Source organism: Lactuca virosa, chromosome 5, assembly GCF_052849685.1.
Source record: "Lactuca virosa cultivar CGN04683 chromosome 5, Lactuca_virosa_CGN04683_v6, whole genome shotgun sequence".
Taxonomy (NCBI): domain Eukaryota; kingdom Viridiplantae; phylum Streptophyta; class Magnoliopsida; order Asterales; family Asteraceae; genus Lactuca; species Lactuca virosa.
This window is the reverse complement of record NC_136430.1, coordinates 253,018,468-253,090,556: the sequence shown is the minus strand read 5'-3', so window position 1 is coordinate 253,090,556 and position 72,089 is coordinate 253,018,468. Positions and strand designations below refer to the sequence as shown.

The 72,089-nt window shown below is 35.7% G+C and overlaps 1 long non-coding RNA gene across 1 annotated transcript; it reads left to right on the top strand.

The window, feature by feature from the left end:
* The first annotated feature begins 45,474 nt into the window (after positions 1-45,474).
* On the top strand, positions 45,475-47,168 carry LOC145112475 (uncharacterized). Its single transcript, XR_013710533.1, has 2 exons — positions 45,475-46,047; positions 46,952-47,168. It is a non-coding gene; the product is annotated as an uncharacterized LOC145112475 (long non-coding RNA).
* Positions 47,169-72,089: the final 24,921 nt, after the last annotated feature.

The following is a 72,089-nucleotide window of genomic DNA, read 5'->3' as shown; positions in this document are numbered from 1 at the left end:
GGAATGGTCCATCTGCGATTTTCACATCCCATCTGCGAATGTACAAGTGGCTAAAGCACAGACATTCTTTAGCCACTTGTACATTCGCAGATGGGGTATATATATATATATATATATATATATATATATATATATATAATCGCAGATCAAAGAAAGAGGAAATCGTAGATGGGGTATATATATATATATATATATATATATATATATATATATACACACACACACACACAAGAAATCAGCCTAAAATCGCAGATGGACAGTGTCCATCTGCGATTTCCTCTTTCTTTGATCTGGGATTTTATGTATTTTATTTTATTTTATTTTTACTTTTTTTTTATTTTGACTACGAAATGAATGGGTTTGACTACGAAATAACCTTGTTATGTATAAACATTTGTAGAAAATTATCAGTTTACTTGTTATTTCTTTAGGAAATTTCTTAAAAATCTCTCTAAAAAAATGATTGAATACTTGGTTTGTCTTATAACTGGTGGGAGATGGCAAGTTAGTGAAACAAATCTGGAATACGTATGTCTACAGGGAGGTATTTCTAAATTCGTTTTGATATTTTCTGAGTATATTAGTTATAGTGATTTTTTATCTTTGGTGAGAAGCAAAATTGGTTTGTTAGACAAATATAGAATTAGCCTTCGTTTCCATCATCCTAAATTGAATCACTATATAGCCATGGTTGAAGACATGGATATTAGAATGTTGATAAATGTAATCAAATGTAGTGGAGGAAGGGATGTGAAAGTGTTTGTGGTGGTTGATGAAGGAGATTAGGTTAATGAGGGTGGTTAGAGTGGAAATCAGACGGTTGGTAATTTATACAACTATAAAGGGAGCAACGATCCGATAGGTACTTTCAATACTCCTAGTGTACCTCAATTTCACAGTGTTGCTGAAAATGTTAATGTTACTTATTCACCTATTCACTATGTGGATCCTGAGAATTACAAGTATGTTGGTGATGATGATGTTGGTACATATCTTAATGACGTGGGTGGTCGTTGTGTTGATGTTCCCGAACAAGAAGTTAAAGTTATGAATAGGTGTGTAGTAGATAAAAGTAAAAAGAAAAAAATTATGCGTGAAAAAGATGAAAAAAAAGCATGTTTACGGGGATTATGTTGATGTTGCTGATGAAGCTTTAGATGTAACCGACTTAGAAAGCAATTCAGAAGGAGATAAGTTGGGTGATGTAGTTAAAGATAAGTTTCCCGATAACCTTTTTTACGGTATGCCCCTCTACCAGAATGTCCAGTTGATAGTAATGAAGATATCCCAACACATATGGTAGACATCAATCTTCAAAAGATTGAATGTGAGAGTATATTTAAGAACAAAGAACTTTTAAAGCGGGCTATTGGTAAAAAATGTCTTCGAGAAGGTTTTCAGACGAGGACAAGTAGATCCACCAAATCAAGGTATGAGGTTGTGTGTGTTTCGAAAAATTGTTCTTGGTTACTAAGAGCAAAAACAATTAAAAATTATGATGGACTTTTCCAAGTGAATAAATTTGTTGATGTACACACATGTTCTTCAATAATTTTGCAACCTAATCATCGACAAGAAAACAAATATGTTTTGGGTGAATATCTTGTTGATGTTTTGGTTGAAGATTATAGTAGAGTTTATCGGGGGAAATATATTATTAATGATATGAATGCTCAATTGAATATCAATATCTCATACCATCAGGCTTGGCGTGCGAAGCAATATGCATTGTTGTTAAGGGGTACGAAAGAGGATTCTTTTACCAAACTTCCGGCTTATTTCCACAATTTGGTCAAACATAATCCGGGTACGGTGACACATATTAAAACAGATGGTGATGATCACTTTGAGTTTTTGTACATCGCACTTGGTTTTTCGGTTAGTATTTTAATATTCTATTATTTATTTAATTTTTGTTTTGGTGTATTTGAATACATATACAATGTATTGTAGGTATGCGCTTTTGTCAATTTTTGTAAACCGAACCTTGTAGTAGATGGAGCCCACCTAAAGGGCGAGTTCAAAGGTACCATGTTACTTGCAATTACTAAGGACGGACAAAACCAAATATTATCGGTTGCATATGGTATATGCAAAAATGAGTGTACAGATTCTTGGACATGGTTTTTTCAAAAACTACGTGATTGCATAGGGAATATGGAGGAGCTTGCAATTATATATGATAGGTCTCCATCTATAGCGACATCCGTTGCCAACATTTTTCCTCACGCTCATCACGGAATATGTGGTGTCCATTTGTATTTCAACATAGTATCTAGATTCGGGAAGAGTAACACAGTTAGAGGAATTTTTTGGGAGGCTTGTAGAGCGTATATAGTTGATGCTTTTGACGCTGCCATGGAAGTTATGAAAAAGACAAAACAACCAGTATGGGAGTACTTAAAAAGTATAAATCCAGAAACTTGGTTTAGGGCACATTTTAGAGGGAACCGATACAATCTTATGTCGTCCAACAGTGCGGAGTCTATAAATGCATTATCTAGACACGCACGTAAGGTGCCGATACTTATGTTGATCGATTTTTTTCGTGCAACAGTGGTGGTTTCAAAGACGTAACTTTACAAGTATTAAGTTAATTTTTAATATTAATGTTTTATTAAATATTATTGATCTTAACTTCTTCATTTTGTCTATTTTTTAAGCGGAAGCAACAACACTCACGCCTTGGGCCGATGATATTGTAAAAGAAAACAAAAAAACTTATAGTAAGTGGGATGTTCGCATGATCTCAAATATGAAATGCGAGGTCAAAAAGGGGACACAAAACGTGATTGTTGATTTCCAACAAATGAAATGTACATGTAGGCATTGGCAACTTGATGAGATACCTTGTAGTCATGTCATAAGATGTTTAACAGTCAACAATTACCAAGATTGCTCGAGGTTTGTATTAAATGCTTATTTTACCGAAACACTGAGGAAAACATATGAGGAGTCAATAAACCCTTTGCCAAAGCCATCCGAATGGGAGATCCCCCATGATTTGATGATTGTTAAGCCACCTATAATGGATAAACGTCAGCCAGGTAGGCCAAGAAACACAGACCGCATTTCTTCCCAAGGCGAGGGTCCAATTAGAAAATAGTGTTCTACATGTGGTCAAGTAGGACACACGAGAAACAATTGTACTAGAAGGGCGTCCGGTAGTGGAGCACGTCGCACGAAAACTTCTACTAGAGAAATGGCATTTAATATTGGTGGTTCAGCGAGTTGCTCACAAACCTATGACGCTGATTTCGATATAAAACAACCTTGAAATGAAGAGTTGTTAACTTATTATGTATTGTAATTTTTTTATTAAATCTTAGAAGACATTGTTATGCTTTCGTATTTTAGTTTAGTTTGCAAATTATAACAATTAATGAAGCTTTTATATTATAATATTTAGTTTGCTGATTATAACAACAATTGAAGCTTAACTATGTTATAATATTTACTTTGTGGATTATAACAACATATAAAGCTTAACGGAAAAAAGATGTTATTTAAAAAAAACAGCAAACTGAACTCATGATATTGTTACAACATTTTTATAACTAATTATTAAACTTAGGGAACTACAATGAGTACTTCTCTTTCTCGATTGTTATATAGTCATCCCTAATTCTCATTTTATCTTCCAAACGATCCTTTTGAACCCTAAGGTGTATCATCTGCTTGTCCTTCTCAGCAAGCCACTTTTCAGTCGTTTTGATGGTCTTCTTAGTCTTTTTTATCCATTCTTCATGCTCATTGATTTTGTTTTTATTGAGTTCTATCCATTCTTGAGCTTGTTTGCATTCCGATGCAATTTCAATACGACGTTGAGTGAGAATTCGGGATGACTCTTTGTCTTCTTGTTGTTGTTCTTCAGCCTTTTTCAATTCTTCAAAATTTTCATTTGCCATATATGGGCCTGCTGAACAGGGTGTAAAAAAAGGGTCGACTGAATCACAGTAGTAACAATCTACTTCGTTGCATGACCAAATTTCGAAATTTTATGAGGAACTCATAATTAAATTGAGATTATAATAAACTGTTGCTATAAGTGGTATTTATACATACTAGTCCATCTGCAAATCATAGTCCAAATGCAACCATTTTGTAGTCAGAGTAGTAATTCATAGTCAAACTTTGAAATGACTACACATTAATGACAAGTCACTGTAGTAACATGCAAATCGTAGTCTAACTTTGAAGTGACAAGACATAAATCATTGTTTGACATGATAAGTCACTGTAATAACCTGCAAATCATAGTCGAAATGCAACCATTTCGTAGTCAAAGTTGTAATTCATAGTCCTGTATTTTTTAATATAAATAGATGTTTAAGCTCTACAACCCAAACACCCATATCATCTAAACGAAACCAACTCCCATATTTACAGATGTCGTCGAATGCAGCAACTTCTTCTAATGAAGTACCCGGTTCCAATTGTGAACGACTATGGACGAAAAACGAGGTGTTGGTTCTAACACGATGTTGGCTAAGTGTTAAGGAGGGTGTACCATTACTTGCTCCCCTGCATTGCCTAGTAGGTGATGAATGGACCCGCATAACAGCTTTGTTCAACCATGAGATGGGAGAAGGACAACAACGAAAACAATCAGATGTTGTTAGTAAATGGATGGATGTGAAGGAAGAAGTCACATGGTTCAATTGAGCGTGTAATTATGCAAAAAGTACCAAAGTTCGAGACGAGGAAGAGTTCTTGGAAGTTGTTAAAGATTTTTACATCTTGGAGTGTGAAGGCAGAGACTTCGAATATGAAGACGTTTGGAAGGTTGTTAAAAATAATCAATATTTCATCTAGACCGCTCTATTTTCCGTTAAAAATAAGCCATGGACCTGTTTTTAATTTAAATGTTTTGTTTGTAGTAATGTTTAATGTTTCATGTAATGTTTGTTAGTTTATTGTTTTAAGTTTAAGGCGTAGAGTTGGAATATTTGTAATGTTTTAAGTTTAATGGTTCATGGAATTGTCGTTGCTAATGTATTCTAAAGTGTCGTTAAAAGTAATGCAACGAGCATTTACTAACTAAAAATAAACAGAGGAGGTGCATCCAATGGTGCATCCAATACAGACGTAATACATGAAAATAATTAAACAGAGGAGGTGCATCTAATACAGACGTAATACATGAAAATAACCTACTACACAACTAATAAATAGAAATGCATATTAAATAAACGGGACATATTTCAAAATATTCCAAGGGGCTTCAAACTTGAATTCCAACCCGTCACTTAATGACTTGTATTCCTCCTTAGCACCTTCCAAGATGACCTCCTCAGTAGCATTTAAACGGGTGTCGTCAATTTTGGTATAAAGATCGTTGAATAGTAGAACTTCAGTTTTCATTTCATACCATCTTGCTTTGATGTCCAGTTCGTCACGATGGTTTGCTGTAGTCATTCGGTTTTCAGCGTTGAAGATATTGAATAAACGAGTCCAAAACATTGGATCGTTCAACTTGCTGGTCTCGTACACATGAATATATGCATGTGTAAGAACCAAGAACTCCTCATTGCTCCATGGTATTGAACTCATTTTTAGTGAACCAAAGAGAGTATATTTTCATAAATAATATATGAAAAACTGTAACATCGATTAGTAAGACTGTTTTTGAACTTCAACTCAATTTATAGTAGTTTATACACAATATCGCAGTTCAATCTTATAATTTTTCTACAATTCATAGTCCAACTTAACTGAAGAACACAGTGTACTAACTGAGTACATAAGAGATCACTGTTCGAGTTGACAAGCCATTGCATCGAATGACAACACAATACACTGCTACTTGAGTTTACAAACCATTGCACCGGGAAAATAAGGAGTCGCTATAAATAGTTGTTCATATCCATTTTAATTGTATTGCATTACTTTTTCTCCTTGCAACTATGGACCCACCTGTACCAGTTAGATGGAGCAACGAAGAGGAGGTCGCTTTGGTTCAAGCTTGGATTGTAGCTGTAGAGGATGATTTTCCACCGGGTCCGCCAGAAGTTCACGCTGGATCATTTTGGTCTTGTTTCTGTCATTTGTTTCACCATCAAATGGGTCGTACTCAATATCGAAGAAGAAGAGATGTCAAAGCGAAGTTTTTGGATTTGAAAATAAAGGTCAAGCATTTTCAACGTATTTATAATGAGCTGGATAATGAACATGCGAATATGGATGAAGACATTCTCATACAGGTGGCATTGGAACTATACCGTTTCAAATCTGATGGTAGGGAGTTTACCCACGGAGATGCATGGAATCTTTTAAAGAATGTCCCTCACTTTTAATATGCATGTTGGTTAAGTTGTTTGTTTTTCGTTAGTTACGTTGCTTGTTTTTGTACGTGTGTTTTGTGAGTAGTTAATAAATCTCCTTTACTTTTAATGTATGTTGTTTCCTCAATGGCAATTAAAAATGAATTAAGATAACACGTCCATAATCAATTCATTAAAACATTAACACATAACTAGTACATAACAGGACATAAAATGCAACGTCGTACAAAAATAACCAATACATAATAGGACATAAAATGCAAACGGGGTACATGAATAACTACTTCTTTTTGGGAGGTAACAAGACCACACTTTCATTTGGTATTTCCCGGTGCACATGTGATGGTATAGAATTCACCGACTCATATCCAAATGCAACTCGATACACGACAGCAGTGAACTTATAATCAACCATTTCGTGAATGGCTTCAAACGTACGGGTTCTTCGAGATGCTATAGCGTGGCCACATGGTATACCGCTTTTTTGTCATTTCCCACAACTACATACCCTACGTTCAAATTGTACTTGGTTGGTGGCAAAATTGTCATCGACTTCAAATGTATCCCCATACAAACGTCTGGCCACCCAATTATAAGACTTGTTGACACGCTTTTGAACCTTATTCTCAACATAAAGGGTCACCCCACCAGATAACCTCCCTGCAATATTTGTTAATTTTAAAATAATGATAAAAGAAAAAACAAAATATAAGTATAAAGTTACCTGCCACTTTAGTCCGTTCAGCATACTTTGATTGTATCGACGTATTGATTAACTCAATTATCGTTGTTATAGGAAACTCACGTGTGGATGTGGATATAATTTTCACCATTTCAGGGACATCAATCGATTTAACATTGTAACATACTTTTGAGAAAAAGGCTCGTGCCCATTTTGAAATTGCTATATTGTCAAGCCAGGAAATTAGACTCCTAAGCAAGGTGCAGAAAGGTGGTTTCCTACATGCACTTTGCAACCTTTCCAGACACAAGTAAAAATCATGAACACTATATGCATTGCATGACTTCCAAAACAACGTTTCGACTTCCGTAACATTATGTCCGACGGAATCTTGTATTTTTCGAGATATATCTTTAGGACAATATCCATGATACGAATCTGGGTAGACTCTCTGAACATCAAAGTCTATTTTATCACATAGGTTGCTTATGAAACCAACCTCTGTATCCTCACCTAAACACTCTTTTAACTTCATCATGAACCACCCTCATGATTCTTCACACTCTAATGTTGCCAAACCAAGTGCTAACAGTAGGGGGTTCATGGTTTCCATCCAAAGCCACTACGAAGTACATTGTTGTCAGATAGTTGCCAAGAAGGGGTAAATAACCCACATATATTAACGGTATCATGCACCTAAGGAAGGTACAAATCTACATAAAAAACAAACATATATTAGTGATAAAGAAAGAATGAAGGAGATGCATTACGAAGAAATATTAATTAACTCAATAAAAGAAATATGTTATACCACGCAACCTAAAGCCACAAAACAAAATTGAAAGTGGTTGTTATCCGTTTTCTTGATGGCTGTGAAGGTATTAGGATGTGTTCTTTGAAGATTATGTAAGAAAAAATGGTAGCTGAGAAAAGTTTCTTTCGGTGTAAGTACTCATTTTCACAGGCAATGAAGGTGTTTTACAATCTGCACACGAATCCAATTATAATTATATACAAGTTGGTGTTTCTCTACAGTTCATACTTCATAGTTCAACTTTTTAAATTCATAGTTAAACCAGTTCATTTCATAGTCAAACATCGTTGATCGACAAGACAAGACAAGACAAGACAAGACAATGTACTTGTCTGCAGTTCATAGTTCAACTTTTTCAATTCGTAGTCAAATTAGTTCATTTCATAGTCAAACATCGTTGATCGACAAGACAAGACAAGACAATGTACTTTTGTGCAGTTCACAGTTCAACTTTTTCAATTCGTAGTCAAACCAGTTCATTTCATAGTCAAACATCGATGATCGACAAGACAAGACAATGTACTTGTCTGCAGTTCATAATTCAACTTTTTGAATTCATAGTCAAACCAGTTCATTTCATAGTCAAACATACTTGTCTGTAATAAAATTTCTTCTATAAATAGGTGTAAAGTCAATCCATGAAATTTATCTGTGAAAGTAAGTCATATTTGATAGAATAAATAAGGCAAATGGCATATTGTAATTGCGGAGGTGAACGTATCATTAGGATATCGGGTATAGCTAAAAACCCAGGAAGATTATTTTACGCTTACTCATATATGGTATCATGTTCTTAAATTCATTCATATTTACACCCTCATGTTAATATGGCAACAATTATTATTGTCCATGTTTAAATTTACAGGGACCAAAATGCGGGCTTATCAGTTGGGTTGATGAAGAGAATGACCAATCATCTATGGTAATAGCTAAAGTAGCTAAATCTAATAATCACTTTCAATCAGAAAAGAAGAAGTTAAAGATAGCCTTGGTTTGTAGTTGGGTGTTGTTTTTGGCAATTATTGTTTACAAGTTGTAAGCTTTTTAATATTGTTTTGTTGTAACTATTGAAGTTATTAGTAGGTCATTAAGTTGTTACGTAAAATAAATTGTTGTATTTGTTGTTATGTATTTTGCAGTGTACTTGTAACGTTAAAACAAATGGTGGTGGCGTTGTTATGTTGTAACTATTGAAGTTATTAGTAGCTCATTAAGTTGTTGTAAATGTTGTTATGTTAAAAGTTTTCTATTTGTAACATTAAAACTAAAAATAGACTAATGGTGTATTCATTTGTAGTTGTAACATTAAACGCTTAATAATCAAATCCAACATTCAATTACTTATACAAATATATAATCCAACTACATAGGACCAAGACTCGACCCCCAATAAATTTTTGCCATCCGTTGGCGAAACTCTAAAGTTGTGTTCCTTGGGTCAATAAGTTCACGTATTGGTTAGCCTGAAATTAATTGTTCCATAAACATACAAACAAAAATACCGCAATCTCCCAACAGACTACTTTGTTGGGGAACATTTGTTTCCAAAATGAATTGCATATTGAGTGGAATCCTGGGGATGTTCCTCCGGGCCCAATAGTCAATCTTGTCTAAATACTCTGCCACCCGAGCTTCAAATTTGGTAAAGGTTCCATCATAGTTGAATTTTTCATATGTCCCTCTACCCAAACTGTCATAAAGATGGACTTCCATTGACGACAATCGTAGTTCCCCAAATAACCAGTGATTAGGGAATGAATGAATCGACATTAGGACCTGAATAAGGTAAAAAAAATATTTATGTTTACATATCACAATACAAAAACTTAACGACAATAACGAAAAAAATTTAAAAATTTAAATTCAGTTTACCGTATCGACATCCCACCAAGCAACCATGTAGTTGGGGTATGTAGCAAGACCAGACATAAACACCCTCCAATCGTACCCATCCTCCAGAACATGGCAAGCAAAAAAAATTGGAGGCATTATTATATGTCGGTCGCTATTAAAACGTCTATCATTAAGTAGTCTATACCAAATGGTCATATGCTGCACAAAATTATGATACTTTTGTTATTAACTAAAAAAACAACTAACTTATAAAATAATAAAATTAAAAGATATTTTACTGCTTCGTCCAACCATCCGTCGTGTGTATGCCCAAACAAGGCACTCCAAAAATCTCTATCTAACACCAAATTATACAAACGGTGTTGCACGTTATATGAATGAAATAAATAATTCTGGATCACAACCTCACCGCCTGCTACATAAGGTTGCAGGCGCAACACGGAGAAGTCGTGAACAACTGCAAATGCTGGAGGAGGAACGGGGCTAGTTCATTTGGTATCAACCTTCTTTTTTGGTATTCTTTTTTGCTTCGGTGTCGTGTGCAACTAAAATAATATTCAAATGTTTAAATCTCTATCTTTCAGATAATTAACATAAAAATAAAATTCTATTACTACGATATAACCTCTTAAATTCAACAAATACCTCGGTGTAAGGAGTGCACATATATTTTGATGGATTTCGAGCCCTCGGTCTAACGGGTGTATCTTCTTTGCCATCGAAAACATAATCATCATAATAATTTACATTTCCCGTAATTATTACATCCTCTTCCTCCAACACCTAAATTAATAAGCAATAATCTCTAATTATAAAATGTTTCAATCTACTAAAAATAAATTAAATAAATGTAAGTAAAACAACCTTTTTGTCTTCATTATCATCATCAGAATAAAACACATCATCGTCAAATTTGTTCACACTACAACCCGCATTCTCATTCATCTCCTCCAACTCCTACATTAAAATTAAGACATTATAATTATTAACGAAATACACCTTAAAATTATTTTTAATTATTAAAATCGTAACTGTAATATATAATAACCTTGTTCTCTTCATTATCACCAAAAACATTTTCATTTGTTTTATTTTTATTCATCCCTTCATCTTCTACAACCTACATTTTCAGCTATAAAATATTAACAAAAATTTTAAAATATGTTAACAAATTATATAAAAAATGTAGCTTGTAACTAACCGGTTGACCAATATTTGTTTGGAATACTGAAGGATCCTCAAAATTGATGTGATTTCATATATCTTCACCATCAACTTCTTCAACAAACACCTCAGTAGGCTCTCGGTTCATAAACACATGTTGCTCCAGTGCATATAACCGTTTCAAGACCTCCTCTAACTTGGGCTTCCCACTACGTCCACCTCTACCGTGAGAGCGACCACTAGACGACATACTAGACGAAGATTCGTCTTGTCTCCTAAAATGGTCCCGTACTGGGGATGGAACTGAATTTTTTAAATTTAAAATAATTTTAATATACCTTTGTCATTGAAAATATCTTGTTTACATCAACCCATTTCAATTTTTTTGTGCCACTCCATCGTTTCATCCGAGGCATCTCTCCATTTTTTCTCGATGCAAATCCACCGGCACGAACAGCCGGAAGCATCTCGTATATCCATATCTACAATTTTCACAATTATAGTAATAAAAATTAAAATGAAAATAACTAACATAACAATAAAAGTATTTAAATAATAACATTTTTTGTATACCCTAAATGGCGCCGTAAATCCTGAGACGGAGTATTTAAAGGTTTGATGATGCTCCGACAGTGAAAAATATTTATTAATCTTGTTCCATGTATCCTCAAGGTCCTCATAAGTAAAATGCCATAAATAGCTACCCCAAGCAAACCTATCAAAACAAAAATATTAATTATAATAAACATTAACGTTAATAATATGAAACTTTCAAAGTAAACAAAAAATACCTGTTCCACACATCCAAATCCTCAGCCAAAATAAACCAATCTTGAGGCACCCGATCGTTTATTTCCTTTCCCAAAAATCTCTCACACAAATGTATATCATAGTCTAACTGCATAAGCGTCGCCAACTTCTAAGAACGGATGATTTAAAATAAAACTTTTTAGGTCACCGATTTTCACCAAACTATTTGTATGGTTCGGAAATAGACGTTCACACAATAAACATCTTTCTTTATTAGTAACTTTTTTTCTGACACTTTTTTGCCGATCATTTTAGGATACTCCCCAAAATTAAACCCGGTTATCAAACAAAACTCTTCCGGGCCATATACCATTTTCGTATCCCAGACTCTAAAATATAACCGTTTTATTCCATCTGAGGATACAACAGCATCCGGCCCTATCTGATGAAGAAACATCTTGTGAAACAGCAATCCGTCCCATTGTAAATGAGGGACGTCCAACAAGTAACCAAATACCGTTCCTTTAAAAATATCACGTCTGACACCATCTAAGACCTCAAATACCTCCCAAATGTTACATTATGATCTTTTTAAATTGACAATAGCTTTAACGTTGACATTATTAGAATCATGCTACAAAAAACAAAAACATATTGTAAAAGTTAACAACTATTGCCTTTAAAAATATCCGAATATTAAATGCAATAAATAATCCAACTTTCAAATTATAAACATAAACAATGCAAAAACCAACATTCAATCAAAAATTTCTATATCTACGCTGAAAAACAATAACATACTATAAAAAAATTTCAACTTAAACGACAAATATATACAATTTTTCAAGTTACACGACAGGTATACAAACGATTTTTAACTCTCAAATCAAATAAAATAACATTTTCTAACCTAACTATAACAAATTTTCAACTTAAACGACAAGTATATACAAATTTTTAACTTATACGACAAGTTATTGTAACCATTTTTTCAGTTATACGACAAATTGTACGACAAGTATGTACAATTTTTCAATTTATACAACAACTATACAAACAATCATTGTAAACATATTGTAAACATTATTCTAACCATGCTATATCAATTTCTCAACTTGAATCACTAACAAAACATATTGTAAATATTATTGTAACAATTTATTCAACTTTCAACTTATAAAAAATAACATATTCTAACCATTTTACTAAATGTACAACAAGCCAATGCACATTCTACGCAGTCTATACTTGTACAATCATACAACCACCAACAAAATAACATTAAAACTTCAAGGTTACTAATAAATAATATTAAATCTATCAAATACAAATAAATTACCCAATCACATGCAATATAATTTCATATTTTTTACACTAACTAATACAATAAATAATAAATTAATCAAAACATATACTAAATAAATGTTAATTATAACATAAAAAGATTTAGAATCTTATCATATTTTCGGGATTGTTGAAGAAATCGTCCATTTTCTTCAAGAAATCAGAACAAAATCGCAGAGGAAATCGCCTAGAGAGAGAGTTTTTCTAAATTGAAGAGTGAAAAATGAAAGGAAAAAACGGTTTTATAGTGTAACCAGAGCCAAATTGCAGATGCAACAACCAAATCGCAGATGGACTAGTCCATCTGCGAAGGTACAAGTGCCTAAAGCACAGCTATGCTTTAAGCGCTTGTACCTTCGCAGATGGAATGGCAAAATTGCAGATGGGTTATTTCCATCTGCGATTTGAGTGGTTAAATTTGTAATTTCGATTTTTTTTTTGGCTAAATTTGCAAAGTAATTAGTGTTTTTGGCTAAATTTGTAATTTTCTCTTATTATTGTATATATATATTAAAGTTGTGGACAAAAAGAATATAATGACATAGAGTAGGTGCAAGCATTTCATCATAGAAAGAGAGTAAAGTGGGATGTTGTAAATATAATGAATAAATACTTGCTTTTCTTATGTGTATTCATATGCAAATTTGATGTGTATGTATATATCTGTGACTGAGCAAGTAACTCACTCATGTCTAGGCTTGAAGCTTAGAAAGTCATTTGTGATTCTTCAGAAACATAGCTTCACAAGAAATTTAAAGTTAACTGTAATAGGAATCTTTAATTGATTTTCCAAATTGATTCGGATGCGCCTTCATTATTGAAGCGACCCAAAATTCGTGAGTTGCTCATTGTTGATCTGAGGATTTGAAACTGTTGGTGTTACGGATTATGTGAAGAAACTGAAGAATCAAAATCTGTACTTGATTGCAAGGCAGGAGCCTATTCATTGCATTTCAGAGGTTTGTTTGACATGTAAGCAAAGTACCCCTTTAATGCTTTCGTGGTGAAATATTTTTTGACCCAAGTTTTTCTAATAAAATGCCTTAACGGATGTTCTGATGCTTTGTTTGGATTTTGATACTTTGTTTAGATTGTAAGGGGTACTTTGGTCATATTGAAAATACGATGCAAGAAAACACCAATAGCAAGGTTTATAGTTTTCACAGTAAAAGCTAATTTATCCCTTTTAAAATTTGCAGCTGTAATTTTCTTATAAAATTTTGAAATGATAGTGTAATTTTCAACCATTGACCACAATTTGCGTGTTGGTATCTGTATATTTGTCAGCCCATAATTATTATAATATTTTCAATTTCTTAAAATAATTAAAGTAAGCTCCTATCACGTTACAAAGTTTCAATGCTTTATTTAAAGTGACTCTTCTGTTGAACGATGGTCACATAAAATGTCAAATTTTAGCTCCTGAAGATGTTATTTTTTTTACTCATTGTTGATGCACAAATGGAGCAAAGCTACAAAGGGTTAAACAAATCCCACCCCACCTATGATAAAATATAAATCATTACAGATTTTGCAATTGTCTTCAAAATATAAGTGGACTTTTTTAAATTCTTTTGTGTTTTGTTTAATTTTTCTTTTACAGGAAGACCGAGTGAAATTGAGGTGCAGATTCAAAGACTAAATTCATAAAAAAAATGATTGTCTTTGAATTAGAATCATATGCATGACTTTCTTGCGGAAGTAAAAGTAATGTAGTTCATATATTGCAGCTCATCTTCCCATATCAATTCTAATTTCAAGCTTTAGAGGGTCGTTCATTATCAATATTTATTTAGATAAAATATAATAACATTTTCATATGAAATATAAAAAAAGATTATTATTTGATTCTTTTTCTTTTTTCATGTGGCTGGTCTCATCACTTGTCAAATGTTTGGGCTATCCATATTCATACTCATATGATTCATTTTTAATTTTTAGGAAGGTAACAAATATTTTCAATCAACAAAATCGTTTATATTAAGATTCCATTATATACATATCATGTGAAGTTTTAGTTTTCCATTTTTTACAATTTATTGTTCTAGATTATACATCGAAAATGGCACTTCAAATTCCCTATAAGGAGAAATATCCAGTATGAAGTATGAAATTGCATCTTCTTTGCTTCTATTTATTTTTTGAACAGCATTCGAGCAGTCATCTGGTTCTCCCTTTTGTTCTCCATCAGTGTTTTGGCACACTAATAATGCAAATAACACCCCAATTGGTAGCACATCTCCCTTTGGTGCGGAAATAGGGGGTTCCATTTTTGTATGGTTAATAATTAAGAAAGAGAGAAAGATCATGAAATGAGAACTGCTACCAATATGTAGGTTTGCTATAAACATTTATACATTATGTAATATGTATTGTACATTGTTCCATTTTTTATAATCTCATGATTGATAAATACACTCAGTTTTCGCTTCTAGATTTCATGGATTGAATAAAGTAGGTTGTTATTTTGTGCTTTGTTTTGCAGAGTGGAAATCTAATATTGTGAAAAAAAGTTCTCTCAAAATTGGTTTTCAGCATACTTTTCGTCTTTTCATTTTGAATATGGCTTGACTGATTCGATTATCAAAAGACGAAAACCATGCTCAAACACGACAACCACACACTATACGACATACATAACCAAAAACTAAAAGACTAAAAGCCTGGTCGTAACCGAACCCCGCGGAGCGAGGTACCCCATATATATTAAAGTTGTGGAAGAAATGAATAGTAAAGTTGGCATACTTTGTCCAGGTTTGGTCCCTGGATTTACATATCCGGTCCCTGTACTTTTTTAATTAATTTATTCATGTCCTTTTGTTTGTGTTCCATTCAACTTCCCATTTTTTTGGCAGAATTGGTCCCTGTATTATTGTTGGAAGTTATGAATACTAAATTTGGATGTTTTTTTGGCAACTTTGCTCATTATTCTTTACCCATTTTGACACTTTTGGTCCTTGCAATCAATATTTTTACACTTTTTTGGAACCTTTTAATATTTAAAGTTTGACCACAAAACTTTAATGGTTTGACAACTTTGATCCCTTTTCTAAAAAGTTGCTAATTCCTACCCCTTTAATTCTTTAGCCATTTTCACACTTCTGGTTCTTGCAGTCAAAACTTTTACATTTTTTGTCTGGGGCAAAGCCCGGACTTTTCATCCTTGCACTTTCTATGTCTGTCATATTTATCAATTCGGAAACAACATTGAAAGCTTCTGGCCCCCGCGTAGCGGGGGTAACCTTTCTAGTTATTATTATTATTATTCTATTTTTAAAGTAAATGGGGTTAACATTGAACTGGGATATAAGTATGATTTTGACTTTGAACTTTTACTTGGTCTTTGTTTATGGGCTATGGTGACCTGGCTATTTGCTACATTCAAAATTGAAAGTCAACTGTTTGTAATCAAAATCCGTTTCTATGAATCTATATGCTAAAGAGTAAAGACTTACTAACCAAATGGTACAAGTCAATAAATAACTCTCATTGTTCACCTAATTATAAAACTGTTATTTTGTTATGAAGTTATATATATATATATATATATATATATATATATATATATATATATATATATATATATATATATATATATATATATATATATATCAAATAAAATTAAATGAAAATGACAAAAATAGCTATATTGAGGTAAGACTTTCAACAAAATGTATATATTTTTAATTCGAAATAGTCATTTGATGCGATTTTCTTCTATGGCCCCATCAAAAAAAGATATTAAAAATTTATATGGTACAACAGTTTTAATATTATTGTGAAAATCAGATTTGGATGCACCTTATTCCTTTAAAGCGTATAGAAGATGTTGTTCTTGATCAGGTTAGGGATGTAGACAATCTGTTAAAAATGACTTCATATGTTAAAGAGCCTAAATTTTTATTAAATTCTATATGGTCTTTGACATCTCTATAGTTAAATCTTTCAGGATCTAACAGTTGACGGACCATAGCCTGAAAAAGTTGTCTGCCAACGAGTTTTTTTAATTACTTCAGCATAGTTGTGTTGTTATATTTTCTTAATTAAAGCATAGTTTTATAATTTATTTTTGTGTTAATTTTGAGTATCGACTACAGGAATGGATGCACATTAGGTTAATGTAACGTAACTCAATAAAATATTCCTGTTTCGTCCATTTCTTTGGCGTATCCAACCCGCACAACGGGGATGCTTCCCTGGTTCTTTCTAATCGCTCACTTCCACAACTTCTCACTTCTTTCGTTTCTCCATCGGCTTCAGCCGTAACATCCTAACAGCGATTATCGATCGATTCCTCTATTGTAGTTCTATTCTTCTGCCGAGTACCCTTCGACTTTACCACACCGGTCATCTTTGTTTCACCGACCTTCAACGCGGTCCTGTTTTCGATTCTTTCAACTATCCTTTTTTTTGTTCCCACTGACCATCTCCACCGCTTGCCAACACCCACCACCATTTGCATGCTTTCCACCATTTGCAATCGCCGACCACTTCCACCATTCTTCCATAACCCTCCGCATCCCCCACCTCCGACCAGTATTCGATACACTTTGACGGTGCTCCTGACGCATTTCCACGATTTCCCTTCGATGTCCCGTTTGGAGGCAACCTCAGAAGCATATTGTTACCATATACGTTGTGTGGGATATGTACAGGGACCCCGTCTTTCTCTATCAGCATCACCAACGCACCACTGTCGACCCCCCTCTTCACCGCCTTGCTGGCTCTTTTTATTGATTCTAGAAATGCCCTATTAGCTACGTTGATTCTGGAAAAGCAGAAATCTCCACCGGCATCCTCTCCGATTCTGTTTTCGATTACAACTACACTACATATCAGGTATGTACAACCATCATCATCGGTCTTTCCCTTATGTGTTAAGGGATTTAATTCCTTAAAATCTCACCCTCTATCTCGATTTCTACGACTCCTAGCCCAAAAATTCGATTCCTAGTTTTTGCAAATACTGCTCCGACGACTTATTACCTGGCGACGATACCGGCGACTTATTGCCTTTCAATTAATCGTTTCTGTTATACTCTTACAGTACTTTTAATTTTTCCCTCTCATTGAAGCCCTTTAGCGTTTGTAACTTTGGTTTCAGGTATCATTGGATAATAAACTAGGGTATTGTCTTCGTTTTTTGTCACTTCTATATAATCATTCTCTATTTGTTTCCCTGGTAGTGAATATTTAATGTTTTTTTCTTATCAAAAGTGTTACCCCAGCTGCAATATGTTTCAGAGATTAGAAAGTTTGCAATAATTTATGTACCATAGGCTTAAAAAAGAGGTTTGGATGCAGTTAGTGAAGTTGAAAATTGGTGGGAATAGTATATTTATACTCAATTTCATAGAACTCTCTCTGGAAAGCAAGGTTTGTCTTAGTTTTCTCTTTGTTTATTGGAATCATATACCGTTAAATTTGAAAGATTGAATTAATTTTTGAGCTCAATAGAATAGATAGAACATGTCCTGTTGAAGAAGTAATTCCAAAATATGTTGTGACATAGAAATTCAGTTTTGTCGGGCTTTTAATTTTCAAACCGAAAAAGGAGCTTAAAATGGCCAACCAATCGATCTCTTTAACAGGGTATGGACCCTGGACCATGACATTTAACTTTTATTTTTGTGATTTGTAGATGTCATTGGATTCTGATTTGGATTTGAATAGGCCTACGCATCAATCTAATTTTTATGAAGGTTATTTGGATCCCCATTTATAACAATAATTAATTAAATTTGTATTTTTTTTTTCTAAAAATGTGTATAAATATCACATAATTTTTTGTTTATATATTTTTACTAAGTTCAAAAGAAAACAAAGTATGTTTCCATTAACAACAAAGTGAGGTCATAAAACCAGAAAATGATATCTTCAAAACAAGTTCCATATAATAGCAATTCAACCATCACTCAAGGCACTATTCTGTTGTTAACAATTACCAAGTAAACATAAAAAATGCACATAAAACTGTTATAAATTTGTAAGTATCGAATTTTAATTATTATATAATTTGGAACAGAAATTTGGGGATTCGTTAAGATGGTGATCAAAATTCAAAAACATACAATTATATTGATGAAACAAGAAAAATTATAATTGCGAGTTAATAAAATGTAAGAAAAACCAAAGATGTACTACAACTTTTCTTGCTTTCTTTCAATTTTCAATAAAAAAAAGTAACATGATTGTAAACGCATTTGAATAAAAAAAAAAAAAAAAAAAAAAAAAAAAAAGCCTAAACTGACTTTTTTATTGAATTTGACATGACATTCAAGAATATGAGTTTTCTATACTTGGTTGCAGGTAGGGTGAGCATTTGGACCGGTGGACCGGACCAGACCGTTTTTTGGACCCCCGGGCCGGTTCTCGGTTCTAAGATTTCTATCCGGTCCGGTCCGTTTTTTTTCCCGGTTCGGTCCGGTTTTTACCGGGTTTATAACCGGTTGGACATGTAATCTGTGACGTTTTTTAAACATCCATAACTCATTCGTTTTAAGTCGGATTGACCTCCGGTTTTTTCCAAAATTTAGTTTACAGTTTGTAGATGAATTTAGACTATAATTTTGTTTATTTTGGTATTATATTCACTGAGTTACAATCCTTCAAAGTAGAGCTATCAAAGCTGAAAAAAATTCAGCTTTTCAGCAAGATTTTGTAATCTGTGACGTTTTTTAAACATCCATAAATCATTCGTTTTAAGTCGGATTAACCTCCGGTTTTTTCCAACATTTATTTTACAGTTTGTAGATGAATTTAGACTATAATTTTGTTTATTTTGGTATTATATTCACTGAGTTACAATCCTTCAAAGTAGAGCTATCAAAGCTGAAAAAATTCAGCTTTTCAGCAAGATTTTGTAATCTGTGACGTTTTTAAACACCCATAACTCATTCGTTTTAAGTCGGATTTACCTCCGGTTTTTTCCAACATTTATTTTACAGTTTGTAGATGAATTTATACTATAATGTTGTTTATTTTGGTATTATATTCACTGAGTTACAATCCTTCAAAGTAGAGCTATCAAAGCTGAAAAAATTCAGCTTTTCAGCAAGATTTTGTAATCTGTGATGTTTTTTAAACACCCATAACTCATTCGTTTTAAGTCGGATTGACCTCCGGTCTTTTCCAACATTTAGCTTACAGTTTGTAGATGAATTTAGACTATAAGTTTTGTTTATTTTGGTATTATATTCACTGAGTTACAATCCTTCAAAGTAGAGCTATCAAAGCTGAAAAAATTCAGTTTTTTGAGTGGAAGATTAGATTATGAGTTTATGAAGTTTGTTAGTTTGATTGATTTTAGTGATTTTTGTTGTTACGGTAATACTTTTGTATGTTTGTCTTTAAATTGTTCAACTTTTGTTGGTGAACCTGATTTATATGTTAGTTGCTTTTATTTGGAAAATTAATTTTTGCAAGTAATAATATTATACATCAATGTAGATTAGTTATGCATGAAACAGAAACGTATTAATTTTGCAAGTTATAATATTATACATCAATGTAGATTACTTATACTCTATGCAATTAAAGTTATACCGGTCCAAACGGGTCCAAAAACCGGAAAACCCGGACCCGGACCCGGACACGGACACGACTCATCCGGTCTGGTCTATGGTCCACAAAATTCTCCATAACCGGTCTGGTCCAAGAGCCGGTCCGGTCCGGTCCAGTCCAAATGCTCACCCCTAGTTGCAGGTGATGGGTTTTAAGCAAATCATCAATCCTATGGTGCACATGCAAAACTCTAAAACTTTGGATCTAGGTTTATCTAATTGTACATGCAAGTTATCCAAAGCTCATAAACCCTAAGAACTAGCATACTAATTTCGAAAATCATATGTAATTAGGGTTTGGAATCTTACCTTGATTGTTATATAGCAATAACAATCACAATCCTTCTTGATCTTGACTTCTGAAAGCTTAGTGTCTCAAGTGTTGCATCTCTAATGGAGTCACAAACACTCAAGCAACAATATGACTTTAGAAGAGAGGAGATTTCGACCACTCTAGGGTTTCTTAAGCCTTGGACGAAAATCCCTTAGTCATGGGGTCTATTTATACTTGTGGCGGCTAGGGTTTTAGGTGGAAACCCTAATATGACTGCTTAAGCCCTAAGTAGCCCATGGACTCCTTCCTTAGAGCCCATGGACGAAATCTTATGGGCTTCCCCATAAATTTCATCCACTCCACTCTATGGAGTCCATCAGCCCATTTATGCAACTATCAATGATTTGCATAACAGTCCCCAATTATTTAATCAGTCTCTTTTGACCACCAAATTAATTCCAAATTAATTTATGATCAATACTAATTAAATAATATGATTTCCAAATAATATATTAATCTTGTAATATATTAATAAAATCATTTTGAGTACGAATTTATTATCCATATAATAAATTCTACTCTCTTTCCTCTTGTCTTCCTATCAAGTTGCATGAGTAAAGGCAACTCAAAAGGACCATGCTTATAATCGGGTCAAGTACATACCAAAATAGGTATGGGCTTAGACGCCTAATCCAATAGTCTCCCACTTGGATAAGTCTAATAACTATTTTGCAAGTACGACTTCAGAACCTGATTAGCAATCGTAGCTTTCAAAAGCCGCTGTCGAACTCTGATCTTATCAGAAACGTGTCGATCAAGTATGGTTATAACCACGTCACATTTTAACCTTAATTAACCAACTCAGTTTTCAAGGCAATAAGACTATCAGTAGTGTAAGGTACATTTAATTATGACTACTAGTCTTTATTTTTCCCTTACATTATACAGTGATGATATCACAGGATTAATGAACACTATTTTTCTAGTAAAAGATGGCCCATAAAAAGGGAAAACATATTTTTATACAGATATGAAGTACAATCATACTTTTTATACTATTACAAGTACAAACACAAATATTACATTTTTACGAGAGAACAAGCATACAAACAGTCGGGCCTTGGGTAGAAGTCTACATTTCATTATAAGTAGGAAATATTGGATTTTCTGGGAAAGTAAACAAACATTTTACTATATAGACACAAACATTATACTATACAGATTCAAACATTTTACAATACAAATGCAAACAAACGACACTAACTACTTATGAACTCACCAACATTTTTATGTTGACACTCTCTTTCAAAATAACTTGTATTCTCAGGGAACCAATAGACAGGTACACCCATATAGCTTTTGAGAAGACGGAGTGGATTCAAGACTCGTCATTATTTTGATTATAACTTTTTGGTGTCATTTAAACTTTACAAATAACACACATGTATTTAACTATATTATTAATGCAATGGATGTTGTTGCTTGTTTTACTATTGTGCATTGTTATGATAATGTACATGACGTCCTTCACCCCCGAATGTTTCCGCCAATTCGGTTTGGGGGTGTGACAAGCTAGGGGTTCAATTTATAGTTTGGAATCCTTAGGGTTTCAACTTGTAAACCCTAATTCATTTGGGCTTTTAATCCAATAACCCATTAGGCTTATGGACTAACTCTTCATGGACTCTCACAAAGATTTAGTCCATTCCTAATCAACATGGATCATTAGCCCAAACTATAAATATCACTGATTTACCTAAACAGTCCCTACACATTTAATCAGTCTCTTTTGATCACTAAATTAATTCCAAATTAATTCTTGACCAATACCAATTAAATAATACGATTTCTCAATTAATATATTATTCTTATAATATTTTAATAAATCACAAATAACCTCTTTCTCAAATATCCATCCTATCAAATTGCTCTAGTGAATGCACCCTGAAATGGACCATGCTACTATTCGGTCAAGTACATGCCAATTATAGTTATGGGCTTAGACACCTAATCCAACAGTCTCCCACTTGGATAAGTCTAATAACTATAAATACAAGTACGACTTGAAAAACCGACCAGCAATCGTATCTCTCAAAAGCCGCTGTCGAACTCTGATGTGTCCATAAGATAAGGGATCATATATTCCTCCATTCTACAAGATATCATATGGACTGAGACATGGTTTATAATCATTCTCTTTGTCCATATGTTGTTTCCCGATTTCCGATTTATGACGACTGACTAATTGAACAAATCAAATCAGTCCAAGCTTGGCCAAGTGCATAGGGTGTCATCACTAAATCATCGAGGGGCCCACATATATCGCTTTTATGCCACATTGGGTAAAAGGAACGGATAAAATTCGACTCATATTCTTGCTCTACTTACTCATCAAATCACATACAACAATACGTTTTATAACACCAAGTTACTGGTGCGTTTACACATCATCAATGTGCAACTGACTTGTAAGCTACAACTCATATGTCTTGGTTTCAAGAATATAAGATATTATCGTCTCATGATCACTCATGATAAAATCCATGAAGTTATTAAAATGAGCATGGGTTTAATACAATACTCAAATCTTATTACAGGAGTACTCATGAACACTTCAGCAAACTTGTGCTATGTCTAAGCACCTTAGACAATCTACAGTCGGATTCATGACAGTCTTACCTCATTACTTACTTTCAAAGTATGATTAACTATGGATGTTTGAATAACGTAGATATTCGGGAAGTAAAACATGCAAAGTGAAACACAAGAATAATCGAATCCAATATGGTTTCAAAACTTTTGAATATAAATAAAACACTTATTATTTAATCACCATATTGATTACACATTATTCATTGTATAAAGTTTCGAATAATCAACTCAGTACTTGAATTAAAACAATAGTCATCCCATGCTATTAGCATGCACACTATGTTTATATATGGTCCTGTCACACCCCGAAACCGAAGGCGGAAACGTTCCGGGGCGGAGCGACGTCATGCGTAGTATCACAACAGTTGTATCATAGTAAGCATAGTAAACACAATCCAAACATTGAATACATACATGAAAAGATTTACATTGTCTTAATACAAAGATTATACATATCAGTATATAGCAAAAGTAAAAGACGTGACTCCAAAACGCTCCGTCTTCTCCCAAAAGTTGGCAAGATTACCTGTCTATTGATGTCCTGAGAATACAAGCAGTTTTAAAATATCAGCATAAAGCTGGTGAGTTCATAAGCTGTTAAATCTAGTAAAAGATATGTTTCTTTGATTCTTTGAAAAGTTGTTTACCAAGAAAATCCCACATTTTCTTATGAAAGATGTTTAGTTTCTCATTAGTTATTCGATAAACCACTGTTTATGAGAGTTTGAGTTGTTCCAAGAAAATCCTATATTTTCTTATAAGTTTAAAGATTGAAAGTTGGTTATCTATACGCGAGTAATTACTATGCTCGGAAGACGGTTTTCTTTTCGAAGCTCTGATTACACTCAGAGGAGTATATTAGAAGCTCTGATCACACACAGAGGAATTTTATTTGAAGCTCTGGTTACACCCAGAGGAATTATATTAGAAGCTCTGGTCACACCCAGAGGATTATATTAGAAGCTCTGGTCACACCCAGAGGATTATATTAGAAGCTCTGGTTACACCCAGAGGGTTATATTAGAAGAGTAAATTCTCGCTACCTAAGTTATGAGTGCCATAACCGTACTAAGACTGGATAAGGCGCGTAAATGGGCCAGTATCATTTATGACTTTGTCACCCCTGAACCAAAGAGTTCCACTGTAGCTAGCAGCGAGGGTGTGGGATAGTCAGTCCCATATAGATCTATACACAATAGTCACGCTCTCCCTCCAAGAGATTATGGTTATAAGTCGCAGCCCTCCACTCACTAATCGGAGGGAGTGTTACCGAGGACATGTCTCAAACTTAGCCTAACGAATTTACAAGTGATAATACAAGAATTCTTTTATGATTTGCCTGAATCCTTTATGAAATAATACATATTATGATAGGGTTCACGAGTTCCTTGCTTTAGATTTGAAAACTATTACTACGGGTTGATTTCTTAATCGATTTGTAAAACAGTTTTCTGAGTTAAAAGCATGCTGAACATGAAATCATTTTATACAAAAGGAGATAAATTGAGCACAAGTTTCCTTGTACTTTTGCTTGTATTACCCCCCTGAAAACATGAAAAACTCGGAACAGTATAAGGGTATGAACTCACTTGTCGCGGGTGATTCGGATGAACGGATGGTATACGATGCTAAGTGTCAAGTGAGGACTTGAATACACACTCCGGTCCTAATGAACATGCAATGATACATTTATGTATCTAATTAGTTATTTAATAACTAATTAAGTAAGTTTAGACACCCTAATACATGGAAACACTTTACCACAAGTGCTAGGAGTAGTAAGGGTTGCGTATAAGGAGCGTATGACCTCACCTTGGAGTTTACTCCTCAAATGGTGTCCCTTAGGGGTGTTTACGGTTGGAGGACCATTCCCCCATGAGTTTACGGCCGTAAACTCATGGTAATGGTGCAATTGTGTGTCTTAAGGTCTCTTATCTCATAAGGAAGTGTCCTAGGGTTGAATCAAAGGCTTAGGAAGTGGCTAGGGCTCCAAATGGACCCTTGGTGGAGTTTGCGGTCGTAAACACATGAGTGTATGGCCGTAAACTCATGTTTGTCCACTCATTCCATGTTTTGGTGTTCCTAGGTTAAGCATGCAAGGTTCTAGTCACTTATACAAGTCATAGAAGGTGTTAGGGGCACTATATGACCCCTTTATAGAGTTTACGGCCAAAGGACCATTTCCTTAAGGGTTTACGGCCGTAAACTCTATGAGGGCATGCTTTCTTTGATGTTTAAGGTCCCTAGTTCAATGGTGGTTGGTTCTAGGCTAAGTTCTGGGCTTAAGGAGGGAAGAAAAGGGCAACTTTGCACCCTTAAAGGGAGTTTACGGCCTAAGAACATGCCTTGGCCGTAAACTCTCATTCATCCATGTTTCTTGATGATTTTTAAGGCCTAAACATGTTAAACCTAATGTACAACAAGTTAGAACAAGAGTACTTACGATCTAGGAGCTTGAATGGTCGTTTTTGGCCAAAAACACTAGTGTGTGTTCTTGGTGTTCTTGGTAAAACTTGAAGATCTATGAAAACATGAATTTCATGGATGAAAACATGTAAGATCACTAGTTCAAGTAGGATATCAACTAGTTAGGACAAGAAACTTACAGGTTTTGAAGATCGGGGACGAAGATCGGGATGATAGTTGAGAGGATTTGGAGCAAAATCAGCCAAGGAAGTGAAGGAATGAACAAATGGCCCACTTTTCACCATTTAAGGTGGAGTTCACGACCCTCTTGAGTTTACGGCCGTAAACTCCATGTTTACGGCCGTAAACTCCATCTTATGGAGTTTAGGGCATAATTTTATGCTGGGGTTTTTAGTAGTTACTTTCTAACACTTATTCCTTAAGTGTACAAGGCTCGAAATGCTCAAACAGACTCCTAATTGTGCTAAGAGATGGCAGAAATGAGTTTGAATTTCAATGAAGTGTTTGACTGAACAGGATAGAAGATTTTGGGTTGTCACATCATCCCCCTGTTAGAGGGAATTTCGTCCTGAAATTAGAATTTAGGCAAGGAAGTAGGTATGAACAATCGAGTAAAGAGATGAGGATACTTCCTATTCGATTGGTTCTCGCGCTCCCAAGTGAATTCAGATCCTTGCCGGCCATTCCAGCGAACCTTCACTAATGGAATGCGGATTCGTTTCGTTTCACTTGACTCTTCGGTTCATGACCTTTACAGGTTCCTACACGAAGTTGGGGCTCTCAATGATTTCGATCTTGACGAGTGGGACTTCGAGAGTCGCGTCGGACAAGCACTCTTTCGAGTCTAATACAGGGATAGATTCGGGTGGAATTTATGGAATTCTAAAAGTAGTTGAGGTCTGACGGGGGTTGGATCAATTCTTAACAAGAATTTCTGATGGTCCTGAGCTCTTGACAAGATAGAATGTTTCGGTACTAGAACATAATGTATTTCCATGGTGAGATCATCACTGGCGCGATCGCCATTTTGAAGTTCCAAAAGTTCTCTCTTACTGAGGGTGTATTTCCCGGTTTGGTTCTTAGAAGGCTCAGGTCGTCTTCGGATTCGTATCACCTACTGATTGGCTTTCGAAGGTTTTCTGGATCTTCGGAGGTAACGGCTATATACTGGTATCTATTGGTTATGGGGCATCTATCTCGACCTAGTGCAAAATGGACTTGCACTTCTGACTCTTGAGGTATTTCTAACGGAAATTCTCAAAGTCGGTGTGATAGGGGGGGTTTTACTAGACGATGCTTTCACAATATGATTCCTAACTGGAAGGAATCATTCTCTTACTCGCTTCGCTGTTTCATGGATAGAAGCTTCCGATCAGGGCTAACTTCGCCCTTAGATATTTTCTGAAGCGCTTGACTATTTCAGGAGGTGGTTCTACTATCTCTTTCGGAATAGTATTCTTTGGAACACCTAGTAGTCCAACAAATCTCTAACACATGCCCCATTCTCTAAGGTGTCGGCTCCCCCCAGTTTGCAGGAAGCGCGTGGTATTCTTCTCCTGGGTACTTCGGAAAGTTCGGATAAGAGAGACGACTGACGGTTCGCATTAGGTTTTCTTATTAGGTTCGGAAGAACCTTTATTTGACGCATAGGCTATGGTGAAAGTTCTTTTTACGCAACACTAGGAATTTTCACATGGTCACACCAAGTCGAACCATGATTGACGGCAGTGTCGAAACTTACAATCATCAACACGATATGGAATGAATATCGATAGGACCATGTGCTGAACAGGGCACACAAGTTCTTTAGCGTCTCGGGTTTCGTCCATGGTATCACTATCGCGGATACTTGGACCGATAGAATTTACGCGGAACTCTAGGGGGTCCTGATGTTTTGGAATAATGTACCTTTAATGAATGGATTTCTCACGAGGCCTCTCTATAATCGCCTAGTATACACTAGTCATGTATAATTAGGATTAAAAGGACTGTTGACTGAGCAACTCTGCCCTAAATCCACAACCAAACGAGGAACGGGAGATAAGGCAGCATCACTCACTCGAGGTCTATCACTCTTAATTATAAATGGTCTTAACGTATATATCAAGCCATCATAGCTTTACCTGATGGATTTTTGAATTCTTACAACAGTGCTGCGACTTTCGCCTTAACGAGGGAGTAATTACAATTAGAATTGATTTATTTAAAGTTCTCGATTAGCTACTTAGGATTGAGAGACGTACCAAAATCTTACCGGGTTTCTTGATGTTTTCCCCCTAGGCATTAGGGTTAGACTCCTCCTGGTTCATTGTCAGTACTCTCCCTGTGCCTCCAGTTGTTGTTGCCTTGGGGCAGTTTCTCTTGTAGTGCCCGACTTCTCCACATCCATAGCAGGCTTGACCAATACCTGCTCCAGGGGCCTGAGGGGTTGGTTGAACTGGTGTTTTGCAGTCTCGAGTCAGGTGGCCCTTCTTGCCACAGTTGTTGCAGAGCATTTCACGACATGGGCCAGGGATGCGATAATGATAATTGCACTTACCGCACCAAGGAAAATTACCAGTATACCTACTGGTAGGTGCTTGAGTTGCAGGAGTAGCAGCAGGAGTAGTAGCAGCGTGGACTGTTACCATGTGTTGCTTCTTTGAGGGCTCCTGCAAAGACTGGCCCTTTTTCTGTTTCCAGGACTTTCTTTTCTCACCACTCTCTTTAGCCGCTTCGGGAGTGGCTGTCACTTCATCAAGATCAACTCTGTGATCTATGAGAGTCTGCGCCAGACACTTAGCGTTGTCGAAGGTGTTTGGCCTAGCAGCCAAGACATTTCCTTTGGTCGGCTGGGTCAGCCCCCAGATGTATCTCTCAATCTTCTTGCTTTCCGGAGCGACCATTCCCGGACAGAGGAGCGCTAGGTCTTCAAACCTTGAAGTGTAGGCAGCGATGTCGGAACCCTTCATCTTTAGGTTCCAGAGTTCGTGTTCTAGCTTCTGCATTTCGCCCCGTGGGCAGTATTCAGCTATCATGAGTTCCATTAAGTTTTTCCAACCCATGGCGTTTGCCACTGGTACGGTTAGGGATTTGACCCGACCATTCCACCAGGTCAGCGCCCTGTTGGAGAAAGTGCAAGCGGCGAACTTTACTTTGTTGACCTCCGAACAGGAACAAATTTCGAAAATGGACTCAATTTTCTCGATCCATTGAGTCAGGACAATGACACCTCCAGTGCCGTCGAAAGATATGGGTTTCGCGCTCATGAAGTCCTTATAGGAACACTCCTTCTGGTGTCCCTGACCACCTTCATGATTTTCAGGATGTGTGCCACTTCCCTGTCCACCAGATCCGCCAGAATTCATTTGTGACATCGCGGCTGCCACAACAGCAGTAACAGCTGCTTGGAACATAACGGGATCGAACTGAGGGGGCGGTGGTGTTGGTGGAGTGTCTTCATTCCTTCTGTTAGGTCTTTTACGGGGAGGCATCTTGTTCTAGAAACAATCAGGAAGAAGAGGAGGGTAAGTCCTCTGAATGGAATCAAGAGATATGGAGCAAGGATATATCTCATAATGATTGTTAGAGTGTTCTACTGAGCGATAAACAAGGAAAAGCTACAATTGCAAATAAGTTATCGCTAAAAGGAATGAGTAGCAATACTTGGAATGAATTTCTACAAAGTATTCAGCTCTGACTAAAATACTCCTATAGTATTTTAAGTTATATGGATACAGGGTAAGTTTTAGGCCTGCTGCAACACCAAAGTCACTCCCAAGCACATGTTGGTCATGTCTCGAATAAATATAGTTGATCAGGCTATATTGACCCTAGACATGATTACATAACTGCTCAGGTTTAACCACAGTGTTCAACATCCAAAATACTTTTGTTTTGTTCTACTTATGGCACGGTTCCTGGAGTACGTGTATACTTTTTGTAAAAATACTTATATTTTGAAAGTATACTTTTAGTTTAGAGCACTTAGGCCCCTTAGGGTTTATAGTTGTATACCATGTAAGGTTCGGTATACTTAGTTCACTATAAACAATAGCTCTGATACCAATCTGTCACACCCCGAAACCGAAGGCGGAAACGTTCCGGGGCGGAGCGACGTCATGCGTAGTATCACAACAGTTGTATCATAGTAAGCATAGTAAACACAATCCAAACATTGAATACATACATGAAAAAATTTACATTGTCTTAATACAAAGATTATACATATCAGTATATAGCAAAAGTAAAAGACGTGACTCCAAAACGCTCCGTATTCTCTCAAAAGTCGGCAAGATTACCTGTCTATTGATGTCCTGAGAATACAAGCAGTTTTAAAATATCAGCATAAAGCTGGTGAGTTCATAAGCTGTTAAATCTGGTAAAAGATATGTTCTTTGATTCTTTGAAAAGTTGTTTACCAAGAAAATCCCACATTTTCTTATGAAAGATGTTTAGTTTCTCATTAGTTATTCGATAAACCACTGTTTATGAGAGTTTGAGTTGTTCCAAGAAAATCCTATATTTTCTTATAAGTTTAAAGATTGAAAGTTGGTTACCTATACGCGAGTAATTACTATGCTCGGAAGGCGGTTTTCTTTTCGAAGCTCTAATTACACTCAGAGGAGTATATTAGAAGCTCTGATCACACACAGAGGAATTTTATTTGAAGCTCTGGTTACACCCAGAGGAATTATATTAAAAGCTCTGGTCACACCCAGAGGATTATATTAGAAGCTCTGGTCACACCCAGAGGATTATAGTAGAAGCTCTGGTTACACCTAGAGGGTTATATTAGAAGAGTAAATTCTCGCTACCTAAGTTATGAGTGCCATAACCGTACTAAGACTGGATAAGGCGCGTAAATGGGCCAGTATCATTTATGACTTTGTCACCCCTGAACCAAAGAGTTCCACTGTAGCTAGCAGCGAGGGTGTGGGATAGTCAGTCCCATATAGATCTATACACAATAGTCACGCTCTCCCTCCAAGAGATTATGGTTATAAGTCGCAGCCCTCCACTCACGAATCGGGGGGAGTGTTACCGAGGACATGTCTCAAACTTAGCCTAACGAATTTACAAGTGATAATACAAGAATTCTTTTATGATTTGCCTGAATCCTTTATGAAATAATACATATTATGATAGGGTTCACGAGTTCCTTGCTTTAGATTTGAAAACTATTACTACGGGTTGATTTCTTAATCGATTTGTAAAACAGTTTTCTGAGTTAAAAGCATGCTGAACATGAAATCATTTTATACAAAAGGAGATAAATTGAGCACAAGTTTCCTTGTACTTTTGCTTGCATTACCCCCCCTGAAAACATGAAAAACTCGGAACAGTATAAGGGTATGAACTCACTTGTCGCGGGTGATTCGGATGAACGGATGGTATACGATGCTAAGTGTCAAGTGAGGACTTGAATACACACTCCGGTCCTAATGAACATGCAATGATACATTTATGTATCTAATTAGTTATTTAATAACTAATTAAGTAAGTTTAGACACCCTAATACATGGAAACACTTTACCACAAGTGCTAGGAGTAGTAAGGGTTGCGTATAAGGAGCGTATGACCTCACCTTGGAGTTTACTCCTCAAATGGTGGCCCTTAGGGGTGTTTACGGTTGGAGGACCATTCCCCCATGAGTTTACGGCCGTAAACTCATGGTAATGGTGCAATTGTGTGTCTTAAGGTCTCTTATCTCATAAGGAAGTGTCCTAGGGTTGAATCAAAGGCTTAGGAAGTGGCTAGGGCTCCAAATGGACCCTTGGTGGAGTTTGCGGTCGTAAACACATGAGTTTACGGCCGTAAACTCATGTTTGTCCACTCATTCCATGTTTTGGTGTTCCTAGGTTAAGCATGCAAGGTTCTAGTCACTTATACAAGTCATAGAAGGTGTTAGGGGCACTATATGACCCCTTTATAGAGTTTACGGCCAAAGGACCATTTCCTTAAGGGTTTACGGCCGTAAACTCTATGAGGGCATGCTTTCTTTGATGTTTAAGGTCCCTAGTTCAATGGTGGTTGGTTCTAGGCTAAGTTCTGGGCTTAAGGAGGGAAGAAAAGGGCAACTTTGCACCCTTAAAGGGAGTTTACGGCCCAAGAACATGCCTTGGCCGTAAACTCTCATTCATCCATGTTTCTTGATGATTTTTAAGGCCTAAACATGTTAAACCTAATGTACAACGAGTTAGAACAAGATTACTTACGATCTAGGAGCTTGAATGGTCGTTTTTGGCCAAAAACACTAGTGTGTGTTCTTGGTGTTCTTGGTGAAACTTGAAGATCTATCAAAACATGAATTTTATGGATGAAAACATGTAAGATCACTAGTTCAAGTAGGATATCAACTAGTTAGGACAAGAAACTTACGAGTTTTGAAGATCGGGGACGAAGATCGGGATGATAGTTGAGAGGATTTGGAGCAAAATCAGCCAAGGAAGTGAAGGAATTAACAAATGGCCCACTTTTCAACATTTAAGGTGGAGTTCATGGCCCTCTTGAGTTTATGGCCGTAAACTCCATGTTTACGGCCGTAAACTCCATCTTATGGAGTTTAGGGCATAATTTTGTGATGGGGTTTTTAGTAGTTACTTTCTAACACTTATTCCTTAAGTGTACAAGGCTCGAAATGCTCAAACAGACTCCTAATTGTGCTAAGAGATGGCAGAAATGAGTTTGACTTTCAATGAAGTGTTTGACTGAACAGGATAGAAGATTTCGGGTTGTCACAGGTCCTTACTTTGTGAAATAGATCAATGGAACACATTTTTAGTGACGTTCATTTCACAATTCCAAATCCTTATCTTAAGTGTAAGAATACCAAATTCTTGCCACTTACTGTAATCTATTAGATTCTAAACTTATATGCAATGATCCTTTTGTAATGACTATGCACAAAAGTCATAGAGACTTGGCAAAAGATATTACAAAGTATTCCAATGGAGAGCAATTCCATGGAAACGAAGTCTCATATTCAAAGTACATTCCTTTGAACATCCTTCTTGCATTAAGTTTTCTAATCTTACATATATTTTATTATTATTAACTTCCTCTGATGGAAGCATTTCCATATTTCCATTTTGACTATCACTTCTGAACAAGAGTTACCTCTTTTCAGAACACGTCAATATGGTCCTTCCAAAATTTGTACTATACTTCCAACTGTCCTTAAGCAACCAATCTTCAGCGAACCTCAGATTGTCCTTAACAATCGTTTAACAATTTTAGTCATATCCCGTTCTAGTCCTTTTTCCCTCTTAATGCCCTAGGCATTTGGAAAATTAAAACAGATTAATATTATAACATATGTAATCAATCCTATATACCAAGTATATGGGATTCGATACATAATGGCTTACATAAAGACATAATACTTTATCAGTCTCTTGCTACAATATTTCTATATATAGAATTTCCTTATGTTGAATCATTTCAACATAACATTCATATATGTCCATGACTAAGTTAAAATTTCAATCTAAGCTTTTAGATTCAAAATGAAGTATGAGTATTTTCTCCCTATAGCTTTCTATAACGAAACCATATCCAAACTTACAACTTTGCAAACTTGTAACCTTTGTTTCCTATAAATAGTATTACAACTTTGCAATACTTAGTATAATAGTTGCGCTCCCACTAGCTTAACAATTATACTTTTTCTAGCATAATAATTTCGCTTACTTTAGCACAACACTTATGCTCCCACTAGCCTTGACATGTATCCAAAAATCAGTTGGACTTCTAGAAATCAATACTTATTAACTTTCTTACTAAAGTTCAGATTTCTGGTACTTGGTGCTTCGATAAGTCTTTTCCGGACTTTTCAAGCTCATACACCTTTCAGATTAAATAGCACAAGTGTGTGTTTGAACCTTTCAGAACTTAAAATAATAAGTCCCTGATGTTCAAACTATTTGCCATTTCTCACAATTCGAACTATGAAGAGGGATGTCGTAATCATAATCGAATTTGAGAATGCAATTAACACAAATGCAAACTCTAATCCTTTAAAATCTACTTAGTGAAAGCATTTCCCTACAATCATTTTCATGACTTGGAGAGAAACCTTTTGCCACTTAGATTTTATAGTGTATGTGTTCCTATCCATATAAATCTATCATTTCTACCCACTATCATAGGACAAGGTTTATGACAAATTCAAACTCATATGGACTGAACTTGTTTAATCTTAATTTCTTGCCATTTGGTAGCACAAGGGTCCTACCATTGCTTACAGGTCATTGAGCAACTCACCCTTACAAATCAATGTACTTTCCGTTGATCAAGGTGTTTTGCCTTATGCATTCAAATGAGAACTCATAGAACTCTCAAGCATAGTCAAACTGACTTGAATAGGCACAGAAACAAGAATGTGTCAAACACGATAGGTTGTAAACCTCAAATCATGTGCTAGTGATAACTAAAACGGTTTATTCTTGATTAGTAATTGAAACTATTCAAGACCATTAAGACTCTCAATGTCCTCTTGACATATAAGGTTCTCTTGTCAAGAAACATTTCTTGATAATCAAATATTCAAGAGCGAGTGTGAGATCTTGTAGCTTATCCGGGTTTTTTTGACATCTACTAACGTGTTTGAGTAAACTAGAAGTCCCGTTTCTTTCCACATCCGCCTTTAGTAGGCTTTCACACCAATGACATTTTCCATATCTTCTTTCGACACTATCATCCTCTTCTATCATAACTTTATCAAATGTGTCCCAACAAGAGGATGTTTCTTTGCCACTTGTTTTTTTTTGCGACTTCTTTTCATTTTTCCATTTGTTCTTTTTTGAATGTTAAAATTTGATTGATCATCTTTTGCCGAATCATCAACTAAATTGATTTGTGGTGTATTCTCAATAAATTCCTCTTCATCAACATTCGTAACCTAGTTTACCTATAGTCACAACAAAAATCTTTTCACAATTAATTAACAAAATATAACGACATACTTTATAACATTCAACAAAAATTAACAAAATGCAACCAAAAATTGTAACCCTAGTTTACATATAGTCACAACAAAAACTTTTTCACAATTAATCAACAAAATATAGCAACATACTTTATAACTTTCAACAAAAATTAACAAAATTCAACCAAAAATCATAACCCTAGTTTACATACAATCACAATAAATTTTTTTGACAACAAATAACCTAAATATAACAACATACTTTATGACATTCAACAAAAATTAACAAAATACAACCAAAAATTGTAACCCTAATTTACATATAGTCACAACAAAAACTTTTTCACAATTAATCAACAAAATATAGCAACATACTTTATAACTTTTAACAAAAATTAACAAAATTCAACCAAAAATCATAACCCTAGTTTACATACAATCACAATAAAAAAAATTTGACAACAAATAACCTAAATATAACAACATACTTTATGACATTGAACAAAAATTAACAAAAATCAACAAAAAATCATAACCCTAGTTTACATATAATAACAATAAATTTTTTTTTGACAAGTATTCAACTAAATATAACAACATTCTTTGTTATTTAAAAAAAATAACAAAAAAACAACCAAAAATCGTAACCCTTACTTGAGTTTCATCATCATCAACTCCAATCCAATTAGCATTCCGGATTTTTGATTCCATTACTTCTGAATCGACACTTGAGTTTCATAGAAATCGATTTTCACTTGAATCGACACTTAAGTGAGGAAGAACTGAGAAGCTGAGAAGGTCGAGAGAAGGAACGAAAACCTGAAAAATCGAGACTTGCGAGTTGCGAGTTGCGACTTGAGAGAAGGGTTACGTCCGACGTCCACACTCCACACTAGGATTTCGATGATCGAAGTCGATCTTTCTTTGCGTTTGGTAATTGGTACGCTACGTACTGGTTATGGGAAAGGGAGCGTCAACTAGTCTAAGGCGTCAAAGACTCAAAGCGACAAAGCCGATTAAATTTATTTTTTTTAATCATGTCCAACCGGTTCTAAACCCGGTAAAAACCGGACCGAACCGGGAAAAAAACCGGACCGGACCGGATAGAAATCTTAGAACTGAGAACCGGCCCGGGGGTCCAAAAAAATGGTCCGGTCCGGTCCGGTCCTGTCCACCGGTCCAAATGCTCACCCCTAATTTGCACAGTGTATAGAATTACGGAGACATATATATATATATATATATATATATATATATATATATATATATATATATATATATATATATATATATATATATATATTCATATATATTGTGTGGTTGTCAGAAACAATAGGATTTTAACAAAAAATTTAATTATTAATTAATATATAAGGGTATTTTAGTAATATTACACATGGATTAAATGACATTCCAAATTAGAGGCCTGTAATCTTGGATAAATAATTGAATCTCCCTTTATATCATCACACGATTGCCATCATCTCCAAAACCTTATGCCGCCATTATGTTCATAACCTGATTATGATTACAAAGTAAAACCTCGGTGTGTACCCATTGTTCAACGAATTCCTTCCACACAAAATCAACAACCATCGATCGATCAACATTCCAAGACTCGGTTTTTTCGATATCAAACACGATTTGGGTCAACTCTCCCAATGAAGAAACACAGGTAATTTTTTATTCTAACTCTTATAACATACAGTGAGAGGCAACAGCCATGATCGACATTCTAACTCAGTTATTTGCATGAATCCTGTTAATGTGTATGTACCTTGTTGATGCTATGAGTTCATGAAATACTTATATAAGCACAATTTGGTATATGTATTGTTATATGTTCTTAAATATTGGAAACAAATAACCATATAGATTCTTTGATATGCGACTTGGCCTTCTAAAGTTTCTGAAGCTATTGTGATAAAATTACCAGTATATCAAGTCGAAGTTACATAATTAAGATCATTGATTATTAAACAATTATGATAATATATAAAATTCTAAGGTTGAAGTCATACACTTGAAACTAATATATAAAATCTTTTAATCCTAAGGTTAATTTTTAGACTTTGTTATCATCATACGTTAAAAATTAATATATAAAAGCTTTTAATTCTTGTCTTGTATGATACAGAAGCAAATTTCATTTTTATTTTATTTTATCTTATTAAAACCTTAATTTGGATTTCTTTATGTTTTTGAAGGTTGGCTAGGAAAACTTCATATTATTCTAATAGAATAATATTCTTACAGAATGTCATTCTCACCTAATGTTATTCTCGTAAGAATAGTTGGAATAAGTCGATTATCTAGACAATTCTTAGAAAATGTCATTCTCACAAAATGTCATCTACGAACGAACAAGAAGGAGAATGTAGATTCTTTCAAGAATGACGATATTCTTTTACAAAATATTTCAAGAATCATAGCAATAATATTCTTTCAGAATGGATTAGTGTTTTTGTTAGATTTTGATATTTTTTTTACTTTTATAACCATTCTTAGTTTTAATCATTAAGAATAATGTAATTCTTAACTATTATTCGTCAAATTTTTTTTCTAGAATGAATATAATTAATGTTTATAGTATTATTTTTTAAGAATTAATGTAATTAATGAATCAGAAATATCATTACTAGTTTATTGCTGACATTTTGTCATTCTGATAGAATAAAATCGGTTGATATAAAAAATAACGTTGGAATTAAAATTAAATTAATTTAAAAATTCACATTTTTTATATTAAGAGATATAATTATCCCTTTACATTCAAAATTTTCTTTTTTAAATGTAGTTTAATTGACCAAAATACCTTTATGCTGAAACTTGGATGATTATATGGTACATGTTATCTTATTGTAATATCATAGACCATCAGATCATAGTCATTCATTCTACTCATCCATTGGTCCAGAATTGTCCTTATGACCAGATAATAGATGTCATCCAAATTATAACCTAACCATATATATATATATATATATATATATATATATATATATATATATATATATATATATATAGGATGGTTCAATTGAAAAAAAAAAGATTGAGAGTGGGGGAATCATGTTTAGTCACTCATTTACTTTTGCCGCAAAACACTTAAATGTACTGGCGGAAATTGGTAACGGATACATATGTGTTTTCCAACCAAACATGTTTCCTTAAACTATGCTAATCATTACCTTAATATACACAAAAACATACTTTTTTTATTTTTTTATTTTTGGAAAGCTATTTTTATTGAAAAATGATTTTAAATATATCAAATTTCATAATTTTTTATTCTCTATAAATAGACATTCATATTGATATAGTTTTAAGATAAAATATTTTTTTTATATAGTTTCAGCTCTCGTTATTCATAAGTGAATAAAAATAAATCAGATTTTTATTATAATACATCCATTATCTAGTTATAAATAAAACGTATGTTTAACTTTATTACAGTTTAAGTATCGTTTATATATGAACATAACACGTAATAAAGTTTTCTTACCTAAAATATATTCTTTTACATCATCTTTTGTCACATGTTATATTTATATATGATAAAACGTGTATTAGTTGTCGTCATATATAATATTCATATATGAATAAAATATTTTTCAAATTGTTATTACAGTTCATTTGTTATTTATACATGAATAAGTAGTATGTTAACAAAAGACGTAGTGTATTGAAATTTTGAACTACTTATTCGTATATGAATAACAATGAACTGTAACAAATTTTATGATAAATGTGTTCTTCGTATATGAATATAACTTTTGAGGAAAACAAATACACGTTTTATTCATATGTGAATATAACATGTGCCGATAGTTGATGTAAACTATAAAGAGTCTATGATATGTTATATTCATATATGATTGATACTTAAACTGTAAAAGGAATTAATCATACTTTTTATTCAAAAGTGAATAACGAACGTATTATAGTAAAAATCTGATGCATTTTTATTCACTTATTAATAACGATAGATGAAACTATAAGAAAAATAAAAATTTTATTTTATCTTAAAACTATATCGATATGGATGTCTATTTATAGAGAATAAAAAATTATAAATTTTAATACATTTAAAATCATTTTTCGATAAAAATAACTCCTTCAAAAATTAAAAAATTGAAAAATAATGTGTTTTTTGTATATATTAAGGTTATGATTAACATAGTTTAAGGAAACATGTTTTGTTGGAAAGCACAAGTGATTCCTTTCCCATTTCCGCCGCTACGATAGAGGCTTTTGCGGCAAAAATAAATGAGTGGCTGGGAATGATTCCCTCATTCTCAACATTTTTTACAACGCCGCCCATTCCTTTCTCCTCCGCCACCATCCCCGCAACCATAACCGCCACCGCCACCACCCCTACCACTACCCTTGACACCAGCCGACCCCACCACTGTTACCTCCGTTACTTATACCACCGCCACCTCTGTCACCACTATCTTTTTTGCCACCAACTGTCATAATCATTTATGATTACTCTATCTGTGAACAAACATATATGTATAATCATTTATGATTAGGCATATACGTATAAACATGTATAATCCTATATGATTATACCTCTCTGCTATACAATCATTTATGATTACGCATACCTCGTTGCTCCCGGTACGCTGGAGCATTAGAACGGCAAATGAGAAATACGTGGCTGAGGTTGAATCTCAATATCTCTACTTTTTTTATAATCTAAAGTGAATCGTCCCATATATATATATATATATATATATATATATATATATATATATATATATATATATATATATATATATATATATATATAGGGAAAGGTTATTTGGAAAACAAAAAAACCCTAAAAATCATAAAAATGCATAAAAAAATAACAAGACATCACAACACTTTTTTTTGAATTTTTTTTATCAAAAAATCGCAGCATTTTTTACAATTTCGCTAAAAAAAATCAATTTTTTTTTTGTAAAAAAAAGTATTTTTCAAAAAAAAATTTCAGCGATTTTGACCTAAAAGTTGCGATTTTTTGATAAAAAAATTCAAAAACAAGTTTTGTGATCTCTAAGTGTTTTTTTTATGCATTTTAATGATTTTTAGGGTTTTTTTTAGGGTTTTTTGTTTTCCATAGAACCTAAACATATATATATATATATATATATATATATATATATATATATATATATATATATATATATATATATATATATATATGGGAAAAGTGTGTAACGACCCAAATATAAAGGGTAAAAATTTCGTTTTTAATATAGCTAAAACCTTGATACCATTTATTTCAAACATTTCAAATCATCATTACGTAAAACATTTATCGGAGTTCATCCCAAAATCATTCATTGCGGAAATCATAAGTGTGTGCACTGCAATCAACCCGAGCTCTTCATATCCAATCGATGACACCTGAAACAAAAACTGTAAACCGTAAGCACGAAGCTTAGTGAGTGCCCCAGAGCATAGCCCACACACAATCCACATAACTCATATCATATTAGCTATAAAAGCTATCTCTACCGCATAAGCCCTGCATAGAGTCATATAAGGAAGCCATGGAAACCCTCCAGGGTCTTACACCTAGTGCCACGGGAACCCCCATGTGGTCTTACTTGCCATGGGAACCCCCACATGGTCTTCCTGTCAAACCAAAACATAATGCAACTATACATACAAACATATGAGCTAAGCATACCAACATATAAGGATGCCATGAAAACCCTTCAAGGTCTTACACCGTGTGCCACTGGAACCCCCACGTGGTCTTAGCCCACTGCCATGGGAACCCTTACATGGTCTTAGCCTGGAAAGCCATGGGAACCCCCACATGGTCTTATATCCACTGCCTCGGGAACCCCCGGGGTCTTCCATGCAAGTATCACAAAGACAACTAGCATACCAAATACCACACAATCTACTAGCATACTGCGTATATAACTATTTTCCATGGGAACCCCCACATGGTCTTCACATAATGCATAATGTTCCAATGGCACATTCGCAACAATCATCACAACTAAATAAATGGGCCGGCATTGGTGCCTTAGACCCATTAGTATGGTGAGAAGACTCACCTGGCACTGCTGAAGTCCCGCAGATAAAACTCCAGTGCTGATTGACAGGTTCCCGAACTGTCAACATCAAAACATCACCCAATTAATAATTGGGTTCCACTACATAATCATAAGTACCTACTTGGATAATTACTACATTACCCCAAGTTTGGCTTATTCAAGCCCAAGGCCCAATCCATAGGCCCAAAATCAACTGGGAGTCAAAGCCCAACATATGGCCCAATTTTCCAAATTGGGCCCAGGCCTATACATGCGCTTATTCTAAGGCCCAACATCATATAATCATTAAGGCCCAAGATATGGCCCATCTATGGCCTAATTTTTCAAATTGGGCCTTAACCCTCATATGGGCCTTACCCTGAGCCCATCAACATATTCTAGTCCATATGATTATTCTTGGATAGCCCATTAATAATCCAATCATCAAGGCCCAATTGAAAGGCCCAATAATAAACCCAAGTGAAATTAGGGTTTCACATAAAATGATGATTAGGGTTAAGCTTCTTACTTAATCCATTAAGTCCCACATGACCTTAGGTTAATTTGAAATGATTATTAATTAATATATTAAATTCATTAAATAATTCTGACGCGGTCCCGATAAGCCCCACTTTAGGGTTTTATGGCTCTAGGGTTTTCCAAACCCTAATAAGGGTTTCCAACCCATATTAGCCCAATAGGCCCAATACCTATGTCCTTAAGCCCATTAGGGTTTTTCTTAGGTCAATTAAGGTCCATTAGACCCATTAGGGTTTCCTTAAGCCCATTAGTCACATGATTGGGCTTTTAAGTCCAATAGAGCTTCATTGGGCCCATTAGGGTTTCATTGGGCCCACTAGGGTTTCACTAGTCCCTTTGTCCAAACATCCTAAAAGCAATTCACACAAACTAAGCACACCTCCACAAGACACGGCGGCAGGAGGCGGCAGGCACCACCTCACGGTGGTGGTTAGGGTTTCTTTCCATTATTTCATTTTTCTAATACAATTTACAAGGCTTTAATCCCAAAATAATACACACACAGCTAAGCTAAACACATACACACACATAACCACCTAATGGTGGCAAACGGCGGTAGCGTGCGGCAGCCACCACCTCACGGTGGTGGCGGTGGGGTCTTCCTTTGGATTTTCGGCCAAGAAGCACACATGGAGTCCTAAAGCATCGCAACACATGAACACCAACACCCTAGCACGCACACAGCCACCACACGGCGGATGGTGGTGGCATAACAGCAAAAGATGGCGGCAACCAGACAATCCCACGATCGTGAAACGGAAGAAGCGGCGGGGGATGGGTAGGACGACGACCCTTTTGACGACGAGGCAGCAGGCGACGTCTAACAGAAGAAGAGAAGAAGAGGGATCGGTGGCAGTGGACTTCGACCAACGACGGGGCTCCTCCCCAGCTTGCTTCTCCGGCAGCAGCGTCGCAATGGCGACCCTCAACGGCAGTGGCGGTCCACAGTAGCAGCTCCCGACGTAGAGGGGTCGGCTCCGGCGATCTCCGTCTTGAATGGCGGCTATGAAGTCTCGAATCGGTGGCACCCACGACACCAAATCCATCTCCAAATCTCTACCGTTGAAGCACCCATTCCCTGGTTTCTTCGGTGTTCACTACTTCCGGTGACGTGGGCCATTCAACGGTGCTGGGTAGTCGGAGCCAGCAGCAGCGGCTGGAGATAGAGAGAAACATGGAGGAATGGTGGCAACCGGTGGGCGTCATAAGGGGTGACGGCTGGAAAGGGTTTTGCTAGGGTTAGGGTTACAAAACCTTATATACCCGACTCCATTATTAAAGTTTGCCATAATGGCCAAAATGGTCCCTCCAGCTCCAAATTAATTCGATATTGATCAATATTTTACCTTTTTAACCCCCGCCATCTAAAATCTTTACAATTCAGCTCTATATGCTACAATTTAGTCCCTAAGCCTCCAAAATCTCTTCAAATTAAGTCCCAATAGGTTACCAAGTAGTCCCTGCCCTCATAATTATTTACAGAACCAATCCAAAACTTTCACGTTTAGCCCCCGACTTCTATAATTATGACCTTTAACTCCTCGAGGCCAACACCTTGCTCAATTATTATGGATTTTAGGCTATTATTCCTTCAGTAATTTATTTATTTATTAAATAAATAAACGGGGTGTTACAAAGTGAATATACATTATAACCTCACCTAAGCTTAGATACTAAACCTTATTAAACTACATCGTTTTATTAGCTAAAGATTGCAATTAGGAATTCATAATTAACACTTGATGTTGCAGAATATTTTGATAGAAAAGAAAAAAATGTTAATTATCTTTGACCTTCATGATGGTGGAAAACAGTAATGTTCACTGACATGAACTAATAGACCATAATGGAGAAAAAAAACATAGATGGTTAAACGATAATAGAGAAAAAAAATGCAATGGGGAATTGTATATTTACTAAGTGAAAACTGAACCAGTTATATTTACTAAGATAAAAGTGAATAATTTAGATGTTTAGTACCTAAATTTAGGTGGGGCTGTAATGTGTATTCCCTATTATATATATATATATATATATATATATATATATATATATATATATATATATATATATATATATATATATGAAATTGAAATCTAATTTTTGAAATTGTTATATGTATGATACGATTTTTGTATGAAAATTTGTATCATTAAAATAGAAATGAAAGTACATGATTGATGAGATATCAAAATTAAATCCATATAATGAATATAAAACATTCATTATATGAAAAAAAAAAACTGGATTACTTACAACGGCTTAAATTTAGGAAATTAAATGTGGAAGGGTGTAGAAAGCCTTAAATATAATTAATATTAGAAAAAACATCATAAATGGTCCCTGTGGTTATCTAAAATTTGAAGTTTAGTCCCCGTGGTTTAAAAACCTCATAGATGTCCCTGTGTTTTCAAAACTTTTGATGTTTGGTCCTTTTTGCTAACTCCGTTAGATTTCTACCGTTAAATGAAGGGTATTTCCGTCATTTAACTATCCAGAGACCTTTTATGAGGTTTTCTTTTATTTTATTTTTTTTAAAAAGAAAAAAATAATTAAATTTAATATCCAATGGGTCTCTCTCTCTCTCTCAATTGTACATGTTTCAGGTCACGTTTTGAAGCTCGATCAAACCCAATAAAACCAAAAATAGTTTGTACAAAAGCAGAACATCGAATGTAAATCGATATCTCAAGCCAAAACTAAATTTGAAATCAAGTTTCTCAAATCTAGCTTCAACCTAAGAATGAATCTAGTTTGCAAAAATAGTTCAAACACTAAAAAAATCGATTTTGCTGACATATTCTTCATCTCTGACCTGTGGAATATTTGTTTCATCTCCAAAATCTTGTTCTCCATATATAAACATATTGCATCTATTTTTCATCTCGAAAAAACATGTTCCTTATATCCAAAACTTGTTTCCAATTAAGTTGAAGACCAAGTACACATGACCCCTAACCTTTGAATTTAATTTGATATGAAACAAACCCATTTGAGACACTTAGAGAAAAAGACAAGACGATTGAGGGTCCGGTGTCGTCTCAAGCTTTAATGTCGGTTACAGCGAAGATCTCAGAGCCCGCAACGGAGCCAAGTCCAAGGTAAATTAGATCAAACCACATGAGACACTTTCGCATCTTGTTTTTGCACTATTTCTTGAGCTCAATGATTTGAGTGACATCGGTGGATTGAACGAGACAAAGGAAAATCATCATCTTTGTAGTTCTGAAAGCTTAATTACACACCGGAGCCACCGTCTTGGGTTCTGAAACCCTAAATCGGAGTCACCTAGACATTGAAGATAACAGATCTTAAAGAAGAAGCTACACTAAAATGAAAACCTAAATCAGAATTGAAATATGAGGAGAGTCGTGTGATGTTGAAATCGGCGATGATGACCTACTTGAGGCGGTGGTCGGCATATTGTGGTGGATGGAGAAAAAGAAATTAAGTAGAGAGAGTAGATGGGAAAGGATTTCAACGGGGAAGTAATGGCAAAACGAGAGAGAGAGAGAGAGAGAGAGAGAGAGAGAGAGAGAGAGAGAGAGAGACCCATTGGATATTAAATTTAATTATTTTTTTCTTTTTAAAATAAATAAAATAAAAGAAAACCTCATAAAAGGTCCCTGGATAGTTAAATGACGGAAATACCCTTCATTTAACGGTAGAAAGCTAACGGAGTTAGCAAAAAGGACCAAACATTAAAAATTTTGAAAACACAGGGACCATCTATGAGGTTTTTAAACCACGGGGACTAAACTTCAAATTTTCGGTAACCACAAGGACCATTTATGATGTTTTTTCTTAATATTATTATGTAAAATTATAATTAAATTGCTGAATTTACAAAATATATCATATAATGATATATGGAAAGTAAATAAATCATAATTATCACAAAATGTCATATAACCAATTGAATGAAAATATAACATTTGACCAAAATTTTATTTATTTATTTATTAGAAAATAACGTGTGAAAAGTAAATGATTCAAAATTATAGAAAATGAATTTAACAAAACAATTATTTATCTATTATTTATTAGAGAGGATAAACCTTTCTCTAATTAAGGTTTTTGTGTCCGAGATGTCATGGGTAATGGGTTAATTATCTTTGTTAATCGACCCGGTCCGGCCCATCACATGCGCTCTTAAACAACGTAACCTAAGTCCTTGGATGCATTTCCCTCTTCTATCAACTTGCTTTCGTCTCTGTGTAAGGTGACAATGGATGGAGAGGGAAAATTAACAAGAGAGAAAACAAGGAAAACTAACTCTCTGCAAACTAACGAATCGGACATTCATTCAATTGATTCCGAGCACAAAGACGCGGATCTTAAGGAACTAACCGAGGGTTCACCTGCAAAACCCGAAGAAGATTTGATTCGAGTAGCTCGAGGCGACTCGTGGCGGCATAAATCCTCATGGACCCAACTGATTAGCTCATCGAGCCAAAGTTCTTTTAGTATTTCAGAGATTGTCCCCGATTTAAGTTTCCAAACCCTTGAACCGCAGGCCGGTGCACCGATTAAGGATCCGACCCGAACTGGAGTCGTTGCGAAGGCAACTGGGAGGAAAGAAATTAGTTCACAACGAAAGAGAAGTTTGATTATTGGGAACTTAGAATCCGAAGAAACATGCCCGTTCATGAGGACTGAAGCTTCCATGAAAGAGTGGAAGAAGGCGAAAGCATCTCTAAGTAGTTCGCTCAACAAAAAGAAAAGATCATTGACCAATTCCCATTACTGAGGTATCAATATCACATTTTTAATTCTTGTGATTTACCTCGTTTGTTCTGAAATACTGTGATTTATCATTTATGTGTTGTTTGATCTTATTTGGTATATGAGATACAGTTTCGTTTGGTTAATTCACTAGGGTTATATTGAAAGCATTGCAAATAGACCATGATGTGTGTTCTTTTGTGAAAAACTCCAAATTCATTGCAACCACGGGTGTTGAATTTAATCTTACGTTGGGTTGATTTGTGTTATGTATTTTTATTGATTTGTTTTTTTGAACGGTTTTTTTATTTGTTTATTGTATTATCTTACATATGTCTTTCTATAATAAAATTGTATTTTGAAATTTTTTTGTAAAAATCTACTAATGTCATTCTAATGAAAAATTGGGAGATTACATTTTCCAAATAGACATGTGGATTTGGGAAATTAGTAATCATCAGATTGTAAAAGATTGTAAGGGAGTAGTGTTGCTCATGCCGAACTTTAATTTTTTTTTTTTTTTTTTGGAAAAGTAGATTCGAAAATCAATATCCAGTTCGAAATTTCAAACTACTTTTCATAAAATAAAAAAAAATTGAGAATTAATTGGTTTTTGTCAAAAAAAAGAGAAAAAACTAGAGCTATAGCTGCCGGTTGATTAGGTTGACCGATGTAAAAGCAATAGAGTGATTTTTTTTATAACATTAAAATATATAATTACAATAAATAGTTTATATTGACCTTCAGTTTTTTTGTTTAGAAGAAGATTCTTTTAAAAATGTTTTTTGTTTATGTGATAAATGTTAACTTTATTGTGCGAATGCAATATTAATTTTCGCGATTGTTTTGTTTAAAGGTTTTTTTTCTTACATCTTGATGAGTTTGGTTACAAGAGGTGATTTAAGGTTTATTTTGTTTAATTTTGTGTAGTTGGATACGTTCATACCAAATGGTTAAGATGGTTGAGCTTAGAGGACATACAACTCGAGTTCTTTTCATGGCACATGTATAGTGGTGTATGCATTTTGTTGTAAAGTCAAAATGGTTAATTTCATAAGTTTGTTTCTTTTTCTTATTCTTATTCAGGACATTGTACTTTGATAAATCCATCCATTTATAACTTATAGTTTCAATTTTTCCTTTATTATACCATTGTACTTTAATTTTTTTTTCTCATCGGGACATTGTACTTTGAAAATCCATCCAATTATAACATTCTACAATCATTTTATCAAACACATACATTCTATCCAACACAAAATAAAATAGAAGAGTAATATGATCATTTTTATTATTCAACACAGTCAGTGAGATGTATATAATCAAATAACATGGTCCAGTTAAGAGGCAGACTTAGTCTGAACTTCTAACCCAGATCTGACTTAATTAGCAATTATCAAACAACTACTTAGGCCCCGTTTGATATGCGTCTGACCGAGTCAAATCAGATGTTTTTGGCTGACTCGGTCAGCAAAAGGTGTTTGATAATCCAATTTTGGTCATCTGACTCGGTAAGAAACGTCTGACCGAGAAAGCAGTTGGAAGAAGGCTGACTGAAAAAGAAAGCAAGGCTTACCAATAATACCCTTGCCCTTGGATAAAAATGAAGGTTACAGGAATTGAACTCAGGTATCCCATATACAAACAAAAGCATTTACCAGCAAGCTAAAGAGTTTTTTGTGTTTCAATATCTAAAATAGTATATTTAATGTCTATTGTGCTGGAAGTTTTATTATTATTATTATTATTATTGTTATTACTATTATTACTATTATTATTATTATTATTATAAAAAGTACCAGGGTAAAATGGTCATTTTGCATCAGTCAGCACATTCAGTCACATATAAAATCAAACAGCATGATTTCTTACACAGTCAGAATTTATTACTCAGACAGACCTTTCTCAATCAGCACTTTCTCAGTCAGCAACTATCAAACGGCCCCTTAGTGTCTATCGAAAAGAATAATAAACAATTATCAAGCAATCCTTTAGTGTCTAATGAAAAGAATGTCTACAAACTGACCTGTCATGAAGCATATTTTGCCAAAGTTTTAAGATAAATAATCCAAAATAACAACAATTTTGGCAACCAAGATATGTAAACAAAATTTTCTGCCAGACATAAAATATTAAAATAAATATCTTAAAAGGAATTCTATAAATATTGAAAATTAGGTTTGATTTTTTTTTCTTACATCTGGAAGTTCAATCAATCATTCAACTTAGGATTATAAGCTTAATCCGGCATAACTCGGTCATCTAGCACTCGAACCAAGTCAAATAACAAACCATTCCAACTAAAAAAACTTTTTTTCTTCTCATTTACATGAAAAAAAGTAGAAAAAACTTGCTTGGAATAAGGTGCTATGAAACTATATTTTTATAGTACAATACGATAAAGTAGGATGATGGACAAAAAAATCTCTCAAAATTAACTAAAATGCAAATCTTAAGATCATCAAAAATATCCCATAAATTGAAAGCACACAAAGAAACTCAAAATGTAAAGTATATAAACGGAAAAAATGAGGTTTTAATTACAAAACCGACAAGGAAAAATTCATCAACCAACTACATTTTATTATATCAAATCTTATTTCTATAAGAAACCTATATATATATATATATATATATATATATATATATATATATATATATATATATATATATATATATATATATATATATATATATATATATATATATAGGTTTCTTATATATGATAAAAAGTGAATATATCCTTAAGGGTATATAAGCTTAGGTATCCAAACCACCATAATACGTCGTTTTATTTGATATATTCATTATATTTTTCTTAAACTTCAATCTCTAACTTGATTTATTTTCAAGATTTTCAAAATTTCACTATTATCTTTCTCTTGCATCACATCTTTTTGCCAAACACCTACTAGGCTATATATATTATAGTTGAAAATGAAAATTATGTAAAAGGAAGATAAATGTGAAATTTATAAAAATCTTGGAAGTAAATCATGTTAGAAGTTTAATTATAAGAATATTGGACTATTACAATGTATATATATATATGATACAAAACGACGTAGTATGGTGAATTTGGGTACCTAAGCTTTTATACCCTTAATGGTATATATATATATATATATATATATATATATATATATATATATATATATATATATATATATATATATATAGGTTTAGGTTCTATGGAAAACAAAAAACCCTAAAAATGCATAAAAAAAATACTTAGAGACCATAAAAAATTTTTTATGAAAAAATCTCATGTTTTTAAATAAATTCGTTGATTTTTTTTTAATTTTTAAATTTTTTTTTTATTTTTGATTTTTTTTTTCAGCGAATTTATTAAAAAACCTGCGATTTTTTTATAAAAAAATTAAAAAAAAAGTTTTGTAATCTCTAAGTATTTTTTTTATGCATTTTTATGATTTTTAGGGTTTTTTTGTTTTCCAAATAACTCTTCCATATATATATATATATATATATATATATATATATATATATATATATATATATATATATATAAAATCTCTAATCTAATAAAAGAATCCTTAATTGCCATGTGTCCATTCTACATCCATTTTTTCGAAAAAGTCAAATTACTCTTATACCCCGGCTTCTTTTCGATATTTCCGTTTGATCCGTATTTTTGTAACCGATCTGCCATTTTAATATAATTTTATTGCATACCTTGTTGAACTAATTACCATAAACGTTCTTCAATTTCGGCCTAAAATACATCTAATCATTAAATACGAATCCCTACAAAAAAGAAACTGATAAGCTCTGAAATTCCTATAACCTTGAAATCTTATCTCCGAAACTATTAATTTCAAATTCCAAATAATCTGGCGGTTAATATTAGCATATACAATTTCAACCATGATATTTTCTATTTTAAATTAGATTTGAATTGATTATCTTGCACATTATCATTTATATTTATGGCTAAATATTTCAGTTCTTTATAGTAATCGATTACAAAGACTTTCTGTCACAAATCCTCCGTAGAAGACATAAGCAAAAAAAGATCAGCGTTCTCATCATTCGGTTTTGTCGAATCCTTTTAATATGTGTAGGATGCTTTTTTCAAAATTATATGTTTTTACTAATGTATATGTTTATTGGTCGAATCGTTATACTCTAGATGTCTGATTATGTTTTTGATTTTATATGTTTTTTTTTGCTAATCTATATGTTTCTTGGTTGAATGTTTCACTTCTTAAGTTACTATATTCATCTTAACATCGTTGTTTTTCATGTTTCATTAATCAAATTTATTGAACATTCTAAATACATTGTTATGTATCCGTTTTTATGTTTACAACTTAACCAAAAATGGTAAAGTTCTGGGATGAAGATGGGGAATAATGTTTTTTTTATTCTGAGATGAACAAGTTTATAAAAACCAATAATGCTTTTTTTTCTTCCATTTAAATCATCATGTTCTGTGATTTACCTCATAGTTGTGAAGTATTGTAAGAACAATTGTTTCTATATTTTTAACGAGGGGCAAAAAGAGGAAAAAATAAGATTACTCCAAACATGTTTTCATTTAACTTTTCCACCCAGAATCTACATGTTATTTTTTTCATTATTGTCCTCTCATTTGTTTGCTTTTAACATTTTCAACTTTTTTTTTAAAGATAAGTTTATTATATAAACCAATAATGTTTTTATTATTTCTTCCATTTAAAGCATCATGTTTTGTGATTTACCTCATTGATGTGAAGTTGTATACAATCGGAATTTTGAGCTTTATGGCCATAGCAAGTTAAATAACTCTTATCCTTGCTGTAAAAATAAAGATTTTATCATTCCTGTTTAAACTACATTTTTGTGATATGCTATTTCAGCAAAACACAGTGACATATTATGTATTTTGTTTAACATATATCCATAAATTTTTCAATGAAATTACTTTTATTTGATAAATAGGAATGCTATTTATCTGTTTTTATGTTTTCAACTTTACCAAAAATGGTAAAGTTCTGAGATGAAGATGGGGAATAAGAACAATTGTTTCTATCTTTTTAACAAGGGGCAAAACAGGAAATAAGAAGATATCTCCAAATATGTTTTCATTGTAGGATGCTATTTTCGGTAAAAAACTGATTTGATAACTTGTACGTAGTATATATTTATGCATATCTGATTTTTTTACTTTCCGGAAATGTATTAAACGTTGAGCCACCGTGTCAAACTGAAAATCATAGACAAAATGCACAACACATGATGTAGCATATTATGGTCCTGTTGTGTAATGTAATGACAATTCCTGCAACTGTTACTTATAAGGACGATTCCTGCAAATGGTAGCATCCTACTTTCATTATATGTTGTTGTATTTTTTAAAATGAAATCATTGACAGGAAGTAAAAGTTGGGTGTTTAATAAATATATTATGTTTAATATATTATGTGAAAATATATTAAACTGTTACAAATCTTAAAATCTTAGTTAGCCCATATCCCACTTATTTGAAAGAGCTTTTCATGCCTTCAACTACTTCAAATATCAAAATCATAGCAACCGTATCAAATGCTTATACATTTCTAAGAAATAAAATATTTCACTTCTATTTGTATCCATCTTGTAAAAAACATTTGTGGTGAATTTTGTACTATCAACACTTTTGGGTTATATTCTTCATTTACTGAATATGTTTTTTTGAGGGTAATGGTTTAATTCACTTACTTCATTTTTTAAAACATTTAACTGTAACTCAAATAATAACCTTATATTATGTACAAAACTGTAATATATTCCAATACTGCCTCTTAAGAGTCAATTTGTTCACAATTGTTATTTTTATCAGGGACAATTCATGCAATGTAGAAATATATAATTGTTTTATTTTTTTTTTATCAAAATTAGGGGATATTATATATTTACTTATTTAAAAATATAAATTTGTCTAACAATCAAATTATAAATTTTAAGCAACTTCACCTAGCAATGCATCCGTTGCCTCATTATATTAAATGTCTTTGCATAGATAATATATATCGGATATATATATATATATATATATATATATATATATATATATATATATATATATATATATATATATTAATTTTAAATGATCAATACAAAAGTTTTAAAACAAATTTAAATCTTATTAATTTAATACAATTTTAAAAATATTTATACGTGGTTCCCACGGGTTTTAAACTAGTCCCCTATAAGAAAAGACTCTCCTTATTGCAACGTGGCTTCTTATCAGTAAATTTTTTTCAAAGTTAAATGACTAATATGCCCTTGAACTTTTAAAACCTCCAAATTCTATCTACTCATCTGTTTATTCCCCGAATAACGTCTCCCCTAATCACGCCTCCATCGGATCCAAATTCGTCTTCTTGATTTTGGAAACCAGATGCCTATAAAAATTTAAAATAAACTTTCTATTCCTCCATTAAATTTTCTCCCGAAATCAAAGATAACGTACAATATGAATGCTGCCAAGATTTTAAACCATTTCAAGATTTCACCGTTTCATATGCAACAATCGGACACAACTACGTAAGATTAATCAGACTCGCCCTCTTTCTCTTTCTCTACTACAAAATCGTGTTTTTTACTCTTTTTAGTTATTGCTTTTCCTTCAGTGATGTCCCCTTTCTTCCTCTCCATGTTGCGGTAAGCTTTAGGGTTGATTTGAATTCAGTTCTGTATTTCTTTTTTTTTCTTCTTCAATGATTCAGGTTTTTTTTATCATCCCTGACACCACCGCTCATCAACCGTTGGATGGTTTAACCGTCGGTTTTGGTTTTGGGTGTTCGAAAGATTAATTTTCTTTTTTCGTTTATGATTATTGCAGATTTATCTACTGTTTATGGGCCTAAGGAAGATAGTCAAGGACATGGGCTCAGGAAGAAAGTGAAGGGCATGGATTTAAAAGAGTCTAAGCCTATATTAAGGTATTTTCAGTTACCAGTGTTACCTCCAATGAATGCATACAAATATGTACTTGATTGTGTATAATGTTATTTTGTATCTAAAATGTAGACAAATACTATGTTTCTTTTTTGTTGTTGAAATCTATAATTTTTATGTTTGCTATATTCATGTCAGCATCTCCAGTCTGCTCCAAATTCCACCGCCTAAGTAGCCATCACTAGCTCCGGCAGAGCAAGGGCCAGGGAAGGCTAACCCAGTAAGTTAATAGTTAAGTCTCTTTTGGATTTTTAGAAGATGGGTATATGTATAGAAAATGATTTATTGATTAGGATGAATGGCGATGAATGGCATTTTCGTCTTTCTGTCAAGATGAGAAGAAATGGTGTAAGGGTTGGTAATTAGGTTTATTTGGTTATTTATATTAGTAATTATCTAATATATTTTTGTCACACCCCCGAACCAGATGGCGGAAACGTCCGGGGGCTTGGTGTGACTTTCAACATTGTAGTATCATTACAGAGTATATAATTGAAACATAACATCATCATCATCATCACACATGTAATATAACAACATTCATTGTTTACATCGAGTATTGTATTTGAATATTACATGCCAAAATAGTCAGATTATGATTAAAAAAATATAACACAATATCCATTAGTTTGTTTCGTTCATCCTGCTTCAACGATTTCCTGAGAATACAAGTTAATTTAAAAAGGTCAACATAAAAATGTTGGTGAGTTCATAAGCATGTTTATGAAAATGATTTGTATAACTTTGAAACCACCAGAAAATCCTATATTTTCTGCAAACTGTTTAGTATGTTTGTGTCAGATCTTGATTTAATGCATGTATGTTATTGTTTATTTGACTAAAAGGGTAAAGAGAATGTAGAGAGAATGTAAAGAGCATGTAAAGAGAATGTTCCCAGACAACCTGATGTTGTCTGTAAAAGAGAAAGCTGCCATACCAAACCCCGAGGTTGAGTACCAGTACGAGTATGTTTCCGAGTAATCCAAAAGAAAAGAGAATGGTCTTTCGTAAACTTCATAACGTTAATTCCTCTAAGTGAGCCGTCATAACCATACTAAATAATGACAATTTCGCCTGTCTTGGCGTTGTTGGACGCCGGTTTTGATTATAAGGTTTTCGTCACCCTAGACTGAGTTAGTCTAATTGTAGCGAACAGCTCAGGTGTGGGGTGTCATCCCCGTATAGATCTATACACAAATCCCCGCTCTCCCTCCAAGAGATTCTGGTTATAACTACATGCTACGATCGAACACTTAATAGGTGTCAACCGATAAAACTCACTAGATACTTAATCGAATTTACGCGAAGAAAGGTATAATCTCATTCCAGACCCAATGAACCATGTAAGTGAACCACTAAGACATCACTAAACATGTAAATCATTTCAAAGCCTAATTAGAATGAGATTATATAACATGGGCCCAAAATATATATGAAAGAACAACTAAGGCCCATTTCACATTTAAGGTATTTACAGGCCCAAATAGCACACAAATAGTATCCAAGGTTCGTCGCACATGTTAATGGGTCAATGAGGCCCAATAAACATATAAATAGTATACAGGACCTATCACACATATAAATGGGCCACTAAGGCCCAATAGCCTAGAAAATGATCAAATTAATATGTTTGTTAGTTTATCGTTGGTTTTGGTTCAAGTATTCAGTAAAATAGCATAAAAACCCACTTTTTGTAAAAATGATGTTCTTGGCCCAATAAGCCAAAAATTTACAATTAAGGCCCAATTTTTGTAAGAATAACACTTTAGTCTCCATTTTGTTCAAAACTTGTGTTGATGACTAGTTTGTGGTAAAAATAACATTTTAAACCCATTTTTGTCAAAAATATCATTTTTGGCTTGATTTTTGTGAAAATACACATTTTTCTGGTTTTGGGCTTTTCCGACCTAGTTGTTGGAAAATTTGTAGAAAAATCATCGTAAGTCGAAATTTGGATCCTTAAATTCTGGAAGTTTGGAAATTTTGTCTACTTTGTTCAAAATTTTTCTCATAATTTTTAATGGCTTCTAACAAGTGTGAAATTGCTCACCTTCACAGGTTGGTCCGAAATTATTTCAAATCTGATAGACAGTTTTGTAAAATTCGCCAAAAATTGTAGAAACATCGTATGAAAACTTGAGAGTAGTCATTTTAAAGGTAGAAACCTGAAATTTTTGCATGTAAAACAGTTTTGAAAAATATTATCATTTAGGTGGTCAAAACAGTTCGAGATTGGACCAAAACTTTCCTGTGAAAGGCTGATTTTTTAGTTTAGTTTATAGATCTTGGAACACAACACTCATTTTTACTATTTTAAGCGTATAAATCCAAGATCTACTAGTTTACATGTATTATATGTGATAACACATACTTTTCTCAGGGTTTTCATGTAGATCCAAGTGATAAACTTAGTATTCTTAACATACTTTTAGATTTATGAAGTAAATAACACATAACCACCAAATAAATCATGAAAAACACACATATTCATGCATACATACATAGATCTACGCAACACAACTTGTATTCTCCCCCAAAACAAAGTAAAAACCGAAAACAAGGGGGTATGAACTCACCTTGGGGTGATGGATCGGTTTTGATGAAGAAGTGGAAGAAGATTTTTGATCCTAGCAAGCTTTCTTGAGTAGATCTTGAACTTCGATGGTTCTAAGAACATGATCCACAAATATATAGATGTAAGAGGAGATTTTTGAAGAGATCAAGAATTTAAATCATAGATATAAATAAAAACTTACCAAAGTTGATGATCTTTGATGAAAGGTTCTTGAAGAACACCCACACTCACACGAAATTTGAAGAAGGAAAGGAAAGGATTTTTCTTGAAGTTTCCTAGAGAGTTAAGGGAGGAATGTGTTTCAAATTGAAGTGAAGGTGATGGTGGTCTTGTGATTCTCAGCTATAAGTAAAGAAGAAGAAGAAAAGAGGATCAAGTGGTTATTGTATGAAGGTTTATTCCTAGATATATGTGGGTTATTACTTAGAAATATATGAAATAATAATTAGGTGTCAACACCCTAATTATCCTCTTGTTATTTATTTATTTATTATTTTTTTTATTTAAACCGAGATTGAGGTGAGGAGAGGGGATAAGAGTTATGTTGGGCCACAATCTGAATACTCTTGAAAATACAAGGCCTAATTATGGAAGTTTTCGGCCCATTGGGCTCTCATTGGTGCTCACGGCCCAATAGAAGCCTAATAATGTAGTTTACGGCCCATTAGGGCTAATAAAACTAGTTATGGCCCATCATTGCCCATTAGGGTTAATTAATTCATTTATGGCCCATCATGGTCCATTGGAGGTAGAATGAATCATTCTAGGCCCAAATAGCCCAAAATGTTATAGATTTGATGAATTGATGATTTATTGGTCCCTTAGGCCCAATAAGAGAATCCTAGTCCATAATGAATTTGACTCGGGATTTCTAGGGTTTCCAACCCTTATTTGAACATATGAGATATATCTGAACGAGAATAGAGTATAGTATTCACTTAGAGCACAAGCTATTACACTAGGTGAATGTTTACATGAGAGTAGAATTTCTTAGCAAAAATGCTAGTTGTGACAATTTTAGAGATAGGTTTGAAGATTTTGAAAAGGGGAATTATTGGTATAAAAAATTGTGAAAAGGTTCGTATTTTTCTGGAGCTATTTCATGGTTTATTGATGATATTGAGGTGTGTAGAAGCAATTTAATTAAAGGGTAATTTGGTAATAATTGGTGGAATATAATATCAAACTCTTTGGTTAATTAGATAATCATACAATACATGCATAAGTATTTTGGATATGTAGGTGTGTAAGTGAGCACATATTATTGAAGATTGAAGCTAGATGTCACATATTATTGAAGATTGAAGTTAGATGTAAGCCTAATCGAAGATATGTTTCTATTTTTTTAATTTAATTTTTAAATAAAATAGTTATTAAATTTTGTGATTCATTTGGTATGAACATGATTAGACTAAAATTCAAACCATAGACCAAATTCATTTGAGAGCCCATTAAAATTTTTGCTGACAAAAAAAAAGTAACTTACTAGAAGTTGTCAACAATTTTACTAGAGATAAATAATATTCCTAGCGTGTAGTGTTTATTTAAAAAAAACTATTTATTTCGTTATTTTTATTATTTATTGTATTTTGTTATATAAATATTAATTTTAAATTTTAAATAATCAATATAAAAGTCTAAACAAAAATTATGTCTTATTAATTTAATAAAATTTTATAAATATTTTACCCGTGATTTCCTCGGGTTGTAACCTATATATATATATATATATATATATATATATATATATATATATATATATATATATATTAACAGTTATTATTGATATTATTTATGGATGCAACTCTCATTTCATACATAAAAGATTTATACGACAATTATAATAAATTAAACAAATATTTCTCCACATTTATTAAGTGCTCGAAAGTTTTTTTTGTGTGTTACAGTAAGATATTTTTTATTCAATATTATATATTATATATTCCTATAAAGAATGACAATGACAGTACCATACATAAAAATATGACTTTATGTGAGTAACACGTAAATGATAAAAAAAAAAGATTGTGTAAAGTGATAAAGTTTTTATTGCATTAAGAAAATATATTTGAAAAATCTGCCATAGCATTGATACGCTAATAAATATATATTAGTTGTTTTCATTTTTAAACCAAACAAATCTAGACTAGCAAATACACAATATGCACGTACTTAATCGAACACTATTATAGTAGGTATCGAATACAAGGAATATGAATAATTAAAAATTAAAATATCTACTAAAGTTAACTAACAAAGCAAATGAGGGGGGGTGGGGGGGTTGGTTTTGCAAGTTCAGAAAGTTAAGAGCAATTAACAAAAGCAAATTAAACTTAAGGAAAAGTATAAATCGGTTTCTAAGACAAGATTTTAAGAAGACTTTCATTTAGATTCAATTCACCTATTCTTTATGGTTGATTTTATGGAAAGTGCAATATAGGGATGAGCAATGGAACCGACCCGGCTGGAACCGGTCCGAACCGGAACCGGCCCGGGAACTGAACTTGGTGGAAAATAGGAACCAAATCGGACCGCCGGTTCTACCGGTTTCCGGTTCTTACCGTGTCTTCAATGTTGGAATCGGTCATCGAGAAATAGCAACATACGGTTTCGGTTTTTGCCGGTTCTACCGGTTTTTTCCAGTTCTATCGGTTCCTACCGATTCCCAATTCCAAAAATCCACAAGAATATCGTCCCGGTCCAGGCCCGAGTCGACCCGACCGGTTCCATCGGGTTCCGGTTCCGGTACCGTCCGGTTCCCCCGTCCATATGCTCATCCCTAGTGCAATGGATTTATGTTTTGTTGCTTACCAATTCCTAATATGACTAGAATTATGTTCAAAGTTCTAATCCTTTGATTTAGTGAGATTATTTATTCAGTGATCAAGTGAATTAACAATTAAACAAACCAGTTTTGAATTCGAATTATGCAAAACTTGAAACTATAACATCCGGATTCCCAGGTACATTATTTATCCTTTATTTTGGAGATTTTGGGAGGGACTCGGCGAGTTGGTGCTTAGACTCGCCGAGTAGAGTCGCGAATTCCATCCGGGTTAATGACCATACTCGGCGAGTCGACTAGTGGACTCGGCGAGTCCGCGCTGTTTAATGAAACCCTAATCCCCGGGGTTTGAGACCTATTTAAAGGGGCTTATAGCCACCAAGTGCGGCTACCAGACCCTTGAGTGAAACCCTAAGCGATCTAAAGCAATTGTGAGGAAGGAGAGGCCATTTTTGATCCTTGTGTTGGTGTTTTTGCACGAAGAAGGTGACCAAGGCAAAGAAGGAGCTGAAGAGGGTGTTATTCTGTGGATTTCAGAGCCTAAGAACTTCAGATTGAGGTATATTTCGATCCTTCTTCAGTTTTGGGTGTTAATCCTTGAGAGTTAGGGTTTCTAGCCCATTTAGAGTATGATTGATGGTGCAATTGGTCCCTTCTTGTGTTGAGGACTCGGATCTGGATCCAAAGAGGTCCAGAGACCTTAACTCCTTGATCTTTATGGGGTGACATTGGGTGATATGAGCTTAGGGTGACATATTAAGGCCATTTCTTCAAATAGAGCCATTGGGTCCTTGCATGGGCATCAAGATCCAAACTTTACGTGTTTATATTGCTTAAGGAGGTCAGATCTATAGATTAGAGGAACGGATCTGACCTCAGGAGATCTTTTGAACTAAAGCATGACGTAGACTCGTCGAGTCCCAAGAACAGACTCGGCGAGTAGGGCTAGGGTTTCCCATAGTTCACTCAGTGTGTACTTGCCGAGTTGGGGGAATGACTCAGTGAGTCAGAAGGAATTAGAGGACTGAAGTTCAAAGCGGAACTCGCCGAGTTCATAATGGGACTCGGCGAGTTGAGTCGGGGTGGCCCCGCGATTAATGCCAGGTGTAACCCGTCGAGCAAGGGAAAGACTCGACGTGTCATACGAGACTAGAAGGATAGTGGACACGTGTAGACTCGCCGAGTCGCCCAAGTGCACTCGGTGAGTCGGGTCAAAATTTGACCGTTGACTTTTGTTAACTTGGAGGGTTTGGTCAACAATGGGTCTTTGTGTCAAGAGAGGGGTAAAATGGTCTTTTACCCTTCTGAGGGTGCCAAGAAAGAGTTGAGTCTAGTCTCGAGAGTTATATTTATAAGACTATTTACTTTATGTGATTAGGCGGAGGCTAGGCCATAGTTCTACCGAGTCAGAGATTTACCGAGACATCTGAGGTGAGTCTTCTCACTATACTTTACCTAGAGTGGTAACAGAGTTATGTACTAGTGTACTGTTGAGTTATGTGCCAGTGTATTTGTGTGCTATTTATGTGTTATTGTGATACGTGATATGCATGATTCAGAGTTTCCAGAGATAGGACCAGTGGGTCCATAGAGTTAGGACCTTTGGGTCCATAGAGTTAGGGCTAGAGGGCCCACAGAGAGTTGGGACTGGAGGGTCCTACTGAGACACACTGACCAGAGGGTCAGCAGAGTTATAGCCTTGAGTGGCTAATATGTGTTAGAGTGGTATTTTGGGGAACTCACTAAGCTTTTATGCTTACAGTGTTATGTGTTATGTGTTTCAGGTACCAGTGATGATCGCGGGAAGGCGCCGACATGATTCGTACACACACGTGGAATTTTACGTATTTCGATCTTGGGAAATGTTTTGTGAAACAGAGATATGATACAATGAGATTTTATTAATAAAAGAGAATGAAAAATGTGTTTTGGAAATGTGAAAAATTGTTTGAATTTTTACGGTGTTACAAGTTGGTATCAAAGCCTTGGTTTGAGGGATTCAGATGCATCTTCGGGCGTATCTGAACTCAAACCGAGGATTTGAGAAAATTTTGATAACAAAACAATTTTTGAAGAGTAAAAAGAGTTTCAAGACAAACAGAGCAGAGCCGTGTGTACGATCAGCCAGCGCCCGAACGATGATTTCCGAAAATACCCTTGCAATAAGTGTTATGAGATATATTATGTTATGATATATGATGAGTTATGTTATGCATGCTAGAGTAGACTAGGTATTCTTATTAGGACTAGAGTGACCTGATATGTGATGCCTTAGTCTAGGAGTTTTGCTGCTAGGGATACTTGAGAGTGTTTAGATAGCAGCGAGGAGCTTATGAGAGATCTACTAGTGAGTAGCATATGATTAAAGAGAGTAGAGTACTTGGGACTTGGGACTCTGGGAGGAGGACTTGGGATGAATGATGATGCGGTGTGGACGGTAGTATTGGGCCCGTACTACAGAAGACACCGGGTCAGTGCGCAGTCCAAGTAAGAATCCTTAGAGTACTAAGGAACAAGTAGGGTGGAGTTATCGAGTGTGAGTATACTCGAGCGAGTCCCTAATATTCTTATGTCATATTTCAGAGGGAGATCATGGTTGGGACACGCCACACACCAGGGAGCAGCGGTACTAGTGATGAGGAGATCCGTAGGATCATTCATGAGGAGGTGGCTGCGGCCATCAGGGCAGAGATACCAGAGATGTTCGGGTCTATCAAGACCACACTGATAGAGACATTTGACGAGAAATACGCTGCTCTTTCCGAGGCTGCGGTTGCTGCGGCCACTGCAGCTATAGCTGCGACTAGGCCGCAGGGTGGTGATGCGTTGCTGTTTCGTGAGTTCAGCAACACAAAACCACCGGAGTTTGATGGGACCCAGGACCCGATTGCAGCGATGAGGTGGATATCAGACATAGAGGGGTGTTTCTTTACTTGCTCATCTCCAGAGCATTTGAGAGTCCGGTTCGCGTTGAACCAACTTCGCTTGGGAGCGAAGGACTGGTGGAAGTTTGTGACGGCGCACTATTCGCCTACTGAGCTTGCTGCAGTGACCTGGGAGAGGTTCACTGCTATGTTCCGAGATGAGTACGTTCCCCAGGTGGAGAAGGAGCGTTTGGCCTAGGAGTTTCTGACCCTCAAGCAGGGTACTGAATCTGATACAGTGATTACGAGGATGTTCCATGAGAGGGCGATGTTCTGCCCAGAGCACGTGTCCTCCGAGCAGGCACGTATGAGCCGATATCTGAGTGTGTTGAGGAGGGATATACAAGAGTTCGTGGCGAACTCGACGTACCGGACATTTGCTGAGCTTCAGGCAAATGCCTGGAAGAGGGAGATAGAGCTGGAGACCCAGGCTAGGGAGGAGGCTGAGTCTCAGGGGAGGGATCGGCGACCGGCGCAGTCTCAGCCGGCAGCCAAGCGGGCCAAGCCCGTTGATTCGAGATCTGGGAGTCAGAGGGGCCGCACTTGTGGCAAGTGCGATAAGAGCCACGATGGGGTGTGCAGAGCGGGGTCCTGCTATAAATGTGGCAAGGAGGGGCATATGGCCAAGGATTGCCCCAAGGGGTTTGCAGTATGTTTTCACTGCAACCAGACCGGACACCGGAAGGCAGAGTGTCCACAGTTGCGAGGGAAAGCACAGGGAGCATCTCAGGGATCTGCCCCTGCTGCAGTGAGAGCTACAGACAGTCGGCTCGTTAAGGCCGAGGCACCGAAGGCATGAGGGAGAGCCTTCCAGTTGACCGCGGAGGAGGTCCGCGCAGCGCCCGATGTCGTGGCTGGTATGTAATCTTTCATGTATTTATTTTTTGTTGAGATATTGTGCTTATATCATGATATGCGTAGGTACTTTTCTTGTGAGTTATGTACCTGCTCTAGTGTTATTTGACTCGGGCGCGAGTCGGTCTTTTGTATCTTTGGCTTTTGGCCAGCACATCAGTATTAGTCGAGAGGCGTTGAGTCGACCTCTGAGAGTCTCCATAGCTGATGAGAGGGCGGTGTATGCCATAGAGGTGATTCGAGGTTGTGTACTCGAGATTTTCGGAGTGGAGTTTCCGATTGACTTAGTTCCTATCGCGATGGGAGATGTCTGTGTCATCGTGGGCATGGACTGGTTAAGCAGATTTGGGGCGGTTATCGACTGCGAGCGACAGCTGGTGACCATACGAGACCCTAGTGGGGGAGTTCTTACGGTGTACGGCGAGGGTACACGTTCTGGGTCGGCATTTTGTTCGGCCGCTAGAGCGAAACAGAGTCTACAGCAGGGCTGTAAAGGGTTTGTGACGTATGTGATGGACACGAGGGTTGATGCAGAGAGACCGAGGTCGGTTGATGAGGTCCCGATAGTGAGTGAGTTCCCGGATGTTTTCCCCGAGGAGTTGCCGGGTGTGCCTCCCGAAAGGCAGGTAGAGTTCCGTATCGATTTGGTTCCGGGGGCAGCGCCTATCGCCAAGGCGCCCTATCGCCTTGCGCCACCAGAGATGTAGGAGTTATCCTCGCAGCTTCAGGAGCTGCTGGGGAAGGGGTTTATACGGCCGAGTAGCTCGCCGTGGGGGGCGCCGATCCTTTTTGTCAAGAAAAAGGATGGTTCACACCGGATGTGCATTGATTACCGGGAGCTGAACAAACTGACGGTCAAGAACCGTTACCCCTTACCGAGGATCGACAATTTATTCGATCAGTTGCAGGGAGCGTCTTGGTTTTCCAAGATCGATTTGAGGTCTGGATATCATCAGATGAGAGTGCGAGATGAGGATATCCAGAAGACAGCGTTCAGGACTCGTTACGGGCATTACAAGTTCGTGGTGATGCCTTTCGGGCTCACCAATGCACCAGCAACGTTCATGGATCTCATGAACAGGGTGTGTAGACCGATGTTGGATCGCTCGGTGATCGTGTTCATCGACGATATATTGGTGTATTCGAGATCTAGAGAGCAGCACGAGGAGCATCTGAGAGAGATTCTCGGGGTATTAAGGACGGAGAGGCTTTATGCCAAATTCTCCAAGTGTGATTTCTGGTTGCAAGAGGTCCAGTTCTTGGGGCATCTTGTTAATCAGAAGGGGATATTGGTCGACCCGGCCAAGATTGAGGCGGTTATGAGTTGGGAGATGCCGAGATCTCCCACCGAGATCAGGAGTTTTCTGGGATTGGTCGGCTATTACCGGAGATTTATCCGAGATTTCTCCAAGATTGTCGTGCCTCTCACCAGATTGACCCGGAAGGGTGTTGCTTTTTCATGGGGTCCGGTGCAGCAGACCTCGTTTGAGACACTTCGCCAGAAATTCTGCGAAGCCCCCGTGTTAGCCCTTCCGGAAGGGATGGAGGATTTCGTGGTGTATTGTGACGCATCGATATCGGGGTTGGGTGCGGTGCTTATGCAGAGAGGGCATGTGATAGCGTATGCATCGAGCCAGCTGAAGCCTCATGAGACGAGATATCCCACCCACGATCTAGAGTTGGGGGCAGTAGTGTTTGCCCTCAAGATATGGTGTCACTATCTGTATGGGGTTCGGTGTACCATATACACGGACCACAAGAGTTTGAAGTATCTGATGGATCAGCCCAACCTGAACATGCGTCAGAGGAGGTGGTTAGATGTGGTGAAGGATTATGATTGCGAGATCCTGTACCACCCGGGCAAAGCTAATGTTGTAGCTGATGCCCTGAGTCGCAGGGCAGAGAGTGCCCCTATACGAGACATTTGTATGAGACTGACAGTGATGACTCCGGTGTGGGACACCATTCGAGGGGCCCAGGTGGAGGCCATGAGACCGGAGAACCGCAAAAGGGAGCGAGTGATCGGGCAGGTATCGGAGTTCGTTACCGATAGTCGAGGGCTTATGACATTTCAGGGTCGGATTTGGGTACCGTTTGTGGGCGGAACGCGTACCATCTTGATGGAGGAGGCGCATCGATCGAGGTTCTCGATCCATCCCGGGGCCACTAAGATGTATTTGGACCTGAAGAGAGAGTATTGGTGGCCCTGTATGAAGAGGGATGTTGCATGGTTCGTTGAGAGGTGTTTGACCTGTCGCAAGGTTAAGGCCGAGCACCAGAGACCGCATGGTAAGTTGCAGCCGTTGGAGGTTCCCGAGTGGAAGTGGGAACAGATTACCATGAATTTTATCACCAAATTGCCACAGACTGCAAGGGGCGTCGATGCAATTTGGGTGATTGTGGACAGGTTGACGAAGAGCGCTCACTTTCTTGCTATCAGTGAGAGCTCTTCCGCTGAGAGGTTGGCAGAGTTGTGATGGGTTTTGAGCATTCTAACACTTCCTAAGTGTACATGCAACCCTAATAACCTTGGATCTATGTTTGTCTAATTATCATGCAAACTTGAATTCCAAGGTTATATTCCTATCTAGCATACATGGGGAACAAATTTTAACTTGCATGAAAGATAGAATAACTTACCTTGTTGTTGCTTATGATCCTCGAAACCTTGTGAGCCTAGCACCCCAAGTGTGATGCCTCAAATGCTTCACACAACACCAAATGCTTTTGGAATGACTTTAGAGAGAATACACACTTCTAAAATCAGCCTAGCCCTCTTGTTTCTTATGTGTAGCCAATTTTGGTGGAGAATGGGTTTCTTATATCAAGTGTTGACACATCTAGGGTTACACCATGTAAACCCTAATGTGTCATGACTCTTCATTTCCATGACCCATGGGTTTGTAACTCCTATGGAGCATCCATGGAGCATCCTATGGGTGGAACCCAACTTGATAATCCATGGAGCCTCTTAGCCCACTATATAAGATATGGAAGATTTACATAATCTACCCATATATTTAATTAGTTATCTTTTGATCACTTAATTAATTCTAAATTAATTCTTGATCAAACTAATTAAATAATATTATTAATATATTAGAACTTATAATATATTAATAAACCATAAGTGTTATTTCTGTCATTTTAGTTTATCCAATTGCATGGTGCCATGCAACCCAAATGGACCATGCCGGGTCGGGTCAAGTACATACCAGAAATAGTTATGGACTTAGACACCTTATCGAACAGTCTCCCACTTGGATAAGTCTAATAACTATAACTGCAATACTTCAGGAACCGATCGGCAATCGTAGCTCTTTCAAGGTCTCTCGGAACTGAGAAGATGATGATACTCCATTTAAGATAAGTGATCATATAATCCTCTGTTCTAGATATCAGCCGGACAAATACATGGAATAATGTCTTACTTATTGTCCAGCAGTTTGTTTCCTGATTTCCGATTTGTTTGACAAAGAACTTAATTGAACACATCAACTTAGTTCTGACCGGGCCCGGTACATAGGTCAAAACAAAATCATCGAGGGGCCCAGATATCAGCTTCTAATCCAAGAAGGAACAGATAAACTTTGACTCATATGTTTGTTCTACCACTCATTGAATTATACACAAAAGCACGTTTTATAACATCGAGTTACCAATGCGTTAACGTACAATCAATGCATAACAAACTCATAAGTAACAAATCATATCTCTAGGTTTGAAGACTTATATGATATTACCGTCTCACGATCACTCGAGATAAATTCCATGAAGTGATTCCAGTGAGCGTGGGTTGAGTCCAATGCTCAGAACTTATGAGCACTCATGAGTGTTGTAGCCATGTCCAACAACTTAGACCTCTGCAACCAACCATGATAGTCTTGATTCATACCTACTTCCGACATATGACCGACTGTGGAGGTTCGAATAATATGATATACCAAACATAATTATTCTGGAAGTCAAAACATGCAAAAGAAATATAGTAAACGATCGACAAGAGATAGCAACACTTTACTCATAAATAAAACACCTTTTATTCATCATCTAATGTCAATTACACTTTACAAATTTCAAGGTTATCTAACTACTAAATCTAATATCATCCTTCAGCCCTATGCTCCGAGCATGCTGGAGATGCTTAACCCGAGTCAGTCCCTTCATGAGGGGATCTGCTGGATTCTCATCCGATGATACCCTCTTTGCCACGAGGAGTCCTTCTTCTATTCGATGTCTGATGAAATGGTATTTTCTGTCGATGTGTCTGGATCTCCCATGATCCCTTGGTTCCTTGGCTAAGGCAACTGCACTTTCACTATCACAGAAAATTTCCATTGGCTCTTTAATAGCTGATACAACTCCAAGGTCTCCAATGAAGTTCTTCAGCCATATTGCCTCCTTTGCTGCCTTGCTAGCTGCTATATACTCTGATTCGCAAGTTGAATCAGCCACTGTCTCTTGCTTGGAACTCTTCCAAGAAATTGCTCCTCCATTTAAGGTAAAGACCCAGCCTGACTGAGAGCGGAAATTATCCCTATCAGTCTGAAAGCTAGCATCACTATACCCTACAACTCTCAAGTCTTCACTCCCACCGAGGGTAAGGACCCAGTCCTTAGTCCTCCGTAGGTACTTGAGGATATTCTTTACCGCAGTCCAGTGTGCCTTGCCAGGGTTCCCCTGATACCTGCTAACCATGCTCAAAGAAAAGGCTACATCAGGTCGAGTACATGTCATAGCATACATGATCGATCCTACAGCCGAAGCATAAGGTATTCGACTCATTTCTGCTATCTCAGCCTCAGTACTAGGGCTTTGTGTCTTACTCAATCTGGCATTACTCTGGATGGGTAACTCTCCTTTCTTGGAGTCCTGCATGGCGAATCTCTTCAACACCTTATCCAAGTAAGTACTCTGACTAAGTCCAATCAGTCTTTTACTCTGGTCTCTTAAGATCCTTATCCCTAGAATATAGGTAGCTTCTCCTAGGTCCTTCATAGAGAAACACTTCCCAAGCCAGGACTTAACTTACTGCAGAGTTGGGATGTCATTTCCAATGAGTAGTATGTCATCCACATACAATACCAAAAAGCTAACTATACTCCCACTAGCCTTGACATATACACAAGATTCATCTTCACTCCTAGAAAAGCCAAATTCCTTGACTTTCTCATCAAAGAAAAGATTCCATCTGCGAGGTGCTTGCTTTAACCCTTAAATGGATTTCTCAAGCTTACACACTCTATTAGGGTACTCTGTGTTGACAAAACCCTCTGGCTGACTCATGTAAACATCCTTAGCCAACTTTCCATTAAGGAAATCGGTTTTGACATCCATTTGCCATATTTCATAGTCATGAAATGCGGCTATGGCTAACAGAACCCTAATAGACTTAATCTTGGCCACTGGAGAAAAGGTCTCATCATAATCAACTCCCGGAGTTTGTGAGAAACCCTTTGCAACCAGTCGTGCCTTATAAGTGTGTACATTACCATCCATGTCGGTCTTCTTCTTGAAGATCCATTTGCACCCTACAGTCTTACGACCTAGTACATTCTCAACCAAGTTCCAAACTTGATTGTCATACATGGACTGTATCTCTCTGTCCATTGCCTCTTTCCACTTGGCTGACTCAGGGCCTGCCATGGCTTCCGCGTAACTGTTAGGTTCATCCAGACCTATCAGTGTCTCATCACTGATAAGTGTATCACCTTCCGCAGTAATATGGAATCCATAGTAATGCTCAGGTGCATTCCTAACCCTTGTGGAACGCCTAAGAGGTACAGACTTGTCAATTGGCTCAACAGAAGTTTCCTCCTCAAGTTGAGTGCTAGGGTTTGAAGTTCCTTCACCACTTGACTCTTGAATTTCTTCAAGGTCAACTTGCCTCCCACTGTCTCCTTGGCTTATGAACTCTCTCTCTCTCGAAAGAAAGCCCTCCTAGCTACAAAGACCACATTCTCACTAGGTCTGTAGAAGAGGTAACCAAAGGATTTCTGTGGGTAGCCGATGAAAATACACCTCTCACTTCGAGGTTCGAGCTTATTATGAGTCTCGCGTCTCACGAAAGCCTCGCAACCCCAAATCTTAATGTGGTCTAGTTTGGGTACTTTACCAGTCCACATCTCATGAGGAGTTTTGGCAACTTTCTTTGTGGGAACTAGATTAAGGATATGGGCGGCAGTCTCTAAGGCATACCCCCAAAATGAGATTGGTAGCGAAGCTCGACTCATCATGGAACGAACCATATCCAACAAGGTTCGATTACGCCTCTCAGCTACACCATTCAACTGCGGTGTCCTGGGAGGTGTCAATTGTGAGACAATCCCACATTCCCTAAGATAGTCGAGGAACTCTGAACTAAGATACTCACCACCTCGATCGGATCGAAGCATCTTAATGTTCCTGCCCAATTGATTCTCGACTTCCTGTTTAAACTCTTTAAACCTCTCAAAGTCTCTGACTTATGCTTGATTAAGTAGACATATCCATATCTACTGTAATCATCAGTAAAAGTCAAATAATAACGATTAGCATCCCTTGTGGCATGTTTGAAGGGCCCACACACATCCGTGTGTATAAGATCCAACAAACCTTCACCCCTCTCACAAGAACCTGTGAAGGGTGACTTTGTCATTTTTCCAAGTAAGCATGATTCGCAACTATCATCTGACTTTAGGTCAAATGACTCCAATACTCCATCCTTTTGGAGTTGGCCTATGCGTTTCTTGCTTATATGTCCAAGACGACAATGCCATAATGATGCTTTATCCAAGTTATTATCATTAACAGAATCAATACACAATACATTATTTCCTAAGTTATCAACCACAGATACAGTTTCATACACACCATCACAAGGTAATGCTTTAAAATAAAGAACATTATTAAAGAAAACATTAATCGAACCAACTTCATTATCAAATAAGGTGAAACCTTGTTTATACAATGCATGAAAGGAAATAATATTTCTTGCCATTTCTGGCGAATAACAACATTTATTCAAATCTAAACTAAACCCACTACTTAGCGATAAAGTATAAACTCCAATCTTGGTGACAGGTAAAGCTTTCCTATTCCCAATGATTAAGTTTATTCTTCCATGCTCCACATTCTCACTTCTTCTTAGTCCTTGCAAATCAGAACAGATATGAATACCACAACCGGTATCAAGGACCCAAGAGTTAGAATGGGGTGAGTTATTAGATAAGATAATGTAAATACCTGCATGGTTGGGTTTAACTTTCCCATCCTTCACATCTTGCTGGTACTTTTGGCAGTTCCGCTTCCAATGTGACTTTTCATGGCAATAGAAGCATTCAGCCTCTTTTGGGTCAGAAGAAGGAGTGACGAAACCTTTCTTGGTTCCACTTGAAGAAGAGCCATCAAGGGTCCTAGCCTTGGTACCCTTCGAAGAGCTCTTCCTCTTCTTCCCTCTACCTTTCCCGATTGCCAAAACCGGGGCGGAGTTTGGAGTAGGAGTGTTAACAACCGACTTACCCTTAAGACCTGTTTCTGTGGTCTTGAGGAGTCCCTGAAGTTTGCTGAGTGTGACCTCTTCCTTATTCATGTGATATGTCATGCAGAATTGATCATAGCACGATGGTAAGGAGTGCAAAATGATATCTATTGCAAGCTCCTCAGGGAAGTTCACATTAAGCTTCAGCAACCGATCCACATACCTTTGCATTTTCTGCATGTGGCTCGTGACGGATTCCCCGTCCTTCATCATGGTTGTTATGATAGAGCATATGATTTCATACCTCTCTTGTCGTGCACTTTGATGGTATCTTTCCATCAGATCCTGGTGCATTTCAAAAGGGTAGAAGTCCTCATAGGACTTTTGGAGTTCCGCTGTCATGGTGGCCAACATGATGCATGCCACTTTTATAGTATCCCTTTCATGTGCCCGGAAGTCAGCGATCTCCTGGGGAGTTGCAGTGGTCTCATCAATCTCTTTAAGCTCCTTGTCAAGGACATATTCTTTGTCCTCGTAGCGGGTAATCATCCTGATGTTTCTGATCCATTCATTGAAGTTGGATCCATCAAAAGTGACTTTCCCACACAAGTTCATAAGGGTAAAGGAGCCATTAGGATTAGAGCCAGAAGCAGCATTGTTTGAAGACATCTAAAAGAAGAGAACAAGATTAGTTTAGATATTAAGAGAGTCCTTAATAAAATACCCAAATGTAATATTAAGGCTAGGATCCAATCACAATATATTATAACTTAGAAGAGGTATGTCGTAATCCAATCTATAACATATATGAAAGGTAGGTGAATGACGATTCACCAATTTCCACCATGAAAAACGAAATATAAATATTAGGTTTTTAATTGGTTCTTAGAAATTCCTAGATTCTTTTGAGATTCAATGAACTTTTCAAAGGCATGTTTCAATCTTGAGTGTGTCGTCCAAGTTTTGTGACTGGGATACCGAGGATCACAAAATGAGGTGTGAAGTAACCATGCAAATCACTTGGTACCCTCAAGGTTTATCACTCAATCGATGTGCCGGTAAACCACACACGCTCCACCGATGCTATGGTAAACCTTAAGTCACCCTTTACATACCTTGTTAAGTCCAAGTTAGTGTGCCGGTTAACCACACACGCTCCACCAACGACTTAAACAAAGTGTAAAGTGTAATTTCATGGATTAGCACCTTATTCACATTTTCCTAAAGTAACTAAGATTGGGAATTTAATAAAAGCATTTAGTTATTTTATAATATTCATCATACTTTTAATGAGAATTTATAAGTCCTTGTCTTACCCGTTCGGCTAACGACCCTCCACCGATCAAGGAAGCGGTGGGTGAGAGTGGACACCCATTAAGTTGCCATTTTATAGGCAACAACCTTATACCCCCCTTATAGACCGGCTTCGTGAATGAGGCGTACTAGCGGTAAGACGACTTGTCGTTATACATATATATATATTAGTAACTTATAATATTATAAAGTATAAGGGTTGAATTTTAACTTTTAAAATTCTAAGGGTTGGAACTAAAGTTTTAATCAAGACTTTACATGTTCCAAAACTTGAGGGCAAGTTTTGTAAACTTCCAAAACTTTTCATTTCTTATAACTTTTGAATTAATTGAGTAATAAAAATGAAGACTCTTCATTTTTATAACTCTTGTGTTCTTTTAATGACTTTAATAAAAGTGAGACTTTTGGTTTTCCATAACTTGAGGACAAGTTATGGACTCCATTAAAACACATTATGATCATGAATTAAACTACCATGAAGGTTACACACAATTCCTATGATCATCTAATCTTCATAAGTTCAAAAACATGAATATGAACACTTTCAAGAATCAAAAATTACACTTAAAAAAAAAACTTGTACTTTTAATAATTGTCATTGTAAATGGATTAGCATAAACATTACACCATCTAAAACAAGCTTTAAAACATCAAAACAGTTTAGGGTAATGTTTCTAGTCCATTTCCAGCAACAAATGTGCAAACTTTCATACGAGCAGAAAAACGATTTTTTTTCAAGCTGTTTGCACAAAAAAAAAACAACAAACGAACCTGGCTCTGATACCACTGATGGGTTTTGAGCATTCTAACACTTCCTAAGTGTACATGCAACCCTAATAACCTTGGATCTATGTTTGTCTAATTATCATGCAAAGTTGAATTCCAAGGTTATATTCCTATCTAGCATACATGGGGAACAAATTTTAACTTGCATGAAAGATAGAATAACTTACCTTGTTGTTGCTTATGATCCTTGAAACCTTGTGAGCCTAGCACCCCAAGTGTGATTCCTCAAATGCTTCACACAACACCAAATGCTTTTGGAATGACTTTAGAGAGAATACACACTTCTAAAATCGGCCTAGCCCTCTTGTTTCTTATGTGTAGCCAATTTTGGTGGAGAATGGGTTTCTTATATAGTGTTGACACATCTAGGGTTACACCATGTAAACCCTAATGTGTCATGACTCTTCATTTCCATGACCCATGGGTTT